This window comes from Triticum aestivum, chromosome 2D, assembly GCF_018294505.1.
Source record: "Triticum aestivum cultivar Chinese Spring chromosome 2D, IWGSC CS RefSeq v2.1, whole genome shotgun sequence".
Taxonomy (NCBI): domain Eukaryota; kingdom Viridiplantae; phylum Streptophyta; class Magnoliopsida; order Poales; family Poaceae; genus Triticum; species Triticum aestivum.
The window spans coordinates 180,755,473-180,825,471 of record NC_057799.1 but is presented as its reverse complement, the minus strand read 5'-3'; the positions used below and the strand labels follow the sequence as shown (position 1 = coordinate 180,825,471).

Sequence of the window (69,999 nt, the reverse complement as noted above, 5' to 3'; positions counted from 1 at the left end):
CACCGACCATCGCCGGATCCCGCCGTCCTCGCCCGGATCCCGCCGTCTCCGCGCCGTCGCCGACCTCGCCGCCGGTGCCTCGGTTCACGCGCGCCCCGAACCCTAGATCTGCAGGTTGCCCCGTATTTTCCTCCAAGTCCCAAAGATTTTGCAATATGTTGCTATGTTCATCTCATCATATCTCATTGCATACTGCTCCGTTTCATGTACATGATATATCGAAATGTTCATCACGAGATTCTCTTCATTGTGTTCCATTGTGCCATGCTTGTTTCAGTCCATCTTGATGCCCAAATCTCTGGTGCAAGAGTGCTATATGATGTTTACTGCTGTTAATTATCAGAACTTGATGTTTTGTTATTTTTGTTGCATTTGATGTGTGCATCTTATGGGCATGAGCTCTACAGGTGTTTTGATCTATGCCATGCCATCTTTACAGAGGTGTATGCCATGTATTTTTGTGATCTATGTGGTAACTAGCACAAGCATGCAAACTAGGCTTCGTGATGTTTCTGTTTTCACGGACTTAGAATTTTGCTGTCTGTTACTGCTGTTATTTTGTTGCCATGTATCCATGTGTCTACAGTGAGATCCATGCTTCTTTTGAGCATGTTCAGTAAGGATGTTTTCTAGATATAGTTGTGCTCTATCCATCCATGCCCCTGGTTGCAATTATGTAGTGCCCTAGCATGTCTTAATCTTGCTCTACTTTTGCTATAAAATGTTCCTGGCAGATTGTTAACATGATATTCAATTTTGCCAAGGTTGTTGTAGTTGATCCATACATGCTATGAACTTGCTCTTGCCATGGTTAGCTTCATGAACATTCCATCTTGCTGTAGGTATGCTTGTTTTGTCATGCATTGCTTTGTTATGAGTGAATCGAGCTCACAAAGATGCCCTCATAATTCTGTTAATGCCATGTTCTGTTTTCTGCTAAGTCTGAAACCTGTTAACGAAACTTGCTATGTTTACATGGGTGCCATCATATCTTCTATGCCTTTTTGGCTCATGGTCAATAAGGGACTTTTGTTCTATGCATTTAGTAGATTCATGTCATGCCTTGTTTTGCTATGTTAAGTTCCTGTAGCATGTTGATTGCTTGCTGTGGGTAGAGCGGGGAGACGAGTTCGTGAACGAGGAACCTGTTGAGTACGCTTACGAGGATCAAACTCTCGACAACTCTAAGAACCTTGCTGGCAAGATGACCATACCCTCGAAATCATTTCTATCTTTGCTTTGCTAGTTGTTCGCTCTATTGCTATGCTGCGCTACCTACCACTTGCTATATCATGCCTCCCATATTGCCATGTCAAGCCTCTAACCATCTTTTCCTAGCAAACCGTTGTTTGGCTAAGTTACCGCTTTTGCTCCGCCCTTCTTATAGCGTTGCTAGTTGCAGTTGATGTTGAAGTTGGATCCATGTTGGAACATGGATATTTTGGCATATCACAATATCTCTTATTTAATTAATGCATCTATATATTTGGTAAAGGGTGGAAGGCTCGGCCTTATGCCTGGTGTTTTGTTCCACTCTTGCAGCCCTAGTTTCCGTCATACCGGTATTATGTTCATTGAGTTTGCGTTCCTTACGCGGTTGGGTGATTTATGGGACCCCCTTGACAGTTCGCCTTGAATAAAACTCCTCCAGCAAGGCCCAACCTTGGTTTTACCATTTCCCTACCTAAGCCTTTTTCCCTTGGGTTTTCGCGAGCCCGAGGGTCATCTTTATTTAACCCCCCCCCCCGGCCAGTGCTCCTTCAAGTGTTGGTCCAAACCGAGCCGCCTACGGGGCCACCTTGGGGAAACTCGAAGTCTGGTTTTACTCGTAGCCTGTCTCATCCGGTGTGCCCTGAGAACGAGATATGTGCACCTCCTATCGGGATTTGTGGCACAGTCGGGCGGTCTTGCTGGTCTTGTTTTACCTTTGTCGAAATGTCTTGTAAACCGGGATTCCAAGACTGATCGGGTCTTCCCGGGAGAAGGTCTATCCTTCGTTGACCGTGAGAGCTTATAATGGGCTAAGTTGGGACACCCCTGCAGGGTATTATCTTTCAAAAGCCGTGCCCACGGTTATGAGGCAGATGGGAATTTGTTAATGTCCGGTTGTAGAGAACTTGACACTTTACTTAATTAAAATACATCAACCGTGTGTGTAGCCATGATGGTCTCTTTTCGGCGGAGTCCGGGAAGTGAACACGGTTTGAGTTATGCATGAACGTAAGTAGTTTCAGGAACACTTCTTGATCATTTCTAGCTTCGCGACCGTTGCGTTGCTTCTCTTCTTGCTCTCTTTAGCGTATGTTAGCCATCATATATGCTTAGTGCTTGCTGCAGCTCCACCTCATTACACCACCCTTTCCTATAAGCTTAAATAGTCTTGATCTCGCGGGTGTGAGATTGCTGAGTCCTAGTGACTCACAGATTCTACCAAAACAGTTGCAGGTGCCGACGATACCAGTGCAGATGACGCAACCGAGCTCAAATGGGAGTTCGACAAGGAACGTGGTCGTTACTATGTTTCGTTTCCGGATGATCAGTAGTGGAGCCCAGTTGGGACAATCGGGGATCTAGCATTTGGGGTTATCTTATTTTCATCTGGATTTGACCGTAGTCGGTCTATGTGTGAATTTTGGATGATGTATGAATTTATTTATGTATTGTGTGAAGTGGCGATTGTAAGCCAACTCTCGTTATCCCATTCTTGTTCATTACATGGGATTGTGTGAAGATGACCCTTCTTGCGACAAAACCACAATGCGGTTATGCCTCTAAGTCGTGCCTCGACACGTGGGAGATATAGCCGCATCGTGGGCGTTACACTGTACACTCTCGCGAAGAAGAAACACGTTTTGGGCATCGAGGGTGTCAAGTTCAAGAAAGATCATCTATGCGGTGCCTGCGAAGCTGGAAAGATGACAAGGGCCAAGCATCCCTCGAAGACAATCATGACGACATCTCAACCCTTCGAGCTGCTACACATGGACTTATTTGGCCCTACTCACTACCCTACTCTCACTACTACTTCTTGTCTCTATGGCTTCGTCATTGTTGATGATTATTCAAGATATACGTGGGTGCATATAATCCTCTACAAGACTGAAGTGCAGGATGTCTTCAGACGCTTCGCCAATCGTGCCATGAATAACTATGGCGTCAAGATCAATCATATCAGAAGTGACAATGGCACAGAGTTCAAGAACACCGGACTCGACCTTTACCTGCATACATTGGGCATCACTCATGAGTTCTCCGCTCCGTACAAACCTCAGCAGAATGGCATCATGGAGCGCAAGAACAGAACACTCATTGAGATGGCTCGGACGATGCTTGATGAATACAAGACTCCAAGAAAGTTCTGGCCCGAAGCTATTGATACTGCATGCCATGTCATCAACCGTGTTTATCTTCACAAGCGTCTGAAGAAGACATCCTATGAACTCCTAACAGGTAAGAAGCCAAATGTCAGTTACTTCAGATTATTTGGTGCTAGGTGCTGGATCAAGGATCCATATCACACTTCAAAATTTGCACCGGAAGCACATGAAGGTTTTATTGTTGGTTACAGAAAGGATTCGCACTCCTACAGAGTCTTCAACCTCTTTCACTATAAAGTGGTTGAAACTGTGGATGTGCGGTTCAATGAGACTAACGGCTCGCAAAGAGAGCACCTGCCAAATGTGCTAGATGAAGATCCACCTAGTGAATCCATCAAGCTCATGGGAACTGGAGAGATCATATCTTCTGAGGCACAGACTGAAGAGGAACTTATCATTTCTGCACCTAATCAACCTGAAGTGAATGCTCAGCCTGAAGACAATCCTCCAAATGATGACAATGATCAGCAAGAGCAAAATCTTCGTCCAGTTCATCCTCATGTTGCAAATGAAGTACAAATTGAGAAGATAATTGATAGCATCAATGCACTTGGTCCACTCACTCGTTCAAGAGCAACACATCTAGCAAATTTCTGTGGGCACTTTGCATTTGTCTCAATATCAGAACCCAAGAAAGTTGCTGAAGCCTTCATGGAACCTGGATGGATTCAAGCTATGCAAGAAGAGTTTCAACAGTTCAAGCTGAACAATGTGTGGGAACTAGTCAAGCGTCCTGACCCTCGCAAGCACAACATAATAGGCACCAAATGGATATATCGCAACAAGCAAGATGAGCATGGTCAAATTGTTAGAAATAAGGCTCGTCTTGTTGCTCAAGGATACACTCAAGTTGAAGGAATTGACTTTGATGAAACATTAGCTCCGGTGGCTAGGATTGAAGCCATATGCATACTGCTAGCCTACGCCAACCATCACAACATCCTTCTGTACCAAATGGATGTGAAAAGTGCCTTTCTTAACGGCAAGATTGAAGAAGAAGTGTATGTTGCACAACCTCCTGGCTTTGAAGATCCAAAACATCCTGACATGGTATACAAGCTCAACAAGGCATTGTATGGCCTCAAACAAGCCCCTCGCGCTTGGTATGACACACTCAAAGATTTCCTGAAGAGCAAAGGCTTCAAACCTGGTTCCCTGGATCCCACACTCTTCACGAAGACATATGATGGTGAACTGTTTGTGTGCCAAATATATGTGGATGACATTATCTTCGGCTGCACTAACCAGAAATACAGTGGTGAGTTTGGACACATGATGCAAGAGCAATACCAGATGTCCATGATGGGAGAGCTAAAGTTCTTCCTTGGTCTTCAAATTCGTCAGCAGAGCAACGGCATCTTTATATCTCAAGAGAAATACCTCAAAGACTGCCTGAAGAAGTTTGGAATGCAAGACTGCAAAGGTTACACGACGCCAATGCCAACCAAAAGTCATCTGAGTTCCGACGCCAATGGTAAAGAGTTCGATCAAAAGGTATACCGCTCCATGATTGGTTCTTTACTTTATCTATGTGCATCTAGGCCAGATATAATGCTTAGTGTTTGCATGTGTGCCCGATTCCAAGCGGCACCAAAGGAATCGCATCACTTAGCTGTGAAGCGAATTCTTCGATATTTGGCTTACACCCCAACACTAGGATTATGGTATCCAAAGGGCTCAGAGTTTGATCTAGTTGGATTCTCGGATGCTGATTATGCTGGTGACAAGGTGGATCGCAAGTCTACATCAGGCACATGTCACTTTCTGGGACGATCACTTGTCTGTTGGTCTTCAAAGAAGCAGAACTGTGTGTCACTCTCCACTGCTGAATCTGAATATATTGCTGCTGGATCTTGCTGCCCTCAGCTTCTATGGATGAAGCAAACTCTCAAGGACTATGGCATCCATATGAAACAAGTACCACTCTATTGCGACAATGAAAGCGCCATCAAGATTGCCGACAAACCAGTTCAGCACTCGAAGACAAAGCACATTGAAATTCGTCATCACTTTCTCAGAGATCATGTCATGAAGGAAGATATTGATATCATTCACGTCAACACTGAAGAGCAATTGGCAGATATCTTCACAAAGCCCTTGGATGAGTGTCAGGACCCCGATTCTAAGTCACACCGATCTAGCCTGTAACACCTCATATCACTTTGCGGCCTCACGCACGGTATTCCCACGGGTGTCGCCTTACCATGGCCCGGGACCGTTTGCGCCTTTTGGCTCACGTATATGATAATGTCGCTAGCATCCATATGACAGAGAACCCGGGCCGACATGACTAGTCGTGAACCCAAAGTGGCACTAACTTACGGGGACAGGCATACATGAATCAACATCGAGCATGTCGGTCAGCAGCGTGCGAATCCGGGCTGTAGCACTGGGCTAACAGGACTCCGGGAACCCGGGCTGTAGCAGGCTAGGCAGGACTCCGGATGTCACCGCGTGACATTTCCCCGAAGGGACAGACACAGGAACGAAGTGAAACACATGCCGGCCAGTCAAGTGTTCCGGAGCAGTAGTGCTGGGCTAGCAGGACTCCGGTGAACCGGGCTGTAGCGGGCTACTATGGCTCATGGAAGCACAAGACTACGTTTCCCCATAAGAGAGGCTACCAAGGATAAACAACTAGGTTGTCGGATCCCACACGTACCAAGCATTTCAATCATACACACAATATGCTCGATATGTGCAAATACAACATGGCATCACAACAAGACTCTACGACTCAGAGTATTTATTCATTAGGCTCCGAAGAGCCAGATATTACAAACATAGGTCTCATGACCCAACATTCAGAGCATACAAGTCAAACACATGCGGAAGCTTAACATGTCTGAGTACAGACATCTACAAATGAAAAAGGCTGAGAAGCCTGACTATTTACTAGATCCTGCCGAGGGCACAAGATCGTAGCTGAGGTATCAAGCTAAACATCGAAGTCCACACGGAACTACTAGCGAGACTGGCGTCTCTGTGCAAAACATAAAATAAGCAAACGTGAGTACAAATGTACCCAGCAAGACTTACATCAGAACTATCTACATATGCATCGGTATCAACAAAGGGGGTGCTGGAGTTTAACTGCAGCAAGCCAGCTTTGACTCGGTGTCTATCCTAACTACGACTGCAAGTAACTCTTTTGAGGTGGCGCACACGAGTCCACATAATCACCATATCAATACACCACTATGGATCCGCTCCGGTCTCCCTACGAGAATGCCATCCATAGCACTCACGCTTATCTTGCGCATTTTAGAGTATCCACTTTCACTTGTCTATGAACTGTTATAGGCAACCCAGAAGTCCTTTACCGCGGACACGGCTATTCGAATAGATGATGTTAACCCTGCAGGGGTGTACTTCGTCACACACGCTCTCACCACTTACCGCCATTTACACAGCATGTACTCGGCAACCTTCAAGCGGAAGCCCAGCGAGGGTGTCGGCCACAGCCTACCTAAACACTCAAGTCTCTAGTCCAGGTTTATCGCCTATTCAGGTTCCATCCGCAGGGAGTTCGGCCGAGGTTTCCACATACGGCCCCGAACGATGTGTGCAGGGTTCCCGAGACACCAAACGGGCGCCCGGTACACCGTGCCACGTGCCTACCGCATCACAGCCCACCCCTCCGGTCAGCGCTGCCCACGGCCTCCAGCATACTACAAACACCAAAAACTACTTGCAACTCCTGGACAGAGGACAAGGGTGATTAAGAAGCCGAGAGGGTCCATTGGTTTCGGGCCCAATCCGTGGTAGTAACTGTATCATGGATCACAAACACAGAACTCAGTTCCTGAGGACAGCTTCAATGAGACAACCCACCATGTACTCCTACATGGCCTCTCACCGCTACCTTTACCAAATCGTGTTCACACACTTAGCTCACACACAGTAGGACATGTTCATCACCATTCCAATTCATCCCCGATGAATCAGACCTGACACAACTCTAAGCATAGCAGGCATGAAAACAATCATGAATGAGTAGGCACATCAGGGCTCAAACAACTCCTACTCATGCTAGTGGGTTTCATCTATTTACTGTGGCAATGACAGGTCATGCAGAGGATAAAGTGGTTCAGCTACCGCAGCAAGTAACAGATGAATCGTTGTTGTGCTAATGCAGTAAAAGAGAGCAGGAGCGAGAGAGTGGGATTGTATCGGAATGAACAAGGGGTTTTGCTTGCCTGGCACTTCTGAAGATATTATAGTTCTTCATCGGTGTCATCGATCACGTCATCGGAGCATCGGCTACTGAGAGGGGACGGTTACCGGCAAACAGAGAAGGACACAATCAATGCAATGCGACAATATGATGCATGGTCATGACATGTCAAGAATGTTATGATTTACACTAATGCATCTAGCAATAGTTTAAATGAGATCCATATGAACTAAGGGTTCATATGCAAACTCCATATTTAGCATTTATAATGTCATTATCATGTTTTCACCTATACAGCTGGTATAACTTAGTTTGATATGCATGAAAATGATACAGATGGATAGATTGCATTTTTCTGATAATTTTTCATATATGAATTATTTCATTCTGAGCTACGGTTGATTTTATATGATTTTTAGAAGTTTATACTATTTTCTGGAATTTCCTGAATAAACTTAAATCCAGATAATGCTTTACTACGTCAGCCTGATGTCAGTGTGACGTCAGCAGGTCAACTAACCCCTCCAGGTCAAACCTGGCCTGTGGGTCCCTCACGTCAGTGTCATAACTAATTAACACTTTTAATTAGTCACTAATTAAAGAAACTAACCTAGGGTTAGATAGGGCCTGGCCCACTTGTCAGTGACCTAGGGGAAGTCAAATCCCTGGTCAAAAGGTCAAACGCGCCGGCGGCTTGACGCTGGCGGCGACAGACGCGGCGGAGGGGCTCGGGAAATGCCCTCCGGCGACCAAAACAGCGGCGGCGATCAACTACGTGTAGCTGGCGCTCAGCCGCATCCAGCTAAGCAAGCAGGAGGGGCTGCGGTCGACCGGGCTCGCCGGAATCAAGCTCGCTGTGGCGGCCGGCGTGTGGGTGTGCTCGAGTCGGCGTTATGCTGCATGAAAGGGGCATGGATGGGTGCTACGAGCAGCTGGTGATGCACTGAGCGAGATGATGAACTCCGTTTTGAGCTCGGGTGGACATGGCCATGGTGGCGATTTGGCCGGCGGAGCCGAGCTCTCAACCGTGGTGGCAGACGGGGTTAGAGAGCGACTTGGGCAGCGCGTCTAGGGGTTAAAGAGAGAGGAGCTCACGGCAGTTGCGACGGTGGCCTCGGGGAGCTCGGGGAGGGGCTGACGACGACGGGAGGTCGTCGGCGATCTCAAGGCAGAGGCGGCGAAGATGGCGGTGCAGAGGGTGATGCAGAGGGTTCGGCGTCGCGCGAGTTGACGGAGAGGCGCGGAGAATGGAGGCGGAGCTCCTGGGCATGTCCAGGGGGCGAGGGGGAGGCAGTGGCCGCGGTGGTGCTTGTCGGCGGCAACGGTGGCACTCGAACCGTGCGAGAGAGAGAGAGAACAGAGGAGGGGAGGGGCACGGGGAGAGTGAGAAGGGATCGAGGGGAGTGCGTGGCGCTCACAGCCGCGTCGGGGGCGGCGGAAGCAGGAGGTGGCCGGGGCGCGTGCCGGCGTGCGGCGAACACACGCCTCGCGTCCTTCTGGCGCGGGGTGGGAGACGACTGGCAGATGGGCCTGGTGGGCTGCTACAGTGCCAGGCCGGCCAGGTAAGCGCCAGGTATTCTCTCTCTTTCTCTTTTTGTTAATGTTTTCCTATTTTTCTGTAACTTCGGGGCTTTATTAAAAATACTTAGACACTTCCAAAAATCATGAAACTACTCATTCACTGTTGGGAATATATCCTACAGTAAACATTTTAGTTTATAATTATTTGAGCATTTAAAATATTTAATAGCATTTAAATGCCCAAATGCAAATAGAGTATGATTTAATCCAGAGCCCAAATATGTCATGGAAAAATGTGCATTACCTCTGGTTACTGTTTCCAGCATTTTCCAAGAATGATGAACATTTTTGAAAGCCATTTGGATTTACTGGAAATATTTTGGTTGAACCTAGTGAATTCCTTTAATGCTAGGGTTTAGGCAATCCCCATTTCAAGTTTCTTTCAAAGCTTAAACATGATGCACACATGAAGTTAGCCTAGTGCAATGTCAGAAGCTAGGGATGTGACAATGAGAAAAGGTTTTGCAAGTTGCGGTGTGAGCTAAATATCTTGGAATCCTTGAATGTCCTGTGATTAGGCACACATCCTAACACTTATGCATGTTGATGACTTAGATGTGCAACACACGAAGTAATGTATATCGTCAATCAATGAAGACTTACACACTGAGTGTGAATACATTAATGCGGAATTTGACTTCGAAGCGCCACGATAATTGTGCACCGTGTCTGGGTCTAATACTTCCTATACGGTGGGTAACGCCACCACCAAACTCTTGTTTGGAGTGTTTTCTCTTGGCGTTATAATTGCGTAATCTTCGCATTTGATTTGTCTTCAACATTGGTTTAAGCACATGATTATCTTCACAATGTTGATTTGATCTCCCTAAGATATATATTATGTTTTGTCCTCTACAGCATTCACTTATAGCTATGTCTTCTTGCTTGAATCTCTTGATCTAAGTGAATGTGATCGGACCCTAATCTCCTCTATGCTTCTACCTCAAATTATATCTATCCAAATCATATGCATTATATTGAAACCGTCAAATGTCTTCTCTGCGTCCCTGTCAGCAGAAGATACAGAGACAAACATTGAATCTGTTTTAAATGCTCAATCCTTATTGCTTGAAACCCGGAGAAGCCGGAACGACCACCCGACAGTCCAGGCGTGCGTGGGAACATGGAACAACTTCCAATGTGTTGCATGTTCGCCATGTGTCCCTCAGATGTGAACCGTCAGGGGCACCTGCGTAATTGCGTTGTGTTGTCCCTCTCCCTATAAATGCACATCACATCACCGTCAAAATACTTCTTCCACCTCTCCACCTCAGACAAACCCTAGCGCCACCACTAGCTCTCGAACGTCGGCGACGAAGCGCTTAGCTGCCGCAACCTCACCGACGCCGTCCTCACGCTGGCCGCGGACCTCATCTTCTCCGTCGCTACCGTAGGTGTCCTCCGTCGCCAAGTTAGGGCACGGGAGATTGAACTGCTCGGCCTCCTACTCCGCTCCGTCTAGCAGTTCTTCGTGTGGTAATTAAAACTCACTTTTTACTGCCTTTTTGATCCGATAGATTCATCCTTCTCCACCAAAAGTAGTTTCTGTGTCTACAAATTTGGATCTATCCTGTTCTGCATCTCATAACATGCCTGGTATATTCACTTATGCTTCACACATAGTTAGATTCCTCACTTGTACCTATTCTTGGATTCGTACAAATCTGGAACCAACTCCCAACATATAAGTCTTCAAAACTGATTTATCTTCAAAATCTTCTGAGAATGCATATGACCTCTTCCCCTTCCCTCGCATCACTAATGCTGTCACAGGTACATGTCCGTGGGAGAATCCCTTGGTTCTCATAGTCTGCATTCATTTGCAGAATTCTTACAGCATCACATCAATTCTCCCGAAGCTAGTTCTTGTCTGACCAGCAAACGGAAGCCTTTGACAGCTTTGAAGCCATTCAGTCTGAACTACATGGCCACAGAAAAGTCAGCAAGGAAGGGAGGCAGACAGCGCCGTGGGAATACATCGAAGGATTTGCCACCAGATCTATATGAGATGTACAAAACAGACCCAGAAGAAACCTATGGTGAACGCAAGACTCGAATCCAATGGATTCGAAGATATTGGGCGGAGGAATGGTACAAGTACAGATTCATCACTGTTGAGTATGCTGAGAAGAATGCCATCAAGCGACCTTGGGGAGATATCTTATACAAAAATCTTCTACCCAGGTCCAGAACTGAAGCCATTGCTCAAGGCTTCTATCCTTGCATGGTTCGCGGACCACAGCCAGAGAATGCTAACCCATCTTCTCTGCTATGGTGTCGTGACGACGATCTATTTAAGCGCAACTACAAGTTTGCCAAGGATTCTGGCATAAAGAAGAAGAAGAGTCTCGGATGCAATTTCAATCCAGGTCCTTCTGCTCCATGGGCTGATGGTACACGTGATGCCAATCCCAATGTCATCGGCCCCTTCAACAACTTTGATGGTCTCCTCTCCTACGTTGCCGCACAGAGAGCCACAGTGGATCAGTCTAGAGATGAAGCTGATTCTGATGACGCTCCTGCTCTGTCGAAGCCTCAAAAGCAAAAGAAACCAAAGGCTTCAAAATCTGCTGCTGCACCAAGCACTTCGCGTGCGAAGCCTCTGGCCACTGCTCCTCCTGCACCAAGTGTGCATTCTGAAGATCTATCTCGCGTCTCCAAGAAGCAAGAGAAGCCCCAGAAGAAAATTCTCAAGAGTTCTGGACAAGCCCTGACCCCAGCTGCCGTTCTGAGGAATGAGACTGAAGCCATTGATCTGTCTAGTGACGACGATCTTGGCAATGATGCTCTTGAGCTGCTGATAAAGAGCAAGCAAGAGGCGGAAATCTTCAACGATTTGCCCCTCTTTGAAGTGGACATATTGAACAATTTCATTGATGAGTGGTTTGACAGCCCAAACCTCAGTTTTGATGATCTTCAGCTCCCAATTGGCCTCAGCGTCTCCTTCCACAGAGCCATTGCTCCTGAGCTGGCTCTAGCTCAGAGCATTGTTGAACTGAAGAACAAAATTGACTATGAAAAAGCCCAGTTCAAGAAGCACATGGCCAAGCTCAGTGTGATTGATGTCCAAAACTTCAAGCAAATGATGCATGAGCTCAAGGAGGCATTTCACAAGAAACGTGAAGAAGAAAAAGGTTCACGAGAGTGAATGAAACACCTTGCTACCAAATGTGTTCAAGCTCACAATGAAGCCGAGAAGCGCAAGGCACTTGGGCGTCCTGGCATCGACCCCAAGATGGCTGCCAAAAAGAAGAAGCCTGCTGTGGCCCCAGCTGAAACATCCAGGCGGGAAGAACCTCGCATCATCTTCCTCGCCAGTATGACAGGCGTGAAGCCTAAGGTCCCCACAGTAGCTTCAGAACTCAAGAAAACAAGGGCAGCTGAAGCCGAAGCCAAAAAGCACAAGTCCAAGAGCACCACTGAAGATGCTCCACCGACCAAGAAGAGAAAGACAAAGAAGAAAGATCGGGCTGCTCCCACAGAGCCCCTTGTCGTCGAGCCAATCTCAGTTGCTCGTCCTGCGTCCACACACCAAGAGCGTCGTTTGATAGTTCACGAGCCTGCTACCACAGAGGCTCCTGAAGCTCAAGAAGATCCAGTTGTTGACCACACCGCAGCTGAAGACATTGGTCCCCAAGACAATGTAGATGATGATGAAGTCCTTCTTCAGATCGAGCACCAAATGGTATCATCGCCTGTTTTCACGAACAGCGAACTCATCAGCATTGGTCGTCCTTTGACACCAATTGCTCAGGATGATTCATGGGCTGATCACCCTCAAGACTCCCCCCGTGAAGAAGAATCACCAAGTACTACCCCAACTCAAGTCACCCCTCCGGTGCTTGATGATGACGACTTTGAGGCCCAGCCAACTCCCTCTCCACAAGCGTCGCCCGCATTTCATAGGCTTCGCAAAGGACCAAGGCCCCAAGTCACTCTTTCGAGTGTTCCAGAAGGAGAAGAGCACCACCACTCAGTATCACGCCAAGTGTTTCCTGAAGCCACTCCAACTGCGAACATCTCAGAGTCTGAAGCCAAAGCTGCTGAAGACATTCCGGCTGCATCAGCCGATGATCAAGAAGAACCCCGTCAAGAAGAAGAACGTGTTGCTACACCCCCGTCCAACCAAGAAGTTGTTCTCAAGGAGAACGTGTCCGACCCTCCAGCTACTCAAGTGGAGGTTGATAATATTGAGGCGGCCACCAACACCAATACTGAAGCCAATGACGTTGTCATGGCTGAAGCAAATGTGGCGCCTGAAGTCAATGTGGCGCCTGAAGTTGATGAGCCTGAAGCTTCTAATGCACCTGAAGCCATTATACCACTTGCAGCTCACGTCAATGCCGATGCTCCTGTACCGCCTCCAAGGCCACACACTATCGAACTGGCATTTGATCGCGGCCAACCTGTCATGGTTCCTCCTCCTGCTCCCGGACCTCAATTTGACTATCGTGTGGAGCACAGGCCTCAGGTCCAAAAGCCAAAACCGAGGCTGCCAAGGTTTCCAGGTACTGTAACTTCACCAGGATCTTTCAATGTGAATGGCTTCATTGCACACAAGGACTTCTTTTACAGCGACAAGAACCCATACTCGAAGCCAAGAATTTCATCTGATTGGTTCTGGAGCTATCAGCAACGCAGTTACTACTCTTGTGTTCTTTATGATCAAGGGCGCATCTTTCCCCATATGCGCCTAGACTGCGAAGCTATTGCTGGCCTGCCCTGCTTAGAAGAAGCCCTTGATTGTTTCAGAGATGCTGGTCTGCTACAATTTGTGACTGATAAAGAGCACTGAAACGAAGAGCTTCTACTGCAATTCTATGCCACCCTCCACATTCGCGGCTACAACAGGGATCCGAAGACATGGATCCTTGAGTGGATGGCAGGCAATGTACACCACGAAGCCAAAGCTCTTGATATTATTGAGCTCACTGGCCTGCCCACTCCAGGTGAACTATATGAACCTGGTTGTCAGCTTCACCGCAATGCTTTGGAGAGCATCTTCCAGAAGCCTGAGCCCAACATGAGCCAAATGCTAAGCATGATGAAGCCACTGCCACGCGACGCTGAATATCCAAGGGAATTCTTTGTTGAAGACCTAGAGTACCTGCCCCGCACTATTTATCATATTATCAGGCGAACTCTATGGCCTCTCAAGGGACATTCTCCCGCAGCGAAGCTTGAAGGAGCAATGAAGACATTGGTTTTCTATATCTTTAATGGCATCAGCTTCAATGCTCAAGACTTCTTCATCAGGCAATTGGCTGCATCTGGCTCTAATCTCTTTGGTTTGAAATTCTATGCTCCATGGGTAATGCGCCTCATCAAGCTTCACTCTGCTATCAACTATCAGCCTTCTGCGCGCAATCATCTCATATTCTTGCCAGAGGTTGATCTGTCTGTCAAAGCCATCTACCCAGAGCCTGCCAAGGAGCCAATTTATCTTCACAGTGCCAATCATCAAAGCTTCACTCAGCCCATTGAAGGAGTTTTGGTTGCTACTCATGTTTATCCCTTGGCTGGCAATACACGTGCACCTCATCGTGCCCATACTGAAGCAACTGAAAGCACAATTTCTCAAAGGCCTCGAAAGCATTCTCGTGTTCTCAATGACCGAGAGCTTCTAGTTGCCCTGCATCAAAAACAGGATAAGCATCATGACTGGCTGAAGCGTCAGATGCAAAGCCTCTTGGTGGATGTCAATCGCATTCGCAACCTTGCCACCAAGAATGCATTTGTCACTCATGAAACCTGACGGAGGTCGTGGAAGAGTCTGACATTGCTTAGTGCTGAAGCTGATCTTCAAGACGACGGCTTCACGGAGAGATTCAAATTTGATTCCACTCCTCCCAGGAATGTTGTCTTGCGTCAGACTCCCTCACTCGAAGACTCTGAGTACTCCTCCTCCGCGGCAACTGTTAATGCCAGAGTCATTGATGACGAAGATGATGCTACTTCGCCACCTCCAACTTCGGCGCGTATCGACACTGCACCGAGTTCTTCTGCACCACTGAACCTCAACGACGACTCTGCTGCTTCACCTACTCCTCATGGGAATGAGTAGAGGCTCTATGTCTTCAAACCTTTTTGGTCCTTACTGACAAAAGGGGGAGAAGCATATGAGTTGATAGTCTTCAAGCAGGTCCATATGGGTGGTTGCTATACTTTTGCCAAGTGCTTACAACTCTCGCTTTTGATACTTCTGGTTCTTTGAGTTGTAACACTTAAACTTGATGGTCGTCTGCTGCTTTTTCTGCTATTCTGTGATGCGATGATAAATTCCACATGAGCGATGATAAATCCCGCACGAAGTCATATTGCAAACGTCCATTTTTCATTATGCATGTCATTATCTTTGTTATATGTTATCATGCATGATGAATTGCCTTCATAAGTTGAAGAGGATCTCCACAAGTACAACCTGTCATGTGCATTTGCATTCCAAAAGCAAAATACTTATATGCACATCTTCAGGGGGAGCCTTTTTCTACTTATGAAGACAATACCTTAATCCTTTACAATTTCACATACTTTTATCCCCGTTGAAAACTTCAACCAGTTTGTCATCAATCACCAAAAAGGGGGAGATTGTAAGTGCATCTAGTGCCACCCCTAGTTGGTTTTGGAGTATTGACAACAAACTTGGTTGAGAGACTAATGTGTTTGTGAGAATTGCAGGATAACACAAGTAGTAGTCCCTCATTGATTTGGTTTACCTACCGGAGATGACCCCTAAAAATGTATGAAGACATTGAAGACAATGGTGGTATGTGAAGACAATCACATCAAAGTTTATGACTCGAGAAGACATTCACGTGAAGACTAGGGAGTGCGAAGACATAGTTGTTTTGTAGTTTCCTTTTCTTCTTTGTTGAGTCATAGGAACCACCGTACTGTTAAGTGGGGTCCAAGTGAACAAAGTCAGAGTGACTGAAGTGATGCTCAACCAAATCCTATGTCTTCAAGCGAAGACAATGAGAGAAAATCTTATCCAGAGGCGGATGAGTCAACTTTACTTGTAGCCCAAGTCAAGCTGCCGCATGTGTTTGAAATCTGACCGTTGGAACACGTGTCAGTTCCTTAGTGACCCAGGGTCATTTCGGACAAATCAGGTCGGGTTGCCTAGTAGTTATAAATAGCCCACCCCTACACCATAAATTGGTGGCTGCTCAGAGTTAGTACACGGCTTTTTTCATTTGAGAGCAACCCACCTCCGAAGCATTTGAGAGAGAGAAATCCTTGCGAGGACAAAGCCCAAAACACCCAGAGCCCAAAGAGTGTTTGGCATGACTGAAGTCTTTCTGTCCGCGTGATCTAAAGACTTGTTACACTTGAGGACTATGAATCCTCCAGCCGGTTAGGCGTCGCGTTCTGAGCATCCAAGACTCATTGTGGATTGCCGGTGAACGAAGTCTGTGAAGGTTTGAAAGTCTACCTTGAAGACTTACCAGAGTGATTGGGCGAGGACTGGGTGTCCTTAGCTCAAGGGGAATACGGTGAAGACGCGGTTTTCTGAGTTGAATCTCAGCCTCCCTAACCAGACGTACAGTTGTCACAGCAACTGTAACTGGTCCAACAAATCCTTGTCCTCATCAAGCGACTGGTTATATCTTCTCCCTCTCTTTACATACAGTTTGTCTTCAAGAAGTCATTGCCTGCTTGCATTATCTGTTTGACTTCACTGTGTGACTACTATTGTTGTTTGGCTTCATACTATCTTCCATCCTGATCATTACTACCTAGCTGCTATTAGTCTTCGTGCTTTCACTTCATTGAATACTTGACTATGGCTTGCCTAGTGTAGTCTATCTTCCGCTGCATGTTAATAGGCTCAATTCTATTGTTTGTCTTCCAAACTCCCATGTTTTGAAGACTTTCATAAAAATCGCCTATTCACCCCCCCCCCTCTAGTCGATAACTAGCACTTTCACTAGTGCTATAACGCGCGGTTGGGTCGGCCCAGTAGCGACCCCGCTCGCTCGCTCAGACCTAGCAGCTCTTGGTTCCAAGAAAACTTATTATTGCAAAACTAAAGCATTATATTATATTTTAAAAATATTCAAGAATTTCAGTTAGTGTACATTGATTTTGACAAAATATTCACACATTTAAAAATAAGTGAAACCAAGATAATAGTACAAAAAATATGTATATTAAAATATGTTAATTTATTTTCAAAAGTGTTTGTATTTTAAAAATATATTCATGCATTTAAAAATATTCATGAATTTACAAATAATAGTCAAGTATCTAAAAATGTAGTTTTTTAAGCAAACGCTGATTTGTTGAATTTTTTGTGAATTTTATAAAATTGTTAAAAAAACCTATAAAAATGTTCATGTGTTTTATATCTTCATGAAGTTATAAAATATTCATGATTTAAAAAGTATGTCTTTAAAAAGTGTTTTCATAATAAAAATAAATAAATAACAGAACAAGAATATAAAGCCGGAAAATTGAAAAAAAATAAGCATAAGAATAATAGAATATTTTTTTCACGAAAACTAACATAGTTTTGACCAAAAAACAATAAGTAACATTATTCTCTATCCTATGTTATTAAAAGAATGAGAAAAAAAATAAACAGAAAAGTGGTGCAAAAGCTAGCACAACGGACGAGAAACACATAAAAATAACCAGTGAATGGGCGAAAAGTCAGCCGCAATGTGTTGGACCAAGTTATTCGTGAGGTTCGTGTTTTCTACCGAAAAGGTACTATTCCAAGTGACGAGTGTGTTATAGGAAATTCCACTGACCACTCAGAAGGTACCTAGCAGGTAAGTTTTCTTTCATCCAAGAACGATAGAGGAACACTCTAATGCTGCTAGGTGTCATCCATTGATTGACTGAAAAATTGTTTATTTATTACATTTCTTGGAACTTTTTTTTATCTTTATTCCTTGTGGGAATTACCAAATCTGTGTGGCATACATGAGTGACCGTAGGGTTTGGCCAAGATATGAGATCAACTTAAAATCTAGCCAGGTTAGGAGCTCTTGTTGTATAAACAAGAAAAATAATAAAAGGGGCGAGTCTCTACGTCATCAATGAATCGCCTGACAGGAGATAGGAGCGGGACCAAGGACAACGACGTGGAGAGGGACTTGGTGGTGACTAGGGTTAGGAAAAGGGTTAGGCAAGGGTTGTCTTAGGCACATGCTTCTCTCTTGGTGACAAAATTTTGAAAAATATTAAGTTGGCTTTTGTATTCTTGTATGAGAGGATCTTGGTTTTTCTTGTTCATGTTTAGTATATGTACTAATAATGATTAAGATATAATTGTTACTTTGGGAGGGTTCGCCTAACAAATCTTGTTATGTGAATTTTGAAGTCATATATATGAAAAAATGTTTTGTGCATAAACTTTTCAAGTCATATATGTGCATGATTGTAAGGCCAGTCTGATAGTGGGACATGGTGATTACATAAATCTGATGGATATTATTTGCCCGAATAAGATGGGCCCACCAAAAGAAACGTTGGATGTTTCTAATTTTTGTGGGGATTTCTAAGATATTTATTTACCTTTAACATGTATTATGCTTTTTGTATATGATAGAATAGACGGGGTAGCAATTTGTGTGTATGTTCTGAAAATAAGTTAACAAGATGCGACTCGTCTCATCTTATGGTGCTTTTTTTATACTTATTGCATTGTTTTTACACTTCAATTCACATGTTGTTAATAGCTATTTTATTGTTTGATCTTGGAACATTTGAGGAGTTTCTACATTAATTGATACCTTGCACATACTCGAGGAAAAGGAGATGTGTTTTCGCAACAGCTATGCACTGATAGATTGGTTTAGATGTACTCCAATCTCATGTAAAATGGAATTAAAGATTTATCTAATATCAAATAAAAGAAAACAAATGTTTTGTCTGATTGTAGATACGTAAACAAGTGCATCTATTGCCCCTGTAAAAGCATGAATTATATCTACTACCCCTATAAAAGTACGAAAAGTGAAGAACCAAATCAAATCTTACTTGTTTTTGAGAACCACAATCAATCTTACTCGTACTGTCATACATATCTTTAATCCTACATTGAACATCGCTTCAATGTTTAGCACTAAAAGCATTTGCACTAAAACATCTATATGGTCTTAATTGTCAAAGTATGTTAATCCAAAGATGCAGATTGCTTCATTAGTGTTTAATATGGAAGTAGTTACCTCTTAATAGTTCTCCATAATTAGGCCTCATAATTCTTCAGGAATCAGTTCCATCCCCCCTCCTCTCCCAAAGACCACTACACCAAAAGTATTTAAAATATATGACACGGTTTTTCTTTTTTGCAAAAAGGATCATATCTATTATAAATTTCATCAGAAGTATAAAGCATCTCAAACATAATAAAAAATATTAATATTCCGAGACCATGGAATGACCACTACTGCCGCTAGAACGAGCCGCCAACACGCCGCTGTCACCGCTCCCCTACCGGAGCCGACTTGACCTCATAGATGACAACCAGAAATCTTTGTGCACGTACCCCTAAGGACTAGGGCCCTCGAGCTATAGTCGTCGTTGTTGAACCTTTTTATAGATCTGAAGCACCTGGCATCAAATCTCACCACATGACGAGAAACCCTAATCTCATTGCCCCAAGTAGATAGCAGAAACTACGTCGATTACGTCCAGACGGACGAACTCGAGAAGGATCGGAGCCGGGAAGACAAACTCGAAGAAGAAGCGCCGCCATCCGCCCGAACGCCGCATCTACGAGCACTAAAAAAATCTAACCTAAACTACTAACTGGAATGAAGGCACCGGGATTCGCCGCTCCACCGCCCGCTGGAACAGCAGACAAAACGGAGGCAAATCCACGGGCTCGCAGGTGAGGTTTGGAGGGAAGAGTTTACCCTCGTCGCCTAAGGTTAGAGGAGAAAAAAATTCTTTAGTATAAGAATTGTATTCTAAAAAAATCTATTGGCAAGGTGATCAAAATCTTGTGATTTTAAGCTATGGTCTTGAATATTGAATATACAATCACGTGTATGACGTACGTGCGGTGGTAACTAGAGTGATAGAAAAAGAAGATTAGCCGATTGGATCTAGATGTGGTGGACAAATTTAAGCAGCCAAATTGGGCAAATTATCATCCAAATGCATGATGCGTACCAACTTGCGAAGAACGTAATGGCAATTTGTGGGAATTTAACTTGATGGGATAAATATGGGCGCATCGTTGCTGTTAGAGTAGTCATTATGGTATATGACTTCTAGTCTAAGTCAGTTTTGTACCCCTACCCCAAGTCGGTTTGTACCCTCTTCTATACTCTTCTATGCCGCACCAAATCATTATAAGCAACAGTTTTATTCAGCTTTCATGGTATCAGATACCGGTCCCAGGGTTTAGGGTATGGCTCCGCCAACGCCAACGCCGCCGCCCGGCTACTTCCAGCGCCGGGCCGCACTCATCGCCAAGGCTGCCAACGCCGCGGCCGCTTCTCTCTCGGCCCTCACGATAGCTCCACAAAACTACCCTGCACCCATCCTCGCCGCACCAATATCTCTTGCTGACACAATCTCCGACGTCAGCCCCTATATCCCCGTAGTTCTTGATCTCGCCGCCCACAACTACTCCCATTGGAGACATCTCTTCGATCTCCACCTCGGCCGCTGCAACCTGCGCTCGCATGTCGCCGCCAACTATCTTCCCCGCCCCGACGATCCGCAATGGTTGAAAGACGATCTCGCGATCGTCCAGTGGTTCTACACCCGCATCACCACCGAGATCTTCAACATGCTCAATCACGACGGCGCCACCGCTGCCAACATCTGGCACTCCCTCCGTCAGCTCTTCCAAAGCAACACCGATGCTCGGAAAAACGCTCTCCACACCGAGCTTCGCAATATGGTGCAAGGAGACGCCCCGGTGAACCTGTTCTGCCAGCGCGTTAAGACCATTGGTGATGAGCTCCGCGAACTCGGCGATACAGTTAGCGACTCACAGCTAATCAATATCGTCGTCGTCGGCCTCAGCGAAGACTTTGACAAGCAAGCCTCGTTCATACCGATGATACGGCCCCCTCCTACCTTCGCTGAAGTTCGTTCCTTGCTACAACTCGCGGCGGAAACACAAGCTCGCAAGGACTCTCGCCCCAAGGTCTTTCATGGTGCGGCTCGTCCTCCTCTGTCGTCCACACCAGCGCCGCCTTCCAGGCCGGCTCCTGCCGCCGGGCCATCCGCATCGTCATCTGTTCAACCGCCCAGGCTGGCGTCCTAGTCCGAACTACCGCGGCAAAAACCCTATCTATAGGCCGCCGTCGACTCGTTCGGTTCCGCCTACGACATCACCAGCACCGAGTCCTGCACCACCCACCAGTGCTCCATCTGTGGTTGCGTGGCGGCCTCCTCATGATCCTTGGACGGGGCTTGTTCAAGCATGGCCCATGCCCTGGTCCGCTCCGTCCACCCTCGGTGCTCCGCCGGCATACTCAGGTGCCTGGCAACCCGGCCTTCGGCCGCCTACTGGTGCTCCCGGGGTTCTCAACTCCTGACAGCCGGCCAATGCCTATCACGCCGCCCCGACGTATGCTCCTTATGGTCATTACACCAGCGAGGGCGGCGCCTACTACACACCTCAACCGGCCATGCTCCCGACGCCACCCCCACCACAGCCGGCCAATGCCTACTACACTCCCCAGCCGGCCCTACTGCCTTCACCATCGTATCCGCCGGCACTGCTTCCGACGCCACCCTCACCTGCGACGCCGAGCTGGGATCAAGCTGCCTTTCTCCAGGCCATGAATAACTTTGCTGCACAAGGAAACTCAGGTACGGATTGGATCTTTGATTCAGGGGCCTCTAGTCATATGTCTGCATCTAGTAATTGGTTATCTTCTTGCACTAAATCTCCTTTCCCTTCCATTATCCTTGGAGATGGATCATCTATTCCTATATATTGTGTTGGTCGGGCTCAACTTCCCTCTTCCACCAAACCTCTTTTACTTCGCGATGTTCTAGTTGCACCCGCCCTCATTAAAAATCTTATCTCTGTTCGCCAATTTACTTGCGACAATCTAGTTTCGGCTGACTTTGACCCTTTTGGTTTATCTGTGAAGGATTACCTGACCAAGGCCGAGATCGCTCGCTTCAATAGCTCCGGTGATCTTTATTCTCTTAATGGAGTTCCTGCCGCCACCCCTCCAACATCCATGCTGGCCTCCGTCGAACTCTGGCATCGTTGCTTGGGCCATCCCAACCCTGCCATCTTAGCTTCTATGCTTAGTGAATTTACCATACCATGTAATAGGGACTCTCCTAATTCTGTGTTTTGCGAGACTTGTCAATTAGGCAAACATGTGCGTCTTCCCTTTAGTTCCTCTAGTTCTTGTAGCACTTATCCCTTTGAATTAATACATTGTGATTTATGGACCTCTCCCATTGCAAGTGTTTCGGGTTTTAAATACTACCTTGTTATCCTAGATGATTTCACCCACTTTGTCTGGACTTTTCCTCTACGCAACAAATCCGAGGTCCATTCTCTTTTCCTTAATTTTCAACGCTATGTGTCTGTTCACTTCTTCCTCCCAATTCGCTTTATCCAATGTGACAATGGTCGCGAGTTTGATAACATTAAAAATCGTACTTTCTTCTTACAACATGGCATCCTGCTTAGGTTCTCATGTCCCTACACATCCCCTCAAAATGGTAAAGCAGAACGCTCTCTTCCCACCCTCAATGATATAGTTCGCACTCTCCTCATTCAATCATCTATGCCTCCCAAGTTTTGGGCTGAAGCCCTACACATGGCCACCTTCCTTCTAAATATTCGACCTTCTAAAACTAAACCCAACACTACTCCCTATTATTCCCTCTTTATTTCCCACCCCGACTACTCCGCGGTTCGTGTTTTCGACTGTCTCTGTTTTCCCAATGCCTACGCCACTTCTGCAAATAAATTGTCACCACGCTCTATCCCATGTGCTTTTCTCGGCTTCTCTGACGAGCACAAAGGCTATCGCTGTCTCGACCTTCACACCGGACACGTTCATGTCTCTCTTCATGTCACGTTTGCTGAGCACATTTTTCCTTTCTCACAACGCACTACTACACCATCCAACACCCCTAGCTCTGCAAACACCCCCTCTCCCCGTCCTTTCCAACTATATACTCCCCTACCTGCCGAACACAACTTATCACCACCACCATTAACACCCACCATAGCCAATCCCAACCATACACTCACCCCACCCAAGACGTCCCCAACACCCCCGGCCCCTGCTCCCTCCCCAACACCCCCGGCCCCTACTCCCACTCCACCACCCAGCCCTGCTCCCACTCCAAAGAATTACAAAACTGCTCTACTTGATCCCAATTGGGCCGCTGCCATGCAAGAAGAATATAATGCTTTACTTCAAAACAACACCTGGCAACTTGTTCCTCGTCCTCCCAATACAAATATTGTTTCTGGCAAATAGATTTTTCGCCAAAAGTTCCACTCCGATGGGAGCCTCTCACGATATAAAGCCAGGTGGGTTTGTCGTGGCTTTTCTCAGCAACAAGGAATTGATTACGAAGAAACCTTCTCTCCTGTTGTTAAACCTAGCACCATTCGCACCGTTCTTAGTGTTGTTGTCTCCTCTTCATGGCCCATTCACCAACTTGATGTTAAAAATGCTTTCCTCCATGGTTCCCTTCAAGAAACTGTCTACTGCCAGCAACCTCTGGGTTTTGAAAATCCATCCTTTCCAACTCATGTATGTCTTCTTCAGAAATCTCTCTATGGTCTTAAACAGGCCCCACGAGCTTGGTTTCAACGCTTCTCCTCCTTCATTCAAACAATAGGCTTCACTCCATCTCTCTCCGACACCTCTCTTTTTGTGTATCATCAAACTTCTGACACTGCCTATTTGCTTCTCTATGTAGATGATATCATTCTTACCACCTCCTCTCAAAAGTTCTTAGATCATATTGTCTCTCTTCTTAGATCTGAATTTTCTATGACTGACCTAGGACTCCTTCATCATTTCTTAGGCATTGTTGTTGTTCGCGATTCCTCCAGCCTTTTTCTTTCCCAACGCCAGTATATTCTTGATCTTCTTAATCGTGCTGGTATGCTTGACTGTCAATCATCTCGCACTCCTGTCGATACTAGTTTTAAACTTTCGGCTACCGGTGAACCCATTTCCGATCCTACTCTCTATCGTAGCCTAACAGGTGCTCTCCAATATCTCACCATTACTCGTCCTGAAATCTCTTTTCCTGTTCAACAAGCATGTCTCTATATGCATGATCCCCGGGTTCCTCACTATAATCATGTTAAACGCATTCTTCGGTATTTAAAAGGAACTCTCAATCATGGTCTCCACCTCAATAATTCTTCTCTAAACTCGCTTACCGCATACTCTGATGCAGACTGGGCTGGTTGTCCTGACACTCGAAGGTCCACTTCCGGTTTTTGTGTTTTTCTTGGTAACAATTTGATTTCTTGGTCTTCAAAAAGACAGGTTACAATCTCACGTTCGTCGGCCGAGGTTGAGTATCGCGCTGTGGCACATGCCGTTGCAGATACAATCTGGATTCGGCAGTTACTCTCCGAGCTACACAGGCCTATTGAGCAGGCCACTATTGTCTACTGTGACAACATATCAGTAGTCTACATGACCAGCAATCCAGTTCAACACCGACGCACAAAGCATATTGAGATTGATATTCATTTTGTTTATGAAAAGGTTGCTCTTGGTCAAGTTCGGGTGCTTCATGTTCCCTCTACGGCTCAGTTTGCTGACATTTTCACCAAGGCACTGCCTACTAAGCCGTTTCAAGATATCTGTTTCAGTCTCAACGTCGTCGAGCCTGCCGTTGATACTGCGGAGGGATGTTAGAGTAGTCATTATGGTATATGACTTCTAGTCCAAGTCAGTTTTGTACCCCTACCCCAAGTCGGTTTGTACCCTCTTATATACTCTTGTATGCCACACCAAATCATTATAAGCAACAGTTTTATTCAGCTTTCAGTTGCTACACACAGCCTCGTCGTCACAAAGGTAGACACGACGGAGATGAGATGCAATCAGACACATACTAATTCCACATTTAATCTCTAGGGCGCCTCTCGCAGGAGTCAGCCCTGGGTTACAATACACGTCGTGGCTAGAAAGAAGCGCTCAAATCCTGGCCATCTTGGGCGCGACGATGAGCGGGTTCTGGCGCGCGATCTGCTCGCGGCCGGCTGCCTTGTAGTCGAAGAAGCAGGTGTGCGCGTCGGCATGGCGGTGCGCACCGCAGTAGGTGGCCCCGCACCGGCACGCGAATCCCAGCAGCCCCACCTTCTTCTGGCACGCGCTGCATCGGTTCTTCATCGTCTTCTCGGGCGTCTCCTCCTCGCCTCCGGCTTTCGTCAACGCGATGGTCAGCGACCTAAGGCCGGACATGACGGCGCCATCAAAGGCCATCACGTCCAGCAGCTGCTGTTCCTTGAAGCACTTGGAGCAGAGATCGTTTGTCGCCGCGCCGGCGAAGAATCCGCAGCCGCTGGCGCACAGGGCCGCGCCGCCGGCCTGCTGCCTCGCCTCCATGTTGTCCAGCGAGAGATCGAGCGAGTTACCGATCGAGCAGGTCTCGCGCGCACCTACGTGCTCCCGCTGGGACGATCGTGCTCCCGCCGGGACGATTGATTGCTCGCGATGGCCTCGGTTGGAGATTTCGCAGCGCACCGAAGCCGGAATTGGTTCTGTGATTACAGGGCTTGTGTCCTGGCCTTTTATAGTACTATACTACCTTCTCATTCTCGTTCTTTACTCGGATTCGGAATCCGACCAGTGCAAGGAGACGCCAGCGCCAACAAGGCAATCCGCTCCCACCACGGGCTGTGTTCTTTCCTCTAGGATCTTTCTTTTTGTAGGGACTCTATCTACAATCTTTTTCTTACATCAAAATACTCTTTATTGCAAGGTGATCATCATATTTTCTTTTACAAGAGTATCAAAAATCTTCACGGATGGATCTTCTATCCACCCCACAGACACCTTACTTCTATCTAGTTTGGCTAAGCCAAAGGGCAACATAATTAGACTCTCTAGGAGCATGCTAAAAAATAATTTGCGGGAAATCACACACAAGGTGATATATATCATCAAAAACTGCCGCCGATGGACCGAAAGAGCGACTTTCATTCTTCATTGTCTCTATTACATCGATGTTGTCGGAGTTCACCTCTATGCGGTTACACCCAAATGTAGTTGTCAAGTGGAGACCAGACCGTAAGGCCAGTGCCTCGCCCATAAGCGCATCTCCGCACCAATCGATTTCCCCATTCCCTGCTGCGACAAATCTGCCATTCAAGTCTACGATCTTTTCTTGGTTCCCCGTCTGTACACCCCTCGGCCCGCGTGAGCGCTTATCCGGTTTTATGGTTTTTTTATCCGACGTTTCATCATAGATCCTCACGGAAATAATCCAGTAGAAACAAAACGAGAAAACCGACCAACCAACGGAAACAAGCCAAGAAAAATGTCCCGACAACTAATGAGAGACTCCCGAGCCCACATATGCTCATGCAACGGCTGAAAATGAAAACACTCCGCCCAAATCTGATCATCCCACGACTGTTGCCTCCATGCGCACTCTCAGACGTTGCAGGCCGAGGCCGACACCGCTCCTCATGCCTACCGCGGGCCTCCGGTGGATCTCTGCTTATAGCACCATCAAGCGTGCCAAGACATCATCGACGACCTACTCATGCAAATCGACATCCCAGGGCGTGATAGCCCTCAAGACCATGATGGGCCTCGTCCACCGGAAACCGAACCTAGAACAGGTGGGCGAGGAGGCACCAGCATATGAGGATCATTCCCGCTACCGCAATGGAGGGGCGGGGGCGACGAACGCGCGCGAGAAGTTGAAGAGGTCATCGAGTCAGAGTAGCATCGTCACTCCTCACCACAGCCTCCTTGTCCGCCCCTGCCGAGAAGACGCGTGCACTTAGTTACGTGTCTCTCCACTCCAACGCGCCCATCTCTCAGCATAGCTCTGTTCTGCATGTTTTTTCTTCGTTTAAGCTTAAACTCTTCCTAATGCATGCTTTCAGAAAAGATCTCATCAAATTGGGAGCCTAGCTTCGTGATTGCGAGCAAAACCATATTTATTAATGAGTAGTTAAGCACTCTATTTTTTCTTACCATAGGGTGCAAGTAATACCATACTAAACTCTCTAAGGGACACCTAGATTATCAATTTCCCCCCTAGAAACCAAACCCTAGTTAGGTACTCCCTCTGATTCAAAATAATTTTTTTTATTTTAGTTTTAAAAATTTAAACTAAAATCAAGACACTTATTCTGGATTGGTGGAGTTGTTGATGCTCCCTCTGTGTGAACTTACTTATCGCAGAAATGGATGTATATATATGTATTTTAGTTGTAGATACAACTATTTCTATTCATTTTCATGACAAGTAATTCCAGACGAAGGGAGTATTTATGAGAATCACCATGCTTTTCCGGATAAAGTGAGACAAGGACCGAGAAAAACAACTCACACCAGTATGATAGGTTCTTAGACATCCAATAAGAGATTATTTTAATGATCCTATCATTCACAGCCTGTAGGTGTTCCTTTTTGTCAAAATATAGGGGAACCCCAAAAACTTGAAAGGGAAGTACCCATTTTTACCACAATTTCTTTGAGAAAAAAAAATTAACCTCAGTAACATCCAAGTGAATTGGCAACACGGTTCTGTGTTTGCCACCTTTTGATTGATGAAATTATGAATTTCTTATGCCGGCGCTCTTATTAATTTTCAGTTATGGAAGGGTGGAGAATGGAAGGAGGAAGTGATAGGAGGCCATAAAGGGTGCCTGGTGATGGATGAGGTTAGAGAAATGATCTGAATGCATATAATACTGTATATAGAGCTTTGAGATGATCTTCTCGGACACTATAACCCGATCAATAAAGCTATATTTGAGGTCCTTAATATAGGAGAGCTGGCCTAAGTATGGCGTTTTGGATCTCGGCCTTCACGGAGGCCGAATTTTAGAAAAATTTAAAATTCGAAATTTTCAGTTTAAAAAATTCTGATTTTTTTACAAATAAACAAGGATGGGAGGTGTATGGGCGTAAAATTTGAGGATGAAATACGTCGAAATGCGACCTATACAAAAAAGGCAAATTCATGGTTTGGGAGGATGAGTAGTGTCATGTGATAACAAGCCTTAGATTTGTTTTTTTTTTTTTGCACAACCCTCGTTTCAACGTATTTTGTTCTGAAAATTTACACACCTGTGCATTATGCCTTCATCTATCTCTGTATTTTTTCCAGAAATTTTTGCAATGTAAAAATATGAATTTCCACAAAATTTAAAATTTACATTTGGAGGCCTCCATGGACCTCGGCCTCCAAATGCAATTTCTCAGCTGGCCTACACTATCTGTTGCAAGTTTTCGCTTGAATACTTCCGTTTTGTACTGATACATTGGTGTACCGACCACAAGTTAATACTCCCTCCATCTGGAATTAACCGTCGCTAAAATAAGTGTATCTAGACGTAGATACACTCATTTCAACTACAATCAACAGTTAATTCTGAATAGAGGTTGTAGTATTAGGACATGGGACAATAATCAAGAACAATATTCACAAGTCATAGGGAACAATTTTTGAAGAACTAAACAATCCACAATCACAAAAAATATAGAAAGCAAATTGTAAATAACCAAATAATTCAACCCCCCCCCCCCCATTCAAATCAATGAACATATCTACAAGACCCATCTAAACTGATTTACATGAGAGTATGAAAAAATACTATTCCCAAATCTCAAACCACAATACACATGACTTCATTTTGGCATCTTTTCGCATGTTGTTATGCTATGCAATTGCTCGCACGAATTGAAGCCCATTAGACCAAAGAAAAAACCATGTACTGCCAAACTACCTAATACTTCCTTTACAAACCAATTAAATTCACTATTCATCACTCTATTAAAGTTCATGATTAATTTCTTTCTATTTTAAAGAAAATTCTAAATTGACCAGCTCTGCAACGCGCGCCAACAATGATCTAGTAATGAGTAAGTCCTGTCAACTTAGACTTGATCACCGAAAGTTAAATAAATAAATAGAATTGCACAGTCAGAGTTAAAAATAGACTTATAATCAGGAAAGATTAATGGCAACGGGCTCATACCCCTTCCTCTCTCCTCTCGGGCGAACATGCGACTAGGGTTTCTGCCTCCCATCGGCGCCGTCGCTGGTTACCCTCGTCTCCTATGGCATTAGGGTCATTGGGGCGTGGTGGATTGTGACCCTTGCCGGCGGGATGATTCCCTTTTAGGTGTTCTTTTGAGTTTGGTTAGGGTTTGTGTCATGATCATAAAGATAGGACGGCGGTGCCTCCCTGAAGATGGAATAAGTTTCTCCACGCCTACCCCCCGCCATGGCGGTGTGTCTAGTGACGTCGAAGGGCGTGTGGAAGTGTTTATCTAGCGGATCTTGTAGGATTCAGTCAGTGGTTGTCTTTGATGGACCTGCTTCGATGGGGTCTTCGTTCGTGTGTCTACATGTTAAATCCCGTCGATCTGTGATCTGTTTATCATTGACAGTTGTGTTATGGTGCGTTGGTCGTGTAGGGCCATAGGGCGATGACTTCCCGACTGTCTGCTAGAACCAAGTTTGTGCGGTGTCGATAAGGGAGAGGCGGACGCGCCTTCGGCTTGTTCCAATGCTTATAGTTGTCGCTTGGTGATCTACAAATATGGATTTAATTTATGTTACTTCTGAGCTGATGATTTTTACAGGAATTAATTTACAAGTTGTGGTGTCGAGAATTGGTTGGAATCTAGGGGCGGGGAGGACCCAGCAGTGAAAATCGCAGGGATATATTATTAATGGATGTGTCCATAGGTTAGAGCATCTCCAGACGTTCGGCCCCCCAGGGCGCTAAAAAAGAGCGGTCTGGGGGCGAACCGGCGCTAGTTCGGCCCCTGGCGGCGACCTAGCTCCCAGTCACGCCCCCAGGCGCCGGCCCCAGGACGTGGAAAATTCGAACTTGGTCGTTCCCGCTCATAAAAGACGCCACAAGTCCGGCGATCACAAGTCACAGTTCGGCGATCGGATATAGTCAGGCGTACAAAAAATAGAGGGGCACAAGTTGGCGTGCGCAACGCATCACTCGGCGGGGTCGGCCCCAGGCGTCGGCGGAGTCGGCGTGCGCGGGATTGGCGGTGCCGGAGCTGCTTCTGTGCTGGGCGGTGTCGGCGCGGCTTCGGTGCTGCTGGGTGTCGTGGAGCGTCATCACGCGGGCTTGGCGGCGGCGGCGTGGGCGTGGGCGTCGGCGGCGTCGGCGTGGGCGTGGGCGTCGGCGGCGTCGTCGAGGGAAGCTGGTTCAGGATGAGGCCGCGCTCCACCAAGTACCACGCCTTGACCGCCTCGTTGGTGCTCTGGAGCATGTCCGCCCCGCCCAGCAGGAAAGCCAGGTCGGTGTATGGAGGGTACTGCACGCCGGTGAAGGCGGGCGAGGGCGTGCGCTGGGCCGGGTGTCCATGGGGGAAGGTCACGTTCGGGTTGAACCCACCGTGCACGTCCCCGTCGGCGTAGCTGGGCGAGGGCGATCCCCATGGCTGCGGCGACGGGGAGCCGACGCTTTGCTGGCCCCAGGGAGCGTACTGGGCGTGGCTGCCGGGTGGATTCATCATCCCCGCGCGACTCGCCTCGGCCTCGGCTTGGTCCTGTTAAAATAGGTCTAGCGTGTCATGTACACGTACCTTGTACGTATGTAATTGTATGCTGATTGTTATATATATAGAAAGACGTGGAGAGGCTTTGCCCCACGGAAAACCCTAAACCCTATTTTTTAACTTGGTATTAGAGCCTACCCTAGCCGCCGCCGCCTCTCCTCCCGCCGCCGCCGCCGCGATGTCCACCACGTCGGCACTCGCGATGACCTCCTCCTCTGCGCTCACGCTCACCACCCCCTCCGCGCTCGTCCCGATCGCCCCCGTCATCGCCCCACCCGCCGCGACGGCTCCCATCCCCGTCCTTCCGCCCATCACGGTCTCGCTTGACCGCGGCAACTTCATGCTCTGGAGGGCTCTTGCCCTCCCCAACTTCGCCGGAGTTCGCCTCCACGGCTTCCTCGACGGCTCGACCACCGCGCCGGCGCCGACCGTGACGACAGGCACCGGCGAGGCCGCCCGCACCGTGTCCAACCCCGACTACGAGCAATGGTGGACGCTGGATCAGAAGGTTCTCGGGCATCTCCTCGGTTCGATGAGCGTGGAGATCTCCGCGCAGCTCATTGGCTGCAGGTCGGCCGCCACCGCCTGGGCGGCCGTGCACACCATGTTCGCCGCCGAGAACAGCGCTGGCGTGCGCAACCTCCGGCGCCAGATTCAGGCACTGCGCAAGGGAGATCGTCCCGCCGGCGAGTATATGCAGAAGGTCAAGGCCCTCGCTGACCCGATGGCCGCCACCGGCTCTCCTCTTCGCGATGATGAGATCATCGACTACATGCTGACCGGGCTCGGCTCAGCGTTCAACCCCATCGCCGCCTCCATGAACTTCGCGGGCGTGCCAATCACGTTCCCCGCGTTCTACTCCAGCGTTCTCCACTACGAGGCCCTTCAGCAGCAGCAGTCCGAGCACGTGGATTGGCAGTCCTCCGCCAATGCCGCGTCTCAGCCGGTCTACATCAACACTTCCGGCCGAGCCTCCGATTCTGGCCGCCCGAGCGGCGGCCGCCCCTCCGCCGGTTCCCTCCCGCCCAGCTCGAGCGGCTATGGCAACAGTCAGGGCAACGCCTCTGGTCATAACAACAACAACGGCGGCAATAGCCGCATTGGAGGAGGAAACGGAGGTGGCAACGGGGATGGTCGCAACCGCCGCTGGCGTCCCCGGTGCCAGATATGCAAGAATTGGGGTCATGAGGCCGGCGACTGTTGCAGCTGCTATGATCATGACCGTCGCGCCGCCAACTCCGCGTCCACATCCTCCTCCCATGAGCCGCCGCATTGGATTCTGGACACCGGTGCGACGGACCACCTGACGAATGATCTTGATCGTCTGCACTTCCACGAGCGCTACGGCGGGAAGGATCAAGTGCAAGTGGCAAACGGTGCAGGTTTTTCCATTTCGCATATTGGTCATTCCACTATACCCGGTTCATCCCTTCGTTTACGCAATATTCTTCGTCTACCACACATTCATCAACATCTTCTCTCCGTTTATCGTCTCGTCCTTGATAATGATGTTTTTGTGGAATTTCACTGTTTCTTTTTCCTTGTCAAGGACACGGCCACGAAGAAAATCCTTCTTCACGATAGATGTCATGGTGGACTCTACCCCATCCCGTTTGGTCGCGCGTCGTCATCCTCCACCCGCCAAGCGTCCCTCAGCGTCAAGACCACCCTGTCCCAGTGGCACCAGCATCTCGGTCATCCCTCGAATAATATTGTTCAAAACATTGTTAGGAATAATGATTTAGTGTGTTCTTCTGAACGGCAGACTTCCGCGTGTGATGCTTGTCAGCGTGCTAAAAGTCGACAATTGCCTTATCATTTATCACATCATGTTTCCACTATGCCTCTTGAGTTAATTCATTCTGATGTTTGGGGGCCAGCTATTGCTTCTTCCGGAGGTTATAAATATTATGTGAGCTTTGTTGACGATTACTCTCGCTTCTCTTGGATTTATCTCCTTAAGCATAAGTCTGACGTTGAGCAGGTATTTTATGCCTTTCAGGCTCATGTTGAGCGTCTTCTCCACACTAAAATCATAGTTGTTCAGTCCGACTGGGGTGGTGAGTATCACCGGTTGCATCGTTATTTCCAACGCACTGCATCTCCCATCGTGTGTCTTGCCCGCACACGTCTCAGCAGAATGGCATTGCTGAACACAAACACCGTCATCTTGTTGAAACAGGCCTTGCTTTGCTGGCTTATTCCTCTCTCCCATTGCGTTTTTGGGATGAGGCATTCCTTACGTCATGCTATCTTATTAATCGCATGCCTACACCTGTTCTTCAACAAGATACACCCATATATCGTCTCCTTAAGGTGCACCCCGATTATAAGTTTCTTCGCACTTTTGGGTGCGCCTACTGGCCTAGTTTGCGCAAATATAATGCACACAAACTTGCTTTCCGTTCCACCATGTGTGTTTTCTTGGGCTATAGTCCGATGCATAAGGGATACAAGTGTCTTGGTCATTCCATGGGACGTATCTACATCTCCCGTGATGTTGTTTTCGACGAGTCTGTTTTTCCCTATGCCACTCCTGGGGTCACTGTCGATATCTCTTCTTTGGCTGATGTTCTCTCTTTTCCTGCCACTGAACCGGCTACAGGTGACCATATGCGCAAATACGACTTGTCCTATTTGTCTACTAACACGCCTGTCCCAGGCCATGTTGCTTCTATGCAGGATTCTTCGGTTCCCCCCTCTCCGGCACTCAACGTGCATGGCGCATGCACGCCCTCTGCCCGCCGCCCCCATGTGGCCGTTGCGCAGCACTCCTTGGCGATCAACATGCATGGGACATGCACGTCTCCTCGCTCGGCTCCCGCGTCGCGCGGCTCGATCGTCGCCTTGCCCGGCCTGGCTGGTCCATCGGCTACCGCCTCGCCCGGCTCGACCGGCCCGTCCTCGGACCCGGCCGCTTCACCCGGCCCCTCTGCGGCCTCCTTGCCGCGCGGTGACGTGGTGTCCCCCGCCCCGGTGCTCGAGGATGCTGCTCCGCCATCGCCACCGCAGCTCGCGTCGCCCTCTGTCGAGGGGAGTCCAGCTCCCTCGACCGCGACGCCCCCAGCTGCTCCTGCACACACCATGGTTACCCGCACCCGCGATCATACTCGTCGTGCTCTTATTCCTACTGACGGGACTATCCGCTATGATCCCCGTCGCCGTGCGTTTCTTGCGGTGCCTGTCTCTCATCGTGATGCTCTCCGTGAGACTGCCTGGCGTACCGCAATGATTGATGAGCTCACTGCTCTGCATCACAACAAGACTTGGGTTCTTGTGTCTCGGCCGCGCGGTGTCAATGTTGTTGGGAGCAAATGGATCTTCAAAACCAAGCACCGTCCGGATGGCTCTGTTGATAAGTACAAAGCTCGTCTGGTCGCCCGTGGTTTCACACAGCAGCTTAGCATTGACTATGGGATACCTTCAGTCCGGTTGTCAAGCCGGCCACCGTTCGTTTGGTTCTTGCCTTGGCTGTTTCTCGTGGTTGGAGTCTTCGGCAGATTGATGTCAGCAATGCTTTCCTTCATGGGTATCTCTCTGAGGACGTCTATATGCAGCAGCCACCTGTTTCGAGGATGGTCGTTTTCCCTCGCATGTGTGCAAGCTTCAGCGCGCACTCTATAGACTCAAGCAGTCCCCTCATGCATGGTACGCTCGGCTCAGTGCTCGTCTTCTCGCTTTGGGTTTTGCCTCCTCCAAAGCAGATACATCTCTGTTTTTCTTCCGCTATCATGATGTTCAGATCTATATGCTTGTCTATGTGGATGACATTGTCATTGCCGGATCTTCTCCATGTGCGGTTGATGGTCTTGTTCATGCCCTCGCTGCCAGTTTTCCTATCAAGGACCTTGGGCCGTTGGAGTATTTCCTTGGTCTGGAAGCGTCCTACAATTCAGGGGGCTGACATTGACTCAACGGAAGTATGCCTTGGATCTTTTACACCGTGTGAGCATGGAGAATTGTAAGCCTACTTCCACACCATTTCCGAGCAGCTTGCACGAGTGTCTGGACGGCCTCTCAGTACCGATGATTCTTTCCGGTATCGCAGTGTTGTTGGTGGACTGCAGTATTTAACACTCACCCGTCCGGATATTTCATTTGCAGTGAACAAGGTGTGTCAGTTTCTCTCACAACCCACTGATGCTCATTGGGAAGCTGTTAAGCGGATTTTACGCTATGTGAAAGGAACGTTGCACACAGGGCTGAAATTTCGCAAGGCTGTCTCTACTAGCATTAGTATCTTCACTGATGCAGATTGGGCAGGTTGTCCGGATGATCGTCGATCAACTGGAGGTTTCGCCATATTCGTTGGACCGAATCTCATTTCCTGGAGTTCGAAGAAACAACCAACAGTGTCGAGGTCGAGCACAGAGGCCGAGTACAAAGCCTTGGCGAATGGAGCTGCTGAAGCCATCTGGGTAGAGTCACTACTCAAAGAGCTTGGAGTGTCTCAGCAGCGTGTTCCGGTTCTCTGGTGTGATAACTTAGGGGCCACATATCTAACTGCCAACCCGGTTTTCCATGCACGTACCAAGCACATCGAGATTGATTTTCACTTTGTGTGTGAGCGTGCTGCTTCTGGAGCTCTTGAGGTCAGATTCATTTCTTCTAACGATCAGCTGGCTGATGTGTTTACTAAACCAGCCACCAGACAGATGCTAGACCGTTTTAGTACCAATCTAAACCTTGTACAGAGTAGAAGTTCAGATTGAGAGGGAGTGTTAAAATAGGTCTAGCGTGTCATGTACACGCACCTTATACGTATGTAATTGTATGCTGATTGTTATATATATAGAAAGACGTGGAGAGGCTTTGCCCCACGGAAACCCCTATTTTCTAACTGGTCCGCCGCAGCCGCGCGCGCCGCGTTGTCACGGGCCTTCTTGGCGAAGGCCCTGTTCCGCCGGTCGGCAATGACAGCCTCCCGTCGCTAAACTTCCGCCCTCCACTAGGCGTTTGGCATTCCCGGTGGCTTGGACGGCGGCACCCTCGGCTTCCTCGGCTTCGGCGGGGCGACGGAGGCGGTCGCGGTTGCCACCGTGCGGGGGACGACGTACTTCTTCGGTGGCATGGCAGCCGGCTGGGAGGCGAGCGGGAGGGAGATTGGCGGGAGGAAAGAGAAAATGGGAGGGGAGTGGGGGAAAAGCGGGAAGAAACGGCGGGAATAGGCGCTGGACTCGCCGACAGGGCGGACCCACGCGCCCTTTTCGCTGCCCTGGGTGCCGGGTTCTGCCTGGGTCAGCCGGCACCAGTTTCGGCCCGAGCCGGCGAAAAACGTGCTTCTGGGGGGCGACTGGACCGTTTTTTCGGCGCCGGCGCTGCAAAAACGACTGGGAGGGCCTGTTGGGGGCGCGGCTGGAGATGCTCTTAGTTTGCATTGATTGCAAACATTGTGCGGGATTCTCTGACGCAAACAAAGAAATGGGCCCGGAGAAAGGAATCCGTCTCTTCGGTCTGGCACATGCCTCAAATTCATTTTTTATTACTTTTTTTCTTTAAGTTTGCACCACAGATATTTTTCTAGGAGAAGTTTGAATCCGTTTCATTTGGATATTGATCGGTTTTGTTTCACATAATTTACGCGTTACTGGTTCCCGGATGAGTATGTTTTTCATAATCTGTAGACTATTATCCGTAACTCTGTTACTTTTGCAAAGAAGCAAAAAAAAACATGGTCACAAGAGGCAGAGTGCGCTTTCACGTAGGAGTAATCACGTCTGGCTTTCACGAGAGGCCAAACCATTTTATTGCTGGACATTGGACCTTCCAGGCCAACGCAGCTGCCGAGTTCCGATCCAGCGACGCCAAAACTCCTTCCTTCATCCACCCCACCGGCGACCAGCCAGGAAATGTCGGAAATGAGCTCCCTGCCGGTCACCGACGACCTCTTGGCGGAGATCTTCCTCCTGCTGCCCACCCCGGCCGACCTCGTCTGCGCCTCCGCGGCCTGCGTCGCCTTCCGCCGGCTCGTCACGGACCGCGCATTCCTCCGGCGCTTCCGCTCCCTCCACGCCCGGCCCTTCCTCGGCTTCCTCAACCACAACGGCTTCCACCCCGCCCGCCCGCCCCACGCCTCCGCGCCCGCTGCCCGCGCAGTTTCCCTCGCCGCGGATTTCTCCTACTCCTTCCTCCCTTCCCACGGCAGCTGGATCGTCCGGGACGTCCGCGACGGCCGCGTCCTCCTCGACCGCACCCCCGAGGACGACGTTGGGGAGGAATCCCCTGTCTTCACAGAGCTCGCGGTGTGCGACCCTCTCCACCGGCGGTGCCTCCAGCTCCCCCCAACCCCTGACGACCTGACCGCTTCGGTGGAGCACCCGCTCCGCGTGGAGTTGGAGCGCTGGTGCGAGCCCTTCCTAGCTCCCTCCGGCGAGGAGGCGGAAGAAACGTCATTCAGAGTGATTTGGATGGCGCAGTGCAAAACGAAGCTGGTCGCCTTCGTCTTCTCTTCAAGCACCGGAGAATGACGATCCGTTGCGTTTCAGGCCTGGGGCGATTTGTTAGTGGGCACCGGCGTGTCGACGGCGTCGTCCAAGAGCCCTGTGGTCTTCGGCCGAAATTGCTCATGCTTGACACCAGAAGGATGGAGTTCTCCATTGCGGACCTCCCACCTGGCTGCCGAAGGCCACCGATTGCCATTGTAGATGCAGGGGAAGGCAGACCTGGGATGTTTGCTGTCCGTGAACACGATGCAGATGGCACATTTGACCTCTATTATACCATTAGGCAGATTGAAGGTCCGAGTTTGAACCAGTGGCAGATGGAGAAGACGATCCCACTGGAATCCAGGTACCGGTATTACCTGAGAGGTGCAACAGAGAGGTATTTGCTACTACTAAGATCCGAAGATGACTCGGCAAGTTCATCATCGTTAGGGATGTCAGACTTGGAATGTTTCTCACTGGACGTCAAGACATTGCATTATAACATTTCAAATTATACATTAGATCATCATTGCATATCATATTTTATTGCATTTTTGTTTAATCCTAGAAATTCTACGCAACTCAAGGACCCACGGAGAGAGTTGGGGATTTCATTATTTTCATATTTAGGTTTTCTTAAATTTTGAAAATAGGATCATTTGATTTTATTTATTTTATTTTTAATTATTTCATTTATAAAAATAAGAGAGAGAGAATAAAATGACTTTCCCAAAAATAAGAAATATTGAGGATTTAATAAAAAAATCAAATCTTATTCTATTTGGAGTTTTGCTATTCTATTTGAATTTAGGAAAATTACACTTTTTTAAATTTGTATTTTAGGGCCAAGAAAATGTTCATCTTGTTCTAAATGTTTTATTTAGACGGTAAAAAATTTATTTTGGCATTTTTAGAATTTTATTTTATTTTCTAGAATTTTTCTCAGTGCACGCCCGACTGGGTCGAAGCCCAGCCAAACCAGGCCGGCCCGCCCGCGCCACCGCCTCCCACCGCCGTCTCCGGATCAGAGACCGCCGCCGCCGCCCGAGTCCGGGAGGAGCACGCCTCCCGAGGCGCCCCCTTCCCCAAGCCGCACCCCCCTCCTTAAATAGCCGCCGCCGCTGCCCCTCACCTCGCCACCGAACCCGCAGCCCCGCCGCCGGAACCCGCCCAGCCGCCCAAGGTCGCCGTCGTCGCCGGGAAAGCCGCCGCCGCCAACGCCCGCAGCCCCGCCGCCCCACGCCGCCTCCCGTCGCCCCGCCGGAGTAGCCGCCCGCCGCCCGGTTTTCTGAAGAAAACCGATTCGGTTTTTTTAGAAAACCCTAGGTTTTTTTAGATCGGTTTTGTTTTGTTTTTTTCGGTTTTCTTATTTAGCGAGCGTTCGTTCGTTTTAACGAACGTGTTCATCGTTTAGTTACAGTTAACGAACGTCCGTTCGTTAAACTGTTCGTCAGTTTGTCTTTTCTCGGATTTTCCGCGATTATTTCTGATTGCGATTTCCGATCTGTTTTTCGTTTTGGTTTAACTTTTCGCTCGTTTGTCGGAATCAGGCGATTCAAGCGCCTAGAGTTTCGTCTCGAAACCCTCTTTCTGTTTAACCAACTCAAACAAGTTTTTGCTACTGTAAAATTTGACTTAGGTCCAGATTAGTAAATGAAGCTTGTTTCTTTCGCCGTTTGACTTTCGTTGCTTCGTTTGATTTGATTCTTTTTGCAAACCGGAGTTCTTAAGTTGAACTTTCTGGTTAGATCTCTTATTTGAGTTTTACCTGTGCATTAGACGAGTACTTATTGTATGCTTGTTTGTTTGCGATAGAGTACCCGGAGTGCGCCGCTTGCTACTTCGAATCCCTAGGTTTCACAGATCATCAGCAAGGCAAGTAACACTTTGATCATACCTCTTTTCATACCCAGTTTTATTGCATTAAATCAATCCTCAAACAATCGCATGATTAGGATCTGATTAAATTGTGGGTTGGGAAGTAGCTGATGAGGTAGAACCTATTGCCATGTTTATTACCAAACCCTTGGGAGTTACTTCTACGTTTGCTTATATTGCTATGTTATGCTAGTAGACGTGGATTGGGTGAGTGTATCCATGACAGATGTGAGATTGTTAATTAATGGTTCAATTTAAGATGGCTACTTAAACACACATCTGGGTGGATTGAGGCACCTGGGTATTCCAACGATTGCCTGTTTTTTTATGGACCGCTACCCAGGCTCAAAGGGATCATGAGATTATTCATGCTAGAAACTTCCGTGTGCAGCCACAAGCTATTATGGGCTCTAGCATAGTTGATTAAATTGTATGAACTCTTACAGTGGTAGACTAGCAGATGTAGGGGTTGTAGGTGTTACTGTCTACCCGATTGTAAGGTGCAAACGCTTCTGAAAGACTATGTCTCGGTCATCCATTTCTCAAACATCATGTAGTGCGAGAATCCCAACGGAGGAGATCGAGCCTTGTGGGAAAAAGTGTGCAAACCTCTGCAGAGTGTATAAACTAATCATGGTTAGTCGTGTCCCCGGATATGGACAACTTGAGTATCTAGTACTTGGATTATCATGTGAATCTCATCATGTTACTTTAATTAATTTTGTTGGGATTAATGTTGAAACTTAATTGGGATTGAGATGGTGTCACCCATTCTCAATGTTTAACAACCACCATGATAGTTGAATAAATTTTATTCCTTTGCAGTAGGGAAAAATTGGCTTTTCGCAAAACTGTAACCATAGAGCTTTCCACCAGCCAAATATGCATGTAGTATAGCATTATTCTGTTCATTACTCTCTATGTGTTACATTGCCAGCATATTCCATGTGCTGACCCGTTTTCGGGCTGCAACGTTTCATGTTGCAGACTTTTCAGACGACGAGTAAGGTGCCTTAGGTCGTGGTTCTATACTCAGTGATGTCGTTGGAGTTGATGGACTCGCTTATCTTCCAAGTCTTCCGCTGTTATCTTTTTAGATGGCCTTAAGCCATATTTATTGTATTAAGTTCTCTTTTGAGACATTCGAGGTAATAAGTGTGTGATTGCTACTTTGTTATAAATCCTTCGAGTACTGTGCGTGTCAGCATTACTGATCCAGGGATGACACTGATGCACAGAGACTTGACCGTCTGAGGTCTGGTCGCTACAAGATGGTATCAGAGCACACGCTGACTGTAGGACACGACCACTAAGCTTAAACCCTAGATCACTATTCTCTTCTCATTTCTGTCTCCTCTCCATTTTCCACTCTTTTAGGATGGCGGATGCCAGGAACAAGTTCATGCAACCAGATGAAGATACACCCTTTGGACGCCACTTGAAGGAAGTCACTAGATACCTGAACATCGGAATACCAAGCTTCACCAGAACCTACAACGCCACACTACCAGAAGAGGAGCGTTGGATGATTCAAGTTCAAGTTCCAGGAAGGACGTTCATGCCCGTCACCGAGCCCATAGAGTTTTCCTTTGATGCACCAACCTGGAGTCTAGGAAAGAGCATGGCAGCCCACATCACCATGGGACGCATTGGAGAAGTTTACCACAAGGAGCTTATGGATACCATTTACCAGATTTGTGGGCGCCGAGATGAGCAATGGGAGATGATCAGTACCAAGAAGGATAGATCAATTGCAACTTTCATCCAGGAGTTAAACCAACACATTCGTCGCCAGGAGAACCAAATGTGCACAGGCATGATAGATCTGAAGAAGGCATTGACCAAGATCACGGAGTTGGAGGAAGAACTCAAGTCTACGCGCGATGGATATGAGGAGGAGATCGCCATGTTGTTGGAGAAGAATGACGACCTGATAAAGAAGATCGGAGTATTCATGGGAGACCCAGCACCAGGAGGAGAAGACGATGATTGCGCTTGCCCGGGTAACTACATCATCATCGACGACACCGACTCGGACCCCAGTGAAGATGACTTTGTTGATGAAGCTGGAGCAGATATCATGGAGTCTTCGACCGATCAAAATTTCTAGTAGACCACCATAATCAGTAGTAGTATTCCCCCATGTATATAGTATAGTCCGAGCACTTTGTGACGATAGTTAGATCGATTGTATGCCTTGTTTGAATTGATTTGAGTGATATTGATTGTGTTTGTCTCATGTGCATATGGGTAGTGTTTTCTCTCTAGACCTCATTCTATTCTAAATTCTCATCTTTTCTAAACCCATCAAATGCCTCCGAGACGCGACACCGGATTTGTTTTCCCACCGGAGATCACTCAGTTGATTCAGCAGTAGAATATCTTGATGCAAGCACTAGTACAGAACCAAGGCAACAACAACAACAACCCACCACCACCACACCTGTTGATCATTTGACCCATTTCTTGAGGCTAAATCCGCCGGTGTATTCCAGTAGCACCGAGCCGATTCTTGCAGATGATTGGCTCCGCAAAGTTGGAAGGGAGTTGACCACTGCAGGATGCACAGATGCGAGAGAGTGCGTTTTGCCGCACATCAGCTTGATGGACCCGCACCATCATGGTGGGAGAATTACACAGCCACTCACCCCATCGACACTGTCACATGGGACCAGTTTCAGCAAGCTTTCTTTACTGCCCATGTTTTAGCAGGAGCTATGGCCATGAAGAAGCGTGAGTTTCACAACTTACGCCAAGGAGGACGCACCGTAGGCCAGTATGTGGAGGACTTTAGTAAGTTAGCACGTTATGCCCCAGATGACGTTGCTACAGATGCAGCCAAGCAGGAGAAGTTTCTGGAAGGGCTGAATGATGAGCTGAGCATGCAGTTGATGGTAGCAACCTTCAACAACTACCAAGAGTTGGTAGATAGAGCTCTCATGATTGAAGGGAAGCAGCAGCAGATTAAAAGCCGCAAGAGGAAGTATGGACAAGCGAAGTACAATTCTGGAGCTCATCAGAAGCCACGTTTTACCCCGAATTCGGGAGGACCTTTTTAGCATACCCATGGAGCAGGAGGTTCGCACAACCATAGTGGACCCAAGAATGGTAATGAGAATGGAGGAAGCAACGGACAGAACCGTACCAACCCATCGACCCCAGCTAAGAGAGATCTGAGCCAAGTCACTTGCTACAAGTGCCAGAAGACTGGACATTATGCTAATGAGTGTCCTGAAGCTAAGAATGGAAATGGCAATGGAAGCTCTGGGAAGAAGCCCAACCCTTTCAACAAAGGACATGTGAACCACGTTAGCGTGGAGGAGGTTGAAGCCTAGCCAGATGCAGTAATAGGTAAGTTTTTGGTTAAGTCATTTACTGCACTCGTTCTTTTTGATACTGGTGCATCGCATTCATACATATCAAGGGAATTTGTGGATAAGTATGAATTGCCAACCCAAGCCCTTAGGTCACCCATGTTAGTAACCTCGCCAGGAGCAGAGTATATGGTTAGTCTATGGTGTGATCGGTTACCATTAAGGATTGATAACTACGTATTTCCCTCGGACCTAATAGTATTGAAATCGCAAGGACTGGATGTGATATTAGGCATGGATTGGTTATCGAAGTATGGAGGGAACATTGAATGCGCTAGTAAGTCGATTTTGCTTACCACCCCAGAAGGAAGAAGGATCAAGTATGTATCCCGGCAGGTGCCGAAGAGGACTCAGGTGAATTCTTTATCAGGAGTTGTACAGGAGGAAGTACCAGTGGTGAAGGATTTCCGTGACGTATTTCTAGAGGAGTTGCCAGGCATGCCACCGGATAGAGACATTGAGTTTTTGGTTGAGCTTTTGCCAGGCACAGGGCCAATATCTAAGAGACCGTACAGGATGCCCGCAAAGGATTTGGAGGAGATTAAGAAGCAGATTAAGGAGTTGCTAGATAAAGGCTATATTCGCCCAAGTTCTTCACCTTGGGGATCGCCAGTGCTTCTAGTGGAGAAGAAGGATGGATCGTTAAGGATGGTTGTTGATTATCGAGGACTGAATGAAGTGACCATCAAAAACAAGTACCCACTGCCGATGATCAATGATCTGTTTGACCGCTTACAAGGAGCTAAGGTATTTTCCAAGATCGATCTGCGGTCAGGATACCATCAGTTGAAGATTCGAGAGCAGGATATACCTAAGACGGCTTTTACCACTAGGTATGGGCTGTACGAGTATACTGTTATGTCATTTGGTCTAACTAACGCACCTGCCTATTTCATGAACCTGATGAACAAGGTGTTTATGGAGTTTTTGGATAAGTTCGTCGTGGTGTTCATTGATGATATTTTGGTCTACTCCAAGAATGAAGAGGAGCATAAGGAACATTTGCGTTTGGTACTTGAGAAGCTCAGAGAACATCAGTTATACGCCAAGTTCAGCAAATGTGAGTTTTGGTTGAAGGAAGTTGGATTCCTCGGACATGATATATCCGGAGAAAGAATAGCATTAGACCCCACCAAAGTTGACACTGTGACAAACTGGGAATCACCCACATCAATTGGAGAGATCCGGAGTTTTCTTGGACTTGCAGGATACTACCGGAGATTCATTGAGAATTTCTCAAGGATTGCTAAGCCCATGACGGAGCTGTTGAAGAAGGACACCAAGTTCAACTGGACTGAGGAATGTGAAGCTAGTTTCCAAGAGTTGAAGAAACTTTTGGTTACATCACCGGTGTTGATTCTGCCAGATCAGCGCAAGGATTATGAAGTATACTGCGACGCTTCTCGTCGAGGACTTGGAGCAGTGCTTATGCAGGAAGGAAGAGTTGTTTCATATGCTTCACGACAGCTTAAACCCCATGAGATGAATTACGCTACGCATGATTTGGAGTTAGCAGCCGTAGTACATGCGTTGAAGACATGGAGACATTTTCTCATCGAAAACCACTGTGAGGTGTACACGGATCACAAGAGTTTGAAATACATCTTCATGCAGAAGGAGTTGAATCTCAGGCAAAGGAGATGGTTGGAGCTCATAAAGGATTATGATATGAGATTGCATTATCACCCCGGAAAGGCTAACGTAGTAGCAGATGCGTTGAGCCGCAAGAGCCATGTCAACACACTCATGATCGGAGAGTTACCGAAGGAATTAGCCGAGGATCTTCGCGAGCTATGTTTGGAAATAGTTCCGAGAGGCTATGTTGCAGCATTGGAGATACAGTCTACTCTAATGGATAAGATCAGAGAAGTTCAGAAGACAGACAAGGAGATTGCCGGAATAAAGGAAAGGATGAGCAAAGGAAAAGCCAAGGGATTTCGTGAGGACGAGCACGATACCTTATGGTTTGAGGACCGCGTTTATGTGCCTAATGACCCGGAGATCAGGAAGTTGATTCTGCAGGAGGCTCATGACTTGCCGTATTCGATTCACCCAGGAAATACCAAGATGTATTTGGATTTGAAGGATACTTTCTGGTGGACTGGAATGAAGAAGGATATTGCGGAGTATGTAGCAGTTTGTGATGTATGTCAGAGAGTGAAGGCAGAGCATCAGAAGCCAGCAGGATTGCTACAGCCATTGCCGATACCCGAATGGGAGTGGGATAAACTAGGCATGGATTTTATCACGGGATTGCCCAGGACTCGTTCAGGCTATGACTCAATATGAGTTGTAGTCGATCGTTTGACGAAGGTAGCTCATTTCATCCCAGTGAAGACCACTTACACCAGTACTAAGTTGGAAAAGATATACATGACCAGAATCGTATGTCTGCATGGAGTTCCGAGGAGCATTGTATCAGATAGAGGAACCCAGTTCACCTCAAAGTTCTGGCATCAGTTACATGAAACTTTGGGTACCAGGCTAGAATTCAGTACAGCCTTTCATCCACAGACAGATGGATAGACTGAGAGAGTCAATCAGATTCTGGAGGACATGCTGAGAGCTTGTGCGCTAGATTATGGATCTAGTTGGAACGATAACTTGCCATATGCAGAGTTCTCTTACAACAACAGTTATCAATCCAGTTTGAAGATGGCCCCTTTCAAAGCTTTGTACGGAAGGAGGTGTAGAACACCATTGTTATGGGACGAAGTTGGAGACCGCCAGTTGTTTGGACCAGATTTGATTAAGGAGTCTGAACAGAAGGTGAAGTTGATTCACGATAGGCTCAAGGTAGCCCAATCCAGACAGAAGAGCTATGCGGATTCAAAACGTAAGGAGACAGTTTACGAAATCGGAGACATAGTTTATCTTCGTGTATCTCCACTTCAGGGAGTTAAGCGCTTTGGAGTTAAGGTAAAGTTAGCGCCACGTTTTGTAGGACCATACAAAGTTTTGGAGCGTATGGGAGAAGTTGCTTACAAGTTGGAATTACCCGAAGGATTGTCAGGAGTTCACGATGTGTTCCACGTTTCCCAGTTGAAGAAGTGCCATACAGAGATGGCTGATATACCGCTGAGAGATACAATGCCACTGGAGGTGATTCAGTTGGATAGTGATTTGACTTATAAGGAGAAACCAGTCAAGATTCTTGAGTATGCCAGCCGAGTCACCCGCAGCAAGGTTATCAAGTTTTGCAAAGTTCAGTGGAGCCACCATACCGAGGATGAAGCATCCGGGGAGCGAGAGGAAGATCTACGGAAAGACCACCCTCACCTATTTTCTAGCCAACCCGAATCTCGAGGGCGAGATTCATCTTAAGGGGGATAGGTTGAGAGCATCTGCAGGTTGAAGCATCATATCCTACGCGCACACATATATACCAACTTCCCACCATCGATGTCATCACAGACAATATGAAAGGGGTAAGCACTCTGTTGCATCCTAATTATCTCCGTACCTGCATAGTTATCACATAACTTGTTTGGTGCTTGATAGCTCATTATTGTAGTAGGCAAGTCTTGTTTAAAGGGTCGTGTTTATTTCTCCTGAGCTTCTGGGAAAACTAACTTAAATCAGGAGCTATAGTATTTGCTTGCCATCTTGATTATTCAGACAAGTAAAGAAAGGGTCTTCCACACCATAGGTCATTAAGTAATATCCATCCACCATTCAGAGACCAAGTGGAATTGCAGAAATCACTAAATCTTTTGTGTGTGACAAATATATGCAAAGATAAAGGGATTGCCTAATCTGGGAAGCAGTAGTTGTGTAAATGTACTATACTCAGGTTTATATCCTTTTACGTATGCAATTGTGTGAGATGTAACTCGAACAACCATGATAAGAAATATATCTGGGCAGAGACCCTGAATTTCGGCTCCTGCGGATGTAGGCACACAGCTGAACCTAGCAAACAGACAAAGCTTCATGTCTTCTTCCTTGGATGTGATTGCTTTTCCTTGGTAGATTGTGTGTTGTCTTGGCTCCAACAAGATGACAATAACCAACTATTATGCAGGAGTGTTTTATGGTTAATCTAATAGGGAAGGAATATAAGTTAAAATCCAGCCAAGCATGACTTATCTTGTCCACTTTTCTTGATAGATATAAGGTCACTGAAATTACTTTTTTGGTCATCATCTCATCTGTAATTTTTCATGATTTTGAAATAAATCAAATTAACTGGTATGGCTGCAACTTAGAGTCTGAATCATTACTCTGAATCTCATCAGAACCAATCAAAGTGGTGAACTGGCAAGAACTTGTGCTTCGAAGATATTTAGCCCTCAATATCTGATTACTGTTTGATTGTCTCTATTATGACTATCAATTTTATTTATCTAATTTTGTGATTCATTTTTTGTTGGTTACCGTGATCTCTCTGCCCTATATGTTTCCAACTGTATTGCATAGTTACGATGATAAACACATGATTCCAGTGCCTATGCATTTCTCAGTTTCAGTTGAGATTAATATATATCTGCAGTGTAGTCCTGTTATTTATGTAAAATTTGACTATTTCTCATAAGTTTTACCAACTGCTCTTATATTTGGTCATATGTATACCTATAATCAGTTCATGTTTGCACATATACATTTTTTAGTGGAGAATTCTTGTCAGTTCTCTGATTTGTTGTCTTCTTTTCGTGTCAGATTCAGTGGAGTCATAGTCACTAGCCAGAGCAGCCATTCGAATCCAGAACTCAAAGTGATTGGTGTGAACTTGTTGTATGAAGTGTTGGGTTAATTATGTGGCCACATTCTCATGGCCATCACAGCAGTTGTCAATGCAGGTGTGCGTGTAAGATGCATTATTGTGAATCGATTGTGCATCAGGGTTATAAGTATATATATTCTTGTTTCCTGCTCAGAACATGTATGTCTTTTGGCCCTAGACATGAGACTGAGAACAATCCTTTCGTTTCCTTCAAGACTTATTATGTTATGAAAGAAGAACACAGGGAAATACTGTAAATTGTCCATGCAGGTCAGTGATCGATTTGCATATTTCAAAGATTTCAAATCCAGCAAAAAGTATACTCTTTATTGATCTTTGAAATTGAAACCTTGATGATCTTACAGTACTAATGAATAGCTGATCGTAACAGAATAGCTAGACGAGAACACTAGACTCTGATTTGGGCTAAATAATTTCTGGACACGTGAATTGCACGACGCTATGAGCCATCGTGCAAAACATCAAATACTCTTTATTGATATATCAAAAGAATCTTACACAAGGACTCTCCCTCCGTCACAAAATAAGTGTCGCCGATTTAGTATTAAATCCAGACACTTATTTTGAGACGGAGGGAGTAATGACTAACTGACTGTAACACGCTACTTCTTAGCCAAGACTAGACATAGACGACAACAGTGGACTCAAGTGGACTAACACTTGTCGTACTCAATCTGACAGACTTGACATTTAGGCGAACATTTGATCTCCGTCTGCTGTGAGCTCTGGCTTCTCGTCCTCTGACTCCTTCCCTCTGCTGGATGGATCTCCACCGGAAACAACCTCCATTGAAAACACAGAAACGACAGTAAGTAGTACCAAGTAAGCGATAGAAGGAAAGCGTGGTGAGTTCCTGAGTGGCATGATTCAAATGCAATGCAAGAAACAATTCGAGGATGCAATAGTGAGAGAGAGAATTGAAAACTTAGCTCTGGTTGAATCCTGAGATGCCGTAGCGGGCGGCTAGCTGGCAAGCTCGCACGCGGCGTGGTTCCACCTCCTCCTCGGCCTTCCTCTTCTTCGCTGCACAAGCCACGCTGCGCGCTGGAGCTGGACGGCGTTCCAGGATCCTGAAGAAGCGCCGGAATTCTTCGTCGTCGATGAAGACCCGGTAGTCGAGGGCGCGTAGGAACAGCAACTCGATCGGGCACAGCTCGGTGGACCGGATGGACTCGCCCGAGCATACCTGGAACGACTCCACCCGCCTCTCGTAGTACCTCGGGCTGCTGAACTTGGCACCGAGCAGGACCGCCACGGAAATCAGGCGGTGCGCGGTGGCCGGCTCGACGACGATCCCGGCCTCGAGCGCGGCGGGGCTGCGCATGAAGAGCGCGAGGTACGCCGCCGCGAGGACGTAGACGGCGCCATCAAACAAGTAGTTGCAGCGCTGGAGGCGCTCGAGGAACTCGGCGATGGGGACGGCCGGGGTCGCGCCGCCGCGGAACGCCCGGACGAGGTCGTTCTCCGCGGGCTCGGAGGCGGCGGCGGCGAAGCGGCGGGACTCGGCCTCCACGAGCGACGCCAAGAGGCGGAGCGTCCTCGGGTTCCCGTTGCCGTCGAGGCGCAGGACGTCGGAAGCCGATGGCGCCATGGCGATGGATCAAGGAGCTTTTCGCGAGAGCGCTAGGGTTTGCTTTCGCGAGATCGAAGGAGACGAGATCGGCTGTAGCGGCCCGTAGAGATACGTATACGTAGCGTCTACGCCGTATTTGTACAATCATACGTAGCGTAAAGGCAATGCTACGCGTAGTCTTTTCCGAGAAAAAAAATAATACATCTTTTTTTTCTTTTGAGGTCACGTATACGTTCTTTTTTGTTTTCTTTCAAGAGGAGGCCACTACGTGTATGTGGGCTGCTGGAATTTTAAGCGGGCCTGATCCATCTATTTGCCTGTAGTTCTCAACAATAACAAAGCAGATCTTAAGAAAAACAGTAACGAAGAGCGGCGAAATTGCTCCTGAGCTAATCTGATTTTTTTTCGGGAAAACTTCCAATCTATTCATCTTCAATCATGATAGTACAACGAACACCAGAAATAAAAATTACATCCAGATCCGTAAAAAAAGAGGCTCCTGTCTGTAAACAGCAAAATAAAAAATACTGATTTTTTTCTTGCAAGGAAGATGTTTGAGTGTGTGAGGTTCGTGCCAATATTCAGCGTGCTTGGACATCTGAATAGCTCTCAACAACAAAAATCAGGGTGTGTGTGAATTTTTTTTTGTTCGTGAACTGTTTGGACCGATTTTGTTTTGCTGAAAGCTACTCAGATGTCCGAATGCACTGAACATTGGCAAGGACCTTACACACTCAAACATCTTCTATGAAAAAAAAAACTAATCTTTTAAAAAATTATAGTAAAATTTTGATTTTACTGTCACCAGGATCAGATGAGCTTGGGTGCATAAATGAATATTCGTAGAAGTGTTTATATGTTCTAAAAAAATGTTTTATCCGATCTAGGTCAACAAGATCCAAGGTTCTTCTATATCGTGCTCATGCTCGAAGTAGCGCGCCCCCATGCCACCATTGCCGTCACATCTCGCTATCTCCTGCCCTGCAGATGCATATGTTGTTGGTGGCAGTCGTAACATCTCCCCTGCAGCGTGACCTACATAATGATGCCTCTACGAAAGAGTACATTTAAAAAAAATCAAAATAAAGATCTCAGTGTAGCTTAGGGAGCTACAAAGTTTAACGATGTTACACTCGGCTAAGCACTAACACTTTGATGCAAATGTTGCCAGCTATTTGATCTTGGAGGTGGAACGATGAATTTAGGGTGTGTTTGGTTGAGCTATGGATTCCGAAAAAGCATATGCAAGCTAAGAAAGATGTGAACTGAGAATTGTGGAAAAGTTAAAAGTTGTTTGTTTGAGACGAGTATAAACCTGTATATTTGATACAAATTTTTTGCAATGTCCTAGGGGCTAAAATATTGTTTATATGCTAATTGATTGTAAAACAATCATTTGTACGTTGGTAATTGACTGTAAAATTTTTAGGATATTTTAGCAAATATAGGATGCAAGAGGGAGGGGGAGGGTGAGGTAACAGGGAGGAAGAAGGAAGGTATGGTGGGCCTGGTGGCTACCTGCCTATGGAACGGTCACCAGCGTGCCTCGGGTGGTGGCGCTACTTAGCGGGAGCGGCTGTTGGGCTCCTGTACCAGCGTTGAGGCAGCGGAGGCTTCGGCGGTTGGGGGTGTGACGCCCGGATAATTAAGCTACAGTGATCCCCCGCTAATGATGCCATGTCACCACGGTTACTGTTGATAAACTCTCGATAGTTCAGAACTGAAACAAATTCAAAATTTAAATAAAAGCAAACAATAAAAGTTTTCAAATATTAAACTAAAATGTTCGGAGTGAACCAAATATTGCATAGGTAATTATGGTGGAGAAACCACACCTTTATACAATTCTGAAATACTATAAGATGAATAAAACAGCAGTAAAACAATTAATTAAATACCTTTTGTAATTAATAAAATGTCAAACTAAATTATTTGAGGACTAGACTATTTGTGGCTATGGACTAAGTTGAAATACTAATTTAGATGCTACGAGTATATTTTACTAAAACTAAACTTAGTAGGAAACAAAACTAAAACAGAAAAGGTAATATAAATAAAAAGAAAAAAACAAAAAAAATAACTAACAAAAAAAGAAGAGGAAAAGAACCCTCGGGCTCCGGCCCAGCAGGCCTGCAGCCCAACCGGGCCACCAGGCCGGCCACTCCCCATATCCCCCTCTCACCCGAAACCCTAACCCCCCACGCACACCACTCCTCCCCCCCACGTCTCTCTCCCCCTCGTCCCGATCTAGATCGGGGTCGCGCCCGATCCCGACGCAGGCGCCCCTCCCGGACTCCGCCCTCGTCGCCCGGAACGACTCCGCCGCCGGAGGACCTCGCTGGACCGCCTCCACCTCGTCGCCGCCTTCCTCGTCTTCCTCCCCGACTCGCATCACCAAGCCTCGCCGCCTTGTGCCCCTGCAACGCCGGGGAGGCCATCGGCCTCCGCCTTCCCTCCTTCTCTTCCCCTCCGTCGCCGTGCACACTCGCCGACCGGGCCTCGAACGTGCTCACCGCGCCGGCGCACGCCTCGGACCACCGCCTCGTACGCGCGCTGACCGCGCTGACCGCATCCTCGCCGCGCCCTGGCGCCCCTGACCAAGCCCATGGCCGCGCCCCCGCGCCCCGTCTCTCCCGCCCACACGCGCACGCACGGCCGCGGCCGTTCGCCCGGCGCCCTGCGCCCGTTCCCCTTCGCGCTGCCCGTCGTCCTGCCTCCACCGCCTGCCGCACCGCCCCGCCCCCCCCCCGCCGTTGCTCACGCGTCCGCTCACCCGCTCGTCACTCCGGCACTGCCTGGCCCCCTGCTTCGTCCCTCGCCGCCAGTGCCGCGCCTCCCGGACCCCCCTGCTGGCCGCGCCATGGCCGGCCCCAACGCACCGCCCGACCCCGCCACCACCTCCATCGCTGCAGCTTGCGCACGCCGCCGCACGCCTCACCTCCGACGCCTCACCTGGCCGGCGCCTTGCCGCCGTCGCCCAGCCGCCCCGTTGGCCACGCCCGGGCCAGCGCCCGCACGCCCGCACACTCACGGGGCTCTGCCCGCCACGCCCCAACGCCCGTTATGCCCTGCTGGGCCTATGACATATGGGCCCCACGCCCAGAGAACGCTTTAATAAAAATGATTTAAAAAATATTAATTAATAAAAATAAATAAATAAATAATTAATTAATTAAGATAATTAATTAAGTTAATTAATCCTGTTAATATTAACTAATTAAGATTAATTAACCTAATAACTAATTAACCTAATTAACTACTGTTAATTAGCTAACAGCCACTGACAGGTGGGACCCACTTGCCGGGTTGACCAGGTCAACGGTCAACGTTGACTGCTGACGTCATGCTGATGCATTAATTAAATTTCGAATTAAATTAATTTATTAAATTCTAAAAATGATTTAAATCTTTAAAATTTAATATAAAATAAACCGTAGTTCCGATGGAAAAACTTTGTACATGAAAGTTCCTCAGAACGACGAGACGAATCCGAATACGCAGCCCGTTCGTTCACCACACGTCCCTAGCATAGTGAACCTGCAACATTTCACCTCCGGTCCGTCTGTTCGAAAACGCGAAACACCGGGGATACTTTCCCGGATGTTTCCGCTTTCGCCGGTATCACCTATCCCTACGTTAGGTCACCCCTAGCACAACGTATCGCCGCGTCTTGCTTTGTGTTACATTTGATTGCTCTGTTATTTATTGTGTTCCCCCTCCGTTACTTCTTTCCGGTAGACCCCGAGACTGCCGGCGACCCCCAGTTCGACTACGGTGTTGACGATCCCTCCTTCATGCCAGAGCAACCAGGCAAGCCCCCCCTTGATCACCAGATATCGCCTACTCTACTCTCTACTGCTTGCATTAGAGTAGTGTAGCATGTTACTGCTTTCCGTTAATCCTATCCTGATGCATAACCTGTCATTGTTGCTACAGTTGTTACACTTACCTGCTATCCTACTGCTTAGTATAGGATGCTAGTGTTCCATCAGTGGCCCTACACTCTTGTCCGTCTGCCATGCTATACTACCGGGCCGTGATCACTTCGGGAGGTGATCACGGGTATATACTATATACTTTATATACATGACACATGTGGTGACTAAAGTCGGGTCGGCTCGTTGAGTACCCGCAAGTGATTCTGATGAGGGGGCTGAAAGGACAGGTGGCTCCACCCCGGTAGAGGTGGGCCTGGGTTCCTGACGGCCCCCGACTGTTACTTTGTGGCGAAGCGACAGGGCAGGTTGAGACCACCTAGGAGAGAGGTGGGCCTGGCCCTGGTCGGCGTTCGCGGATACTTAACACGCTTAACGAGTTCTTGGTATTTGATCTGAGTCTGGCCATTTGGTCTATACGCACTAACCAACTACGCGGGAACAGTTATGGGCACTCGACGTCGTGGTATCAGCCGAAGCTCTTCTTGACGTCAGCGACGGAGCGGCGCGCGCCGGATTGGACTGGAACGCCTCCTAGGCTAGGTCTGCTTCCGGCCGCCCTCGCAACATGCAGGTGTGCAATGGGCGATGGGCCCAGACCCCTGCGCGCATAGGATTTAGACCGGCGTGTTGACCTCTCTGTTGAGCCTAGGTGGGGCTGCGACGTGTTGATCTTCCGGCCGGCATGACCCAGGAAAGTGTGTCCGGCCAAATGGGATCGAGCGTGTTGGGTTATGTGGTGCACCCCTGCAGGGAAGTTTATCTATTCGAATAGCCGTGTCCCTCGGTAAAAGGACGACCCGGAGTTGTACCTTGACCTTATGACAACTAGAACTGGATACTTAATAAAACACACCCTTCCAAGTGCCAGATATAACCCGGTGATCGCTCTCTAACAGGGCGACGAGGAGGGGATCGCCGGGTAGGATTATGCTATACGATGCTACTTGGAGGACTTCAATCTACTCTCTTCTACATGCTGCAAGATGGAGGCGCCAGAAGCGTAGTCTTCGACAGGATTAGCTATCCCCCTCTTATTCTGGCATTCTGCAGTTCAGTCCACCGATATGGCCCTTTACACATATACCCATGCATATGTAGTGTAGCTCCTTGCTTGCGAGTACTTTGGATGAGTACTCACGGTTGCTTTTCTCCCTCTTTTCCCCTTTCCATTCTACCTGGTTGTCGCAACCAGATGCTGGAGTCCAGGAGCTAGAGATCCCGAGGATGATTCTACATGGAGTTCGGCTTCGAGGAGTAGTTAGGAGGTCCCAGGCAGGAGGCCTTGCCTTTTCGATCGTTGCTACTTTTGTGCTAGCCTTCTTAAGGCAAACTTGTTTAACTTATGTCTGTACTCAGATATTGTTGCTTCCGCTGACTCGTCTATGATCGAGCAATTGTATTCGAGCCCTCGAGGCCCCTGGCTTGTATTATGATGCTTGTATGACTTATTTATGTTGTAGAGTTGTGTTGTGATATCTTCCCGTGAGTCCCCGATCTTGATCGTACACATTTGCGTGCATGATTAGTGTACGGTCAAATTGGGGGCGTCACAAGTTGGTATCAGAGCCAACTGCCTGTAGGAATCCCCCTTTCCAACTCCTTGGCCGAAGTCGAGTCTAGTCATTGGAAAAGTTTTTACTAACATGGCTGTGTGTCTTACGGGCCCACGTCGCCATTGGGTGGTACTAGGATCTTTTACTCCTCGACCTTTACTCTGGGACTCTGATCTCTCTCCTATTCGGGTTAAATGAATTTTGCTAAATCTAACATTAGGATCTCGTTATCACTTTCTCCCGGAGAGCCACTTATTACTGATGATCATCTGCTGCACGTGAAGACCCTGAAGATACTCTCCGCAGATAACCCGAGAACTTGTGTTCATCGCTTTTGCAATTCCCTTTCATCGATAAACTCCTATGGATAACCACGTATACTCGCCATTCATACAATGTTTCCCAGTTGATCTTGTTATTACAAGATACCCCGAAATTCTCTCTGTTGTTTCGAGAATCCTTTGAGCTTACTACCTTGCTGTTCTTTGTCACCTGAATACCCCTACGGATAATCCTCACACTTACCGAGTATCCGCTCATCCCCAGTTGATTCAAGTATTTCACAAAAGTGTTCAAAATATCATTCGATCTTCCGAAAATCTTCAGGAGCCTTTTTGCTCTTGAATTCTTGCTTACTTGCATTATGATTAATCTTAAGTCTCGTAATCTTATTGGCATCTCTTGTCATTATCATTTTGAGTCCGTTGATTCAATATGTTGCGAATTCTCGCAGTCCTCAATCAGATCCTAGAATTCTTCCTTCTGGACTCAAACGTCATTTTAAACATGAGCTGGTATCGACCAATCAAATTGCCATCGATTGTACCCCTAAGGCTATTCAACTTATCCATCCTTAATCAGAGCGTTTGCTTCTGATCCCTTGATTTGGAAATCATAATTCCTTTGCATTTGAGCTTTGAGTTAGCCAGTTGTTTCTATAATCTGACCCCCTTGCATTCTTTCTTCCTCTAATTGAGTATCGATGCTCACATCTGATCCCTTGTGGACCACCAAATCCTTTGTTAGATTATTATCCGACAGTGCCCTCATATTTAATCACCTTGTGAGTTCTTTCCCTGATACATAATGCCTTTAGTAAATTGTATCCTCTCGTTTTGACACCCATGCTCTACTATCGATCTTGAGTTATTTACCCCTGAAGCTTGTGGTATATGTTTCCACGATGCCCTGATGGGTTGAACCTATGCCTTTCATAATATGTGTGAACTCGAAAGTTTTCATGAGTCATACTCTTCTAGTATTTTGCCAGATAAAAATTTTCAACACTGCAACTTCATCAAACGCGAGAAGTGAATGAAAGGTTATGCATTGAAGAAGTGGGAGTCGACCTTGAACTTTGCGTTCATGCCCATGGACACGATGTAGATCTTATCATTAAAGCTTTTCTTAAATTAATTATTCCCTTGGTATAAGTTCATCTTATATCTGGGATCTGGCCTTTTGCAATCATGGTTCCGACCATGTTCTCCTTTAAACACCATTTCTCGTGCAAGTTTAAGCACTTGACTTCTGCAGAGCAAAACCCAATCTAACCTCTACTTTGATCTGTCATCGAGTATTACCCCCTGGTATCTCGAGATTATCACGAGCAACATAACTTCTTATGAGTTCTTCATCAACTAATATTCTTGCCGATTCCATTTTTCCAACAGGTTCTGAGTTGTTAGAACCCCTCAAGGACACCGACAACTGAATCGAGTCCGCACTGCGATTCAACAACTCTTGGTAACCTTCATTACTTACGAGTTTGAACTCGATCACGTCATTCCTAGCCTACTCGGCTACATCATTATCGTGCTGATTTTAACTGTGCTACCTGGTCCTTAGTCACGGAGCACAATCTTCGACGGTGAGCTAATCTTACGTCGATCTTCCTCGTCATATCACTTCTCCTTGAATAGCAAACTTGATTTCGAGTTTGTGTCCTACCCGTGGTTCCAATAACCTTTCGCTTTCATCATTCCTTTGACCTTATGTCATCGTCGATCAGTTACATCTTCTTGAAAACCTCTCGACAAATTTGTTGTGATCATTGTCAACAATTTGACTTCTTCCAAGTTGTGTGTCGAAATTCAGGATGAGAAATACCATCCTTGCCCCTCGATGAATTGTGTTATCATCGACAACATTCTTGCCTTCCCCCCAACACAAACTTGTTCATATTTTGTGTTGTATCTTGACTTCCCTGCTATCCAACCTATGTTATGTTCTACCGTGGAGTATTACCATCTTTGATGTCAGGAATGTCGTGAGCATTACTCCACCTCTTAAGAATTCTTGGTACAGTGATACTTCTCCCCATCACCATTATTTCTTGGTCCCCGTGTTGTTTCTAAAAGGAATACCGACAAATGGTCTGTGATGTGTAAATTCTAAACTTCTAGCAACCCTATTGCTTTGAAGTTATTGGTCTATAGTTTCATTCTACGTCTATGGCTTAATGAATCATCATTCGAACATTGATTGTGCTACCTAGCCCATATTTCGGGTGCACATTTCAACCAATGTTTAACTGTGTATGTTTTCCTCGAGCATACATCATTAAGTCTAGCTAATGTTATCTCCTTGTTCACATAGTGGTGGAAATCCATCTTTTGGAAATCTCAATGGATTGTCGCTGAGTCAATCAGTCACCTCCTCACCTCTCCTTGATGTAATGATGAACCCTTGTTCGGAACTCGCTTCCATAGTTCATCTCCCGAGAATCTTCGATGTCGTTTCGACAATTTGTGTTGCACCTTTCTTCTCAGGCATCCTGAGTCTGAGTTATCCTGACACCAATCAGATCTGAATCTCGGTCAGATATGATGGTTGAAACATATTTCCAAGAGTTATAACATTGGTCTATTTATGACCCGGTAAGGTGATGTCATGCCTAACACACCTGGCCGGAGGACCTATTGTTATAAGTTTCCCTTTTTAGCAAGGTTAGCTATTCTTCCATGAGGAAATTGTAAGACTTACTCTATAAGTTGTTCCTGATGGATCCTTTGTGTATCCATAGCCTGATCTTACCTAATGACCAGGTCAATGCTATCTCGAAGCATGTCTGTGGTACTCCGATCTTCAATAAAAACATTTGAAGCACAATGCTAAATTTTCATTATCAATTATTCAAACACCGTTGTTTGGGTAATCTCATGAACTTCCTCTTCCCTAACCTAAATGGTTCTCTTCTAACCATTGTCCTTGGGAAGGATATACCCCTGAAATATGTGTTTAAACACATTTTCCTTTCCATTGTTCTGTTTAATCTGATAATCATATTTTCCTTTCCATTGGTTGGTTTAACGTTTCTGGTGATCATTATGATCTAAGCAGTATTAATTCCCTGCTTGTGCAAACACCTCGGTGTACAACTCTGTCAGTAAGACCCTGTTACTATTGTTGGTGACATTCCGGTAACCACCGATGGACGAGAACTTTGCCTATTGGTCCGCCTCGTTTCAACGAGCAGGAAAATGGTTCTCTTCGTCCCTCGCCCTTGGTACCGACTTTGTTGCCGACATAACTGACATGCTACCCTCTGACATGCCTTGCTATCCTGACCGTGCAAGAGGTCAGCGCCATTTCTACCTTTAAACCACATGATGGGCCCATAACCCACAGTTCCACAGGATCGAAACCTGACTCTCCTGTACACCTATGTGGCCGAAGTTATTCCTCACGCGTGGATTCGTAAGTACTTCACGAGCCACCTTTCGAAAGATCATCAATTCTGGCATCAGACACAATACTTATTCCCATTGCTCTGAACCCCTTTCGCACTATGTTATAGGCAACGAATGATTGCCTATCCACTTGAAACTTCTTATGGCACCTTCTTACTTTGCTCTCGATGAATTCCTTGAATTTCAACTCGAGAGATACCTTGAGCTTCATTCCCTGGGGTAATTACCGATTGTCAGTCCTCACTGACATATGTCCTTATCATTTCCCCCTTTCTACCCTATTCGTAAGTACGATGAAAACTCCGAAGAAAGGATGACGGCTTCATCATGATGCCCTAAAGCAGAGAAATGAAGACATCAACGAGAGGGATCAACTTCTTCGAGAAGGGCAACCAAGATCGGGAAGACTCGATGGAACTTCGTAACCAAGTCTTTTCCCCCTCACCATACCTCTTAAATCTCGGGACGAGATTTCTTGTAGTGGAGGAGAATTGTGACGCCCGGATAACTAAACTACAGTGATCCCCCGCTAATGATGCCATGTCACCATGGTTACTGTTGATAAACTCTCGATAGTTCAGAACTGAAACAAAGTCAAAATTTAAATAAAAGCAAACAATAAAAGTTTTCAAATATTAAACTACAATGTTCGGAGTGAACCAAATATTGCATGGGTAATTATGGTGGAGAAACCACACCTTTATAAAATTCTTAAATACTATGAGATGAATAAAACAACAGTAAAACAATTAATTAAATACCTTTTGCAATTAATAAAATGTCAAACTAAATTATTTGAGGACTAGACTATTTGTGGCTATGGACTAAGTTGAAATACTAATTTAGATGCTACGAGTATATTTTACTAAAACTAAACATAGTAGGAAACAAAAATAAAACAGAAAAGGTAATATAAATAAAAAGAAAAGAAACAAAAAAAATAACTAACAAAAAAAAGAAGAGGAAAAGAACCCTCGGGCTCCGGCCCAGCAGGCCTGCAGCCCAACCGGGCCACCAGGCCGGCCACTCCCCATATCCCCCTCTCACCCGAAACCCTAACCCCCCCACGCACACCACTCCTCCCCCCACGTCTCTCTCCCCTCGTCCCGATCTAGATCGGGGTCGCGCCCGATCCCGACGCAGGCGCCCCTCCCCGACTCCGCCCTCGTCGCCCGGAACGACTCCGCCGCCGGAGGACCTCGCTGGACCGCCTCCACCTCGTCGCCGCCTTCCTCGTCTTCCTCCCCGACTCACATCACCAAGCCTCGCCGCCTTGTGCCCCTGCAACGCCGGTGAGGCCATCGGCCTCCGCCTTCCCTCCTCCTCTTCCCCTCCGTCGTCGTGCACACTCGCCGACCGGGCCCCGAACGTGCTCACCGCGCCGGCGCACGCCTCGGACCACCGCCTCGTACGCACGCTGACCGCATCCTCGCCGCGCCCCCGCGCCCCGTCTCTCCCGCCCACACGCGCACGCACGGCCGCGGCCGTTCGCCCGGCGCCCTGCGCCCGTTCCCCTTCGCGCTGCCCGTCGTCTTGCCTCCACCGCCTGCCGCACCGCCCCCCGCCGTTGCTCGCGCGTCCGCTCACCCGCTCGCCACTCCGCCACTGCCTGGCCCCCTACTTCGCCCCTCGCCGCCACTGCCGCGCGTCCCGGACCCCCCTGCTGGCCGCGCCATGGCCGACCCCAACGCAACGCGCGACCCCGCCACCACCTCCACCGCTGCAGCTTGCGCACGCCGCCGCACGCCTCACCTCCGACGCCTCACCTGGCCGGCGCCTTGCCGCCGTCGCCCAGCCGCCCCGTTAACCACGCCCGGGCCAGCGCCCGCACGCCCGCACACTCACGGGGCTCTGCCCGCAACGCCCGTGCGCCCGTTATGCCCTGCTGGGCCTATGACATATGAGCCCCACGCCCAGAGAACACTTTAATAAAAAAATGATTTAAAAAAATATTAATTAATAAAAATAAATAAATAAATAATAAAGATAATTAATTAAGATAATTAATTAACTTAATTAATCCTGTTAATATTAACTAATTAAGATTAATTAACCCAATAACTAATTAACCTAATTAACTACTGTTAATTAGCTAACAGCCCCTAATAGGTGGGACCCACTTGCCGGGTTGACCAGGTCAGCGGTCAACGTTGACTGCTGACGTCATGCTAACGTCATGCTGATGCATTAATTAAATTTCGAATTAAATTAATTTATTAAATTCTAAAAATGATTTAAATCTTTAAAATTTAATATAAAATAAACCGTAGTTCGGATGGAAAAACTTTGTACATGAAAGTTGCTCAGAACGACGAGACGAATCCGAATAGGCAGCCCGTTCGTTCACCACACGTCCCTAGCATAGTGAACCTGCAACATTTCACCTCCGGTCCGTCTGTCTGAAAACGCGAAACACCGGGGATACTTTCCCGGATGTTTCCCCTTTCGCCGGTATCACCTATCCCTACGTTAGGTCACCCCTAGCACAACGTATCGCCGCGTCTTGCTTTGTGTTACATTTGATTGCTCTGTTATCTATTGTGTTCCCCCTCCGTTACTTCTTTCCGGTAGACCCCGAGACTGCTTGCATTAGAGTAGTGTAGCATGTTACTGCTTTCCGTTAATCCTATCCTGATGCATAACCTGTCATTGTTGCTACAGTTGTTACCCTTACCTGCTATCCTACTGCTTAGTATAGGATGCTAGTGTTCGATCAGTGGCCCTACACTCTTGTCCGTCTGCCATGCTATACTACTGGGCCGTGATCACTTCGGGAGGTGATCACGGGTATATACTATATACTTTATATACATGACACATGTGGTGACTAAAGTCGGGTCGGCTCATTGAGTACCCGCAAGTGATTCTGATGAGGGGGCTGAAAGGACAGGTGGCTCCACCCCGGTAGAGGTGGGCCTGGGTTCCTGACGGCCCCCGACTGTTACTTTGTGGCGAAGCGACAGGGCAGGTTGAGACCACCTAGGAGAGAGGTGGACCTGGCCCTGGTCGGCGTTCGTGGATACTTAACACGCTTAACGAGTTCTTGGTATTTGATCTGAGTCTGGCCATTTGGTCTATACGCACTAACCAGCTACGCGGGAACAGTTATGGGCACTCGACGTCGTGGTATCAGCCGAAGTTCTTCTTGACGTCAGCGACGGAGTGGCGCGCGCCGGATTGGACTGGAACGCCTGCTAGGCTAGGTTTGCTTCCGGCCGCCCTCGCAACGTGCAGGTGTGCAATGGGCGATGGGCCCAGACCCCTGCGCGCATAGGATTTAGACCGGCGTGTTGACCTCTCTGTTGAGCCTAGGTGGGGCTGCGACGTGTTGATCTTCCGAGGCCGGGCATGACCCAGGAAAGTGTGTCCGGCCAAATGGGATCGAGCGTGTTGGGTTATGTGGTGCACCCCTGCAGGGAAGTTTATCTATTCGAATAGCTGTGTCCCTCGGTAAAAGGACGACCCGGAGTTGTACCTTGACCTTATGACAACTAGAACTGGATACTTAATAAAACACACCCTTCCAAGTGCCAGATATAACCCGGTGATCGCTCTCTAACAGGGCGACGAGGAGGGGATCGCCGGATAGGATTATGTTATACGATGCTACTTGGAGGACTTCAATCTACTCTCTTCTACATGCTGCAAGATGGAGGCCGCCAGAAGCGTAGTCTTCGACAGGATTAGCTATCCCCCTCTTATTCTGGCATTCTGCAGTTCAGTCCACCGATATGGCCCTTTACACATATACCCATGCATATGTAGTGTAGCTCCTTGCTTGTGAGTACTTTGGATGAGTACTCACGGTTGCTTTTCTCCCTCTTTTCCCCGTTTCCATTCTACCTGGTTGTCGTAACCAGATGCTGGAGTCCAGGAGCTAGAGATCCCGAGGATGATTCTACATGGAGTTCGGCTTCGAGGAGTAGTTAGGAGGTCCCAGGCAGGAGGCCTTGCCTTTTCGATCGTTGCTACTTTTGTGCTAGCCTTCTTAAGGCAAACTTGTTTAACTTATGTCTATACTCAGATATTGTTGCTTCCGCTGACTCGTCTATGATCGAGCAATTATATTCGAGCCCTCGAGGCCCCTGGCTTGTATTATGATGCTTGTATGACTTATTTAGGTTGTAGAGTTGTGTTGTGATATCTTCCCGTGAGTCCCTGATCTTGATCGTACACATTTGCGTGCATGATTAGTGTACGGTCAAATCGGGGGCGTCACAGGGGGCGCCATGATAGAGGGCCGACATTATTGGAGGGGCGGCTAGGAACCCTTGTTGTCGTGCTCAGGAAGGAGGCCAAGTGACTTTGGTCATTTGCTCAGGAGGGGGGCACTCTCTTTGTTCGTTTGCTCGCTCAAGGATAGATCATCTTTTACTTATCAGTGGCAAGGTGGGTAAATACCCTTCAACTTCTAGGCAACAGAACAAAATGGTTGATGGAGAAGCTCAAAAAGATGGGGTAGACTGGCTGCACAAAATGCACTATCAGATTTTCTAGATTCTCGAGAAGTTGGTTTGCTGGAAATCTCCTCTGGTCCAGATTCTACTCCCTCCGTCCAACGCTCTTATATTATGGGACGAAGGGAGTAGCTTTTAGACTAAAAAGTTGACAATTGAAGTTGAACAAAACTCACCCTTAGAACTAGAAAGGGTAAATGGATTGTCCACAATGAAATACCTTTCCGGTAAGTAGAACACCAAAAACATACTCTAGAACACAAGAGAATCTCAACATGTTATGTTATCAGATGATGAGGTACCGAGGAGAATGCAGATCGGAAAGGTATTGGGGTAGCCAAACCCACAGAAATTACAGACACAGACTGAGGAGACATAATTTTCCAGTCTATAGTTTTGGTTTCTTTTACTTGGATATCCTATGCTATTTTTTTATATTACACTGGCTTTTTAACAACAACAACAACAACAACAACAACAACAACAACAACAACAACAACAACAACAAACGATTAAACTCTCTAGATGCATCATTGTGACACACGTCTATACGACCGGCTAGGACATATAGGGTAACACTTAAATTTGAGTGTGCACATTGAAAGTTTATTATGACGGATTCACCCTATAAATATTTTGGCTATGTTTTGGCATCATTTTTCCAGTTTTAAGCATAATGGATTTTGCAATATGTATAAATTGTAAATTTCTCCACCCATGTGTTAAAGGAGTTACTTTTGTTTATTAATTATTTCTAAGTATCGGCATAATTTTATACCCATGCCATGTCCATACGTTTTGTGGGTATGAATACCCATTGCTGATGGGTAAACTGTCTCATCCATTCCCGCTATTTCCGGGTAGTGTGCCCATGGGTACCCATACTACCCACGGACAAAACTGTCATCCTTATTTTTAGGTGAAACAACTAATGTTTCTCATGTTCAAAAATTCTGAAAAGGACGTGTGCCCTATGTCTACACGTAAATTTTCATGGAGAAAGAAAAGTTTCTTCCCGTGTGAAAAACATTTTTGGTGCTAAAAAATGCTTTTTGGAGAACTAGTTTTTGTTTTTTTTCAAATGCACAACACAAATCTTCTCTTCTTGACACGTTGCAAAATGGAAATCTTATTTGGCGAACACCAATCAGGTTGATTGTTCTCACAAACGCCCTATCTCCCGTCTAATTCGTTTGCAGGAATCCTGACATGGGATCCAAGCCGCGTTGGATTTCCAAACCAGTTCACTATAAGAAAGAAGCCACTAAACTAATTTCAAAACACTAGATCTAGCGCAGTGGCTAGAAGCGGGACCCTCCATTTGTTACACTTGGGATTGAATCCCACTCCACCCCCTTTTCTTTTTTTCACCAGATGGCAATTTCTCTAGGAAAAATCAACATGGCAGTTTATAAACTTTCAAATGATTTCACATGGCATTTTTTGTTTGTTATAAGAGTTGATATTTTTTATTAAGAGATGACATTTTTATTTGTTTAAGAGATGGCATTTTTATTAACAGATGTTAGTTTTATATCAAGAGGTGACATTTTTTATTATCAAGAGATGGTATTTTTATATTAAGAGATGACATTTTTTATTAGCAAGAGATGGCATTTTTATATTAAGAGATGGCATTTTTATTATTAATAGATGGCAGTTTGTTATTTTTAGATGGCATTTTTTGTTTATTAAGTGATGGCATTTTTTATCAAGGCTTTTTTCCTTCTTCTTCTTCTTTTATGTTCACATGGCAACCCAAATTGTAGGTCCACGACAAGTTTAAATATATTTTTTAACATCCGTGGTTAATTCCTGTTATTAGAGGACAACACTTAAAAATTTCAGAGCAAGAATTTTTTTCAATTTTAGATTTTCTATGTGCTTTTTATAAGGGCAGTGGTATTTGTCGGTCGGCGGATCTTTTTAAATGATCCTCTGCCTCGCTAGTCGTCGTATCTGGTGCATTGGGCGACCGAGCATCACCTTTTATTATTGCAACAGATGTCATGTTGCAGAAAATTTCGGCAACACGGGTCATGTTTGTAACACCCCCAGTGTCATGCTAGAGTGACCTCACACTAATGGTGCCATGTCATCAAGCTTAACTAGGCCAAATTGTCATTTGATAAAAATCAAACACCAATTTCAAATTTCAAATAGTCAAATAAATTATTTCTTCAAACAATAAAATTATAATGTTCACAATATTCTATAAATTCCCCGATCTTTGTCATGTTGAACCCAACATTTTTGGACCCACCAATTAAGCCCTATGAATTTATAAAGTGGTCTAGCATCAATTAAATTGGCCTTTTCAATTTCTAAAAATGGTTAGACAACTCCTTTTGACCCCAAACTTTTTGTGAAGCTTCACAATGTTGCCATCTATTTTTGCGCAAAGTGCCACATTTAACAAAATAGTTTAGTGGCTCTTTTAAATAGAAAACAGTGGCAGAATAAATAAATAAAAATAAAATCAAAACACATTGTTGGACTGGGCTCTACGTGCACGGTGCACAATGATGTCTACTACGCAACTTTATTCTTGTAGACTCGTATTGGACCTCCAAGCGCAGAGTTTTGTAGGACAGTAGCAATTTTCCCTCAAGTGGATGACCTAAGGTTTATCAATCCGTGGGAGGCGTAGGGTGAAGATGGTCTCTCTCAAACAACCCTGCAACCAAATACAAGAAATCTCTTGTGTCCCCAACACACCCAATACAATGGCAAATTGTATAGGTGCACTAGTTCGGCGAAGAGATGGTGATAAAAGTGTAATATTGATGGTAAAAGTATATTTTTATAATCCGAATAAATAAAAACAGCAAGGTAGCAAATAGTAAACGGGCACAAAAAGGTATTGCAATGCTTGAAAATGAGGCCTAGGGTCCGTACTTTCACTAGTGCAACCTCTCAACAATGCTAATATAATTGGATCATATAACAATCCCTCAAAGTGCGATGGAGAATCACTCCAAAGTTTCCTTCTAGCGGAGAACATAAGAATAAATTGTTTGTAGGGTACGAAACCACCTCAAAGCTATTCTTTCCGTTCGATCTATTCAAGAGTTCGTCCTAAAATAACACAAAGCTATTCTTTCCGTTCGATCTATTCTAGAGTACGTACTAAAATAACACCAAAGCAAATTCATATTCATAATACTCAATCCCAACACAAAGAACTTCAAAGAGTGCCCCAAGATTTCTACGGGAGAAACAAAGACAAGAACGTGCATCACCCCTATAAATAGATTACCCCAATGTCACCTCGGGAATCCGCGAGTTGAGTACCAAAACATATATCAAGTGAATCAATACGATACCCCATTGTCACCACGAGTATTCAATTGCAAGACATATATCAAATGTTCTCAAATCCATAAAAGTATTCAATCCGATAACAACGAAATCTCAAAGGGAAAAACTCAATTCATCACAAGAAGATAGAGAGGGGAGAACACCATATGATCCGACTATATTAACAAAGCCCACGATACATCAAGATCGTGACATCTCAAGAACACGAGAGAGAGAGAGAGAGAGGGACAGAATTAACACATAGCTACTTGCACAAACCCTCAGCCCTGAGGGTGGACTACTCCCTCCTCATCGTGGTGGCTGCCGGGATGATGAAGATGGCCACCGGTGATGATTCCCCCCTTCGGCAGGGCGCCGGAAAGGGTCTAGATTGGTTTTCGGTGGCTACAGAGGCATGCGGAAGCGGAACTTTTGATCTAGGTTAACCCCGAGGGTTTTTAGAATATTTGTGAATTTATAGGGTAAATAGGGGGTGCGGGAGGCCACCGAGGTGGGCACAACCCACCTGGGCGCGCCTGGGCCCCCAGGCGCGCCCTGGTGGGTTGTGCCCCCTCGGAGCACCCCCAGGTGCTTCTCTAGCCCATCATGGGTGTTCTGGTCCGTAAAAAATTTCAAAAAGTTTCACGGTGTTTGGACTCCGTTTGATATTGATTTCCTGCGATATAAAAACAAGCAAAAAAACAGCAACTGGCATTGGGCACTGGGTCAATAGGTTAGTCCCAAAAAATGATATAAAGTTGCTAGAAAATGATTGTAAAACATCCAAGAATGATAATAAAATAACATGAATACTTCATAAATTATAGATATGTTGGAGACGTATCAGCATTCCCAAGCTTAATTCCTACTCGTCCTTGAGTAGGTAAATGATAAAAGAAATAATTTATGAAGTGTGAATGCTAGCAAAGTTCACAAGTTTGATCAATGACAATTTCAATCACTTTTCCTAGCATCATAACAGCAATTCTTTCTCATAAAATTTCTCATGTTAAAGTAGCAACCAATTCACATGTTAAGGTTCAAACAATGAACTCTCTTGAAACTCAACAACCTATGTTCTTAGTCACCAAGCAATTGCAGTTCAACTTATTCAACGGAGTTTAAGTAAGAGCTCCACATACTAAACCATCTTATAGTCTTCTATGATTGCTAACACTCACCTCATACGCATGAGCAAAACGTTTCAACCAGACACATAGAAAGATAGGGGCTTATTATTTTGCCTCCCAACGTATTCATCTCAAAGGTGATGTCAACAATAATAACTCATGCTACCCATATTCAACTGGACATATGTGCCTAGATCTTTCCTCACCACATGATGCTTGCCAAAAGAGAAAAATAAAAAGGAATAGAGAGAAAAAACTTCGACTCTTTGCATAAAAGTAAATACTGAAAAGTAAAAGGTAGGCCCTTCGCAGAGGGAAGCAGAGGTTGCCATGTGTTTATTTGTTTGTATGCTCAACCCCTTAGTGCAAAAGAACGTCACATTATATTGCCCCTTATGATAGCAACCTTTATTATGCAGTATGTCACTTTTATTCTTTGCCATCACAAGTTCATACAACGCTCAATTTTCTCTTACACTAAATGATCTAACACTTTTAGAAGCAATTTTTATTGCCTTATTGCACCGATGACAACTTACTTGAAGGATCTTATTCAATCCCTAGGTAGGTATGGTGGACTCTTGAAAATGAGATTTGGGTTTAAGGGTTTTTGGATGCACAAGTAGTATCTCTACTTGGTGTGGAATTTTTGGCTAGCAAAGATGGGGGGCAAGCACCACATGTTGAAGGATCTATGACAATATAACTTCTATGTGAATATGAACAAACATAAACCATTACGTTGTCTTCCTTGTCCAGCGTCAACAATTTTGGCATATAATATTTTGATGCGGGCTCACAATCACAAAAGATTTCCAACATAGTGTATTTGCATGTGAAAGTTCTCTTCCTTATACTAATTATTCATGAATTGCTTGTATGACCAGTATTGTGATTGTCAAGCCTCAAAATATTTCACTTTCTAAACCCAATGTGAAGCTACCACTTGGCATGATATGATTTCAATTTCATGACATTCAATTTATTCAACAATTTACTCATAGGATATAAGTGAAGCACAAGAGTAAATGACAAGCTACTCCAGAAAGATATAAATGAAGATCATGAGCATAATATTTCTTTCTCTAAAATTAATTTAAGTGAACAAGGGATAATTTCTTCAAAAATACTAAAGCACATCGTGCTCAAAAAGATATAAGTGAAGCACTAGAGCAATTCCATAGAAAAGAGCTTCGTTGACGGGATGTGAATGCCACTTACTTAGGCTCCCTGGCAACTATTTGAGGACTCTATTTTATTTAAAAACTTTCATATCTAAGCATTTTATTAAAACAACAAGCAAAACAAAATAAAATGACATTCCAAGGATAGCATAAGCCATGCGAAGAAGCAAAAACTTAGGCTCAACCGATACTAACCGATAATTGTTGAAGAAGAAAGGTGGGATGCCTACCGGGGCATCCCCAAGCTTAGATGCTTGAGACTTCTTGAATATTATCTTGGGGTGCCTTGGGCACCCTGGTGGGTTGTGCCCCCCTCGGGGCACCCCCAGGTGCTTCTCTGGCCCATCCTGGGTGTTCTGGTCCATAAAAATCTCCAAAAAGTTTCGCGGTGCTTGGACTCTGTTTGATATTGATTTCCTGCGATGTAAAAAACAAGCAAAAAAACAGCAACTGGCACTAGGCACTGGTTCAATAGGTTAGACCCAAAAAATGATATAAAGTTGCTATAAAATAATTGTAAAACATCCAAGAATGATAATAAAACATCATGAATACTTCATAAATTATAGATACGTTGGAGACGTATCACACAACCCAGCCCAACTCCTCCCCTTCTCTGTTCACAGGGAGGTCGTGGCGACCATCCACACGCACCATCGTCGACGAGGTGCCCGTGTCGGCCATCCCCGAACCCCCCCCGGTGCCTACTTGACCTCATCTCGACCCCCTTGCGAACCCTAGGCCCCTCTACCCCTTCCTCTCGCTCTCTCCCTCTCAAATCGAGCTCGCAACCGAGCTCCTGGTCGCCGTCTTCTCCCGTCGGCCGCCCCCACCATCGCTGCGACCCGCCACCCTCGTCGCACCCCTCGGCTCCTCCGGCCCCGACACCGTCCCGCTCGCTGTGAGCTCCTCCTTCGCGCCCCCTTCTCCCACTCAGCTTTTCTCGCTGCCCCCGCCGTCGCTCATGCGCACCGCGACCAATCATGCCCACGGTCACCCCAGCCAGGCCGCGCCCAACCGCCGTAGGCCACGCCCACACGCCCACACACGCCCTTTGAAAGTGCAACTAATCCCCGGGTTGTTTTGGTAATTCATAACAACATATAGCTCATTGAACTAATATCCATTCAAGATAAATATTTCAGGATGTTCAATGATTGGCATGGCATGGACTAGAGATGTGGACCCCTCAAAATGCTAAGGGCAAAGATTAGCAAAAGCTCAAGACTCTTCATTTCTATTTTAATGATCCAAGATCACATTGAGTCCAGGAAAGCCAATACTATTAAAAGGGGATGAGGTGTTGCTTAATGGTCTACTTGCTCAAAGTGCTTAGTGATATTGCTCCAAAACTCGTAGCCACTTTCTCCATCCAAATATGTCCAAACCCTAAACTCCAACTCGGCCCCACCTATTCTTTCTATCCGGAGCCACCGAGTTCATTTGAAATAGCCACTGCCAGAAACCCATGGTTCGGTCACACCGATAAAGATCTCGGTCTCACCGAGATGACCTTGTCAACTCTCTTACTTGTTGCAATTATTTCGGTCTCACCGAGATGGCTTGCCAACTCTTTGTTGCCTTATTTCTTCACTTTGGTCTCACCGAGTTGATGAAATCAATGCCACCAAGACGAGGTTTTCCCTAAGCCCTAGCACATCCGTCCCACAGAGTTGTTCTAGTCGGTCCCACCGAGATTCCTAACGTTCATATTTTTGAACAGATCAGTGCCACCGAGTTTAACTAATCAGTGCCACCGAGATGAGTCAAAAGTGTGTGACTGTTGGATTTTGTGTGGAGGCTATATGTACCCCTCCACCCCCTTCTCCATTTGTGAGAGAGCCATCAGGACGTGCCTACACTTCCACCATTCATTTTCTGAGAGACAACCACCTACTCATGTGTTGAGATCATGAGATTC

General features: G+C 46.6%; 1 protein-coding gene and 1 pseudogene across 1 annotated transcript; one reads left to right on the top strand and one right to left on the bottom strand.

The window, feature by feature from the left end:
- Window positions 1–25,118: 25,118 nt before the first annotated feature.
- On the bottom strand, window positions 25,119–25,808 carry LOC123049135 (zinc finger A20 and AN1 domain-containing stress-associated protein 10-like). The gene has a single exon (XM_044472125.1). The coding sequence runs from the start codon at window positions 25,665–25,667 to the stop codon at window positions 25,257–25,259; it is 411 nt and encodes a 136-aa protein (XP_044328060.1). The 5' UTR covers window positions 25,668–25,808; the 3' UTR covers window positions 25,119–25,256.
- Window positions 25,809–31,032: 5,224 nt separating this feature from the next.
- On the top strand, window positions 31,033–45,930 carry LOC123055737 (uncharacterized; annotated as a pseudogene).
- Window positions 45,931–69,999: the final 24,069 nt, after the last annotated feature.

Excerpts from the sequence above, each read along its gene's own strand:
- LOC123049135 (XM_044472125.1), bottom strand. The coding sequence starts at position 25,667 with ATGGAGGCGAGGCAGCAGGCCGGCGGCGCGGCCCTGTGCGCCAGCGGC.